The sequence below is a fragment of the Lampris incognitus genome, chromosome 14 (genome assembly GCF_029633865.1).
Source record: "Lampris incognitus isolate fLamInc1 chromosome 14, fLamInc1.hap2, whole genome shotgun sequence".
NCBI classification, from domain to species: domain Eukaryota; kingdom Metazoa; phylum Chordata; class Actinopteri; order Lampriformes; family Lampridae; genus Lampris; species Lampris incognitus.
Genome location: NC_079224.1, coordinates 11,233,320 through 11,293,087, shown reverse-complemented (window position 1 = coordinate 11,293,087; position 59,768 = coordinate 11,233,320). Strand labels below are relative to the sequence as shown.

General features: G+C 49.8%; 2 protein-coding genes across 2 annotated transcripts in view; one reads left to right on the top strand and one right to left on the bottom strand.

Moving 5' to 3' along the window:
* Positions 1–7,097, bottom strand: part of ak5 (adenylate kinase 5) — a 135,021-nt gene extending 127,924 nt beyond the window's left edge. The window contains exons 1-2 of the mRNA XM_056293301.1: positions 6,793–7,097; positions 4,758–4,944 (exon numbers count right to left, since the gene is read on the bottom strand). Coding sequence (XP_056149276.1) covers positions 4,758–4,944; positions 6,793–6,852 — 247 coding nt within the window. The 5' untranslated portion in view covers positions 6,853–7,097. The remainder of the gene's footprint in view (positions 1–4,757; positions 4,945–6,792) is intronic.
* A 9,955-nt stretch (positions 7,098–17,052) lies between these two features.
* On the top strand, positions 17,053–59,335 carry pigk (phosphatidylinositol glycan anchor biosynthesis, class K). Its single transcript, XM_056293385.1, has 11 exons — positions 17,053–17,161; positions 17,407–17,460; positions 17,634–17,725; positions 19,051–19,186; positions 21,939–22,050; positions 23,000–23,096; positions 25,389–25,506; positions 33,427–33,537; positions 37,859–38,031; positions 43,217–43,292; positions 57,772–59,335. Exons 1-11 carry the CDS (start codon positions 17,078–17,080, stop codon positions 57,886–57,888), a joined length of 1,170 nt encoding a protein of 389 aa, XP_056149360.1. The 5' UTR covers positions 17,053–17,077; the 3' UTR covers positions 57,889–59,335.
* The last annotated feature ends 433 nt before the right edge of the window (positions 59,336–59,768 follow it).

Sequence of the window (59,768 nt, the reverse complement as noted above, 5' to 3'; positions counted from 1 at the left end):
TGTTCTGTTCTGTTCTGCTGCGTTCTGTTCTATTCTATTCTGCTATGTTCTGTTCTATTCTGCTGTGTTCTGTTCTGTTCTATTCTGCTGTGTTCTGTTCTGTTCTATTCTGCTATGTTCTGTTCTATTCTGCTATGTTCTGTTCTGTTCTATTCTGCTGTGTTCTGTTCTATTCTGGTGTGTTCTGTTCTATTCTGTTCTGTTCTATTCTGCTATGTTCTGTTCTGCTGCGTTCTGTTCTATTCTATTCTGCTATGTTCTGTTCTATTCTGCTGTGTTCTGTTCTGTTCTATTCTGCTATGTTCTGTTCTGTTCTATTCTGCTGTGTTCTGTTCTGTTCTATTCTGCTATGTTCTGTTCTGTTCTATTCTGGTGTGTTCTGTTCTATTCTGCTATGTTCTGTTCTGTTCTATTCTGCTGCGTTCTGTTCTATTCTGCTATGTTCTATTCTGTTCTGTTCTATTCTGCTATGTTCTATTCTGTTCTATTCTGCTGCGTTCTGTTCTGTTCTATTCTGCTATGTTCTGTTCTGTTCTATTCTGCTCTGTTCTGTTCTATTCTGCTGTGTTCTGTTCTATTCTGTTCTATTCTGCTGCGTTCTGTTCTGTTCTATTCTCCTATGTTCTGTTCTATTCTGCTATGTTCTATTCTGTTCTGTTCTATTCTGCTGCGTTCTGTTCTCTTCTATTCTGCTATGTTTATTCTGTTCATTTCTGTTCTATTCTGCTGTATTCTGTTCTGTTTTGCTATGTTCTATTCTGTTCTATTCTGCTGCGTTCTGTTCTGTTCTGCTATGTTCTATTCTGTTCTGTTCTGCTATGTTCTGTTCTGTTCTATTCTGTTCTGTTCTGTTCTATTCTGCTGTGTTCTGTTCTGTTATATTCTACTATGTTCTGTTCTATTCTGCTATGTTCTGTTCTGTTCTATTCTGTTCTATTCTGCTGCGTTCTGTTCTGTTCTGTTCTATTCTCCTATGTTCTGTTCTATTCTGCTATGTTCTATTCTGTTCTGTTCTATTCTGCTGCGTTCTGTTCTCTTCTATTCTGCTATGTTTTATTCTGTTCATTTCTGTTCTATTCTGCTGTATTCTGTTCTGTTTTGCTATGTTCTATTCTGTTCTATTCTGCTGCGTTCTGTTCTGTTCTGCTATGTTCTATTCTGTTCTGTTCTGCTATGTTCTGTTCTGTTCTATTCTGTTCTGTTCTGTTCTATTCTGCTGTGTTCTGTTCTGTTATATTCTACTATGTTCTGTTCTATTCTGCTATGTTCTGTTCTGTTCTATTCTGTTCTATTCTGCTGCGTTCTGTTCTGTTCTGTTCTATTCTCCTATGTTCTGTTCTATTCTGCTATGTTCTATTCTGTTCTGTTCTATTCTGCTGCGTTCTGTTCTCTTCTATTCTGCTATGTTTTATTCTGTTCATTTCTGTTCTATTCTGCTGTATTCTGTTCTTTTTTGCTATGTTCTATTCTGTTATATTCTGCTGCGTTCTGTTCTGTTCTGCTATGTTCTATTCTGTTCTGTTCTGCTATGTTCTGTTCTGTTCTATTCTCCTATGTTCTGTTCTATTCTGCTATGTTCTATTCTGTTCTGTTCTATTCTGCTGCGTTCTGTTCTGTTCTATTCTGCTATGTTTTATTCTGTTCAGTTCTGTTCTATTCTGCTGCATTCTGTTCTGTTCTGCTATGTTCTATTCTGTTCTATTCTGCTGCGTTCTGTTCTGCTATGTTCTATTCTGTTCTGTTCTGTTCTGCTATGTTCTATTCTGTTCAGTTCTGTTCTATTCGGCTGTGTTCTGTTCTGCTATGTTCTATTCTGATCTATTCTGTTCTGCTCTGTTCTGCTATACTCTGTTCTATTCTTCTTCTTCTTTCAGCTTGTTCCCCGTTTCTCAGGGGTCACCACAGCGTATTTTACAGTTTGCTTCGGTACCCTGTGAGGGCACAGCACCAATGGTGGACGTTATTAACTTGGGCCTCGGCCGATCTGGTACGGTCTTGTCAAGCCACAGAATGATTTGGCAAAGTTTTACGGTGGATGCCCTTCCTGACACAAAAGCTAACCCTCTGGACGGGGGCACAGGTAACGCGCTGGATGCTATCCCAGTATTCATGGACTTGTGCCCATGCCTGTCACCTCTATTCTATTCTATTCTACTCATATATGGCCACGGATCCGAAAAGATCAGTTATGTAACAAGCTGAAAAAATCATCGATCCTTCGTTTAACCTGTTTCTCCTCATGCTAAATGTGCATTGTCTCACAAATCAGGAGTTGAAACACAGGACAGACTGTCGCCGTGTAGGAGTCATGCAAACTTGGCTTTGCTTTGCATGTTCTTTATAACGTTCAAGCTCTGCTTTGCATGTCCTGCACTTCCCTATGTGTTAGACCTTCCCTCGCCCAGAAGTTCACAGCAAGTGCTGATAACCAGGGAGTGGACAGTCTTTTGTTGTCCCTGTGCTGCGTGGGATTAACAATTAACCTGGTGCGTGCAGTGCTCCATGACAGACCGACCTGTGGCCAGTACAGACAGCACCAGTACAGACAGCACCAGTACAGACAGCACCAGCGCAGACAGCACCAGTACAGACAGCACCAGTACAGACAGCACCAGCGCAGACAGCACCAGTGCAGACAGCACCAGTATAGACAGCACCAGTACAGACAGCACCAGTACAGACAGCACCAGTACAGACAGCACCAGTATAGACAGCACCAGCGCAGACAGCACCAGTACAGACAGCACCAGCGCAGACAGCACCAGCACAGACAGCACCAGCGCAGACAGCACCAGTACAGACAGCACCAGTACAGACAGCACCAGTACAGACAGCACCAGCGCAGACAGCACCAGCACAGACAGCACCAGCGCAGACAGCACCAGTACAGACAGCACCAGCGCAGACAGCACCAGTACAGACAGCATCAGTACAGACAGCACCAGTACAGACAGCATCAGTACAGACAGCACCAGTATGGACATCACCAGTACGGACAGCACCAGTACAGACAGCACCAGTGTGGACAGCACCAGTACAGACAGCACCAGCACAGATAACACCAGCACAGACAGCACCAGTGCAGACATCACCGGTGTGGACAACACCAGTACGGACAGCACCAGTATAGACAGCACCAGTGTGGACATCACCAGTGTGGACAGCACCAGCACAGACAACACCAGTACAGACAGCACCAGTATAGACAGCACCAGTGTGGACAGCACCAGTACAGACAGCACCAGCACAGACAGCACCAGTATAGACAGCACCAGTGTGGACAGCACCAGTACAGACAGCACCAGCACAGACAGCACCAGTATAGACAGCACCAGTGTGGACATCACCAGTGTGGACAGCACCAGTGTGGACAGCACCAGCACAGACAACACCAGTACAGACAACACCAGTACAGACAGCACCAGTGTGGACATCACCAGTACAGACAACACCAGTACAGACAGCACCAGCACAGACAACACCAGTACAGACAGCACCAGTATAGACATCACCAGTACAGACATTACCAGTACAGACAGCACCAGCACAGACAGCACCAGCACAGACAGCACCAGTACAGACATCACCAGTGTGGACAACACCAGTACAGACATCACCAGTGTGGACAACACCGGTACAGACAGCACCAGTACAGACAGCACCAGTACAGACAGAACCAGTATAGACAGCACCAGTACAGACAGCACCAGTACAGACAGCACCAGTACAGACAGAACCAGTATAGACAGCACCAGCACAGACAGCACCAGTACAGACATCACCAGTGTGGACAACACCGGTACAGACAGCACCAGTACAGACAGCACCAGTACAGACAGAACCAGTATAGACAGCACCAGTACAGACAGCACCAGTACAGACAGAACCAGTATAGACAGCACCAGTACAGACAGCACCAGTACAGACAGCACCAGTACAGACATCACCAGTATAGACAACACCAGTACAGACAGCACAGCCATGTCAGAAGGCCTTAACCCAGCAACTCCTGTGACCTCCGTATGATCGTTTGTTCACAGCCATCTGGCTCTATTTAAATCTTCCCACGCTAATTCTGTATTGATCCTATTGTGGCCAAGACACCGAAGGCTAGATTTGTTTTGTCCGTTGCTGGTTTCTTATAAACCCTAGTTAGAAATACTGCCATCTTCACGGTGCCCTTCAACAATGCCGCTGGGGCTGACGACAAACGAGGAGGACGCAGCATTTCTGGGCCAACTCGGAACTGCCCGAGCTCCATTGTTTGTGAGGTTTTCGGTGGTTGGCATTAGTCGGCATTAGTCGGCGCTAGCCGGAATCACCGTATAATTAGAAAGAATCATTACGGGGCAGGATTTGTCCGCTGCGCGACCGTTGATCAGCATCAATCGTTCTCGGTCCTGAACCTCGCCTCGTCTGACTGACTCCCAGCCTTACAAACCCACATCTAGAGTCTAGTTTGGGCGTCGGCACAATCTCAGCTCCGCTTGGTTGCTCTACCGGAGCACAGATTTGGACCTGCTTGTTGTGTAAATGAGGGACATGCAGATGTGCAAGGCCTCGCTGTGAATGTGGGAGTACGTCAAATAGTTCTAGGCGCCTCGCCGACACACTTTGTTCATTCATGTGCTACAATGAGCCGTGCACAATGGGGAACTCGACTGTACACGGGACCAGGACAATGAGACCATCGGCACGGCCAGGGTGGCATTAGATACACCCGGCCTTCTGGGAGACCTCGTCCATCGAGCGCTCACCGTTTCTGAAGAGGGACCTGCGCGATTGGCCCCCGTTGAGGGGCGGGAGGGACTTCTTCTCCTGGCCCACAAAAGTGTCCCACCGCACCTTGTCGGTCCCTCCCAGCTCTCTCACCTTCTTCAGGCAGCCCTCCAAGTAGTCGATGGGGTCATCGGGCCGGTAGTACATCAAACCTGTCAGCAAACTCTGCAGACAACAGCGGCGAAAAGGGCACGGGGGACAGACAACGGACAAGGCGTGAAAGGCAGAGAGAGAGAGAGAGAGAGAGAGAGAGAGAGAGAGAGAGAGAGAGAGAGAGAGAGAGAGAGAGAGAGAGAGAGAGAGAGAGAGAGAGAGAGAGAGAGAGAGAGAGAGAGAGAGAGAGAGAGAGATAGAGGGGAGGCAAGATAAAGACAGCAATGTTTGTTCTGGCATCGAGCGAGAGAGAGAATAAGACAGAGAAAAAGGATGTTTATTTTTCTACTGGAAAGGGAGAGAACAATAGAGAGGGAGGGAGGGAGGGAGGGAGGGAGTGGGAGAGAGGGAGCGGTGTTCTGGCATCACGGTTTGCCGAGCATCATACGGCTCTGTGTGACTCCGCGGCGGCAGTGAACAGGCAGCAGTAATGAGATGAAGTTTTGAAGTGAAGATCAGACCGCCTTGGCTCGAGTCCACGAGCCGGGGGGGGGGGTGACATCTTATTTTGTCGGGAAGGGAAAATTAGAGTCAGCCTGGCTAATATATACAGTATTCAAATGACCTGTTTTCCAGCAGCAGCAGCAGCCACTGACGTTGACAGATGTGAGAAGGTTGCATGGGGAGAGCGGGAGTCAGGGGCGTGATGTGGGAGCTGCGCTCCTTGACCCTGCGTGGTTCAAAACAAAGGTGTCCTCCGGCACTGGAGACAGGCTCTTGGTATCCACCCTCTTCCATGATAACAAACCCGAGATGTGTTTGCTTTTTCACATGACTCCGGGGGAGGGAGGGAGGGAGGGAGGGAGGGGGGGTGGGGGAGGTGGGGCGTGATGTGGTGCCAAAGCCCCCCTCGGTATTTTCTGCATGTAAATATCAGCGTCATCTTCTAGGGCCAGGTGCTGGGCCTGGGGATAGATCCCCGCCCAGACAGCATCCGGATGTGGGCCACTTCAGGCGACGATGCGGCACTGACGGCCTTCTTCTGGCCCCGACGAAACGGATGTGAGCCTGAAGTGGCCCACATGTATAATACTGTAGCGAATTCGGGGGACAACGCAACCACAGGAACTGCCGCGGCCGGGACGCGAACCCGTATCGCCCGCACCGCAGGAGACATCGCTGACCGCTCGACTAAAGGGGCAGACCCGCGAGCCAGCGGCCAGCGTGTCTTCTTATCCATGCACGTTACAATAGCAAATATGGCCCAAATACGCCAAACCACAATGTGGGTCTTTTTTTGGCAAAGATGCGGTGCTCTCGGCAACACGTCATCTGGATGTGACCCCTGAAGTGGCCCCGTGTGGCAAATGGTGAACATGGCCCAAATATCACCGAACAAACACGGGCCACCTTTGGCAAATATGTGGGACGTGCGGCATCGCCACGGCTTGGTTCCGGCCCAGATCTGGCAAACAGGAGCGGGCCGCCCGAGCGGCATCATTCCACGCGGTATGTGGCGCCGGGTGAAAGTGTCGGGTGTGGGACGGGTCCGGACCGCAGCAGCTGAGCTATCTGGGTCGTACTGATCGCGTCGGCGGCTCGGTCTAATGTCCTCGAGTGGACGCGTCACCGGAGACGGTTGTGCCCGTGGTGTTTGCGTGTGTTCCGGCGTGACGGCTGATGTTGGGCTGCTGTCCCGGCGTCCGGCAGCGTTCACCCGACTCACACGCCAACTCTCCCATCGTGTTGCGTCGCGTCGCGGGAAGTCAAGTGAACGATCTGTTGCGTCCCCCCCCCCCCCCGAGCCGGATCTCCAGAATCTGCCACCTGGTCGCGATAGACGGCCGCGCGCGTCTCGCGGTCAGTGTCGGACAGGTTCTCGTCATCACGCGCATTGCAAAGAAAAGCACGCACTCTCACCTCAAACAGTTGGGGTATCTCTCGTCTGGCGAGGTACTCCTTGGCATCGGCGGTGTTCATCTCCTCAGACGTCTCGTCGGAAACCGAAAGTTGCCCCCGGAGTGGCTCCTTCTCCAGCAATCCCAGCGATTCCGCGCAGGTTCTGGACTGGCAACAGACCGCGCGACGTCCAGAGATCCTCTGATGATGCGTCCGCCAAAAAAACCCTCTCAGCGCATTTTCTGCCCCCTCGGTGACTCTGTAAGTGGATTCCTGTAGGCAGTATTGCCACCGTGCCAGCCTCCTCCGTGATGCGCGCTCGTCGTCCGTCCTCCTCCTCCTCCTCCCTACAGAATTCTGCACGCGCACGTGCACACGCGCGACGTGCGCGACGTGCGCCTCGACGTTGGCTGCGAGTGTGCGCGCTGTGCCAAAAAGTCGCGCGCCCGACACGTGCGTGCGCGCGTGTGCGTATGCGCGCGCGCGCGTCCTTGCGATTATTATTAATGTTCAGGTACGGCCTTGAAACTTCACTCGGCGATGGCGGGTCAGAGAGGATGGAGGTGGTGGTGGTGGAAGCGGAGCTGGTTGGAGGTGGGGGGGTGGTAGGTGAGGTGAGGTGGGATTTATGATTTTTGAATCGATTATGCTCGCGCTGCCATAAAGTGATAAGGACTTCGAGATTACCACGTGTCTGTAGAAAAAGAACCGCGAGTGAAGCACGCGGTGGTGTTCGAGCCGCGTCTCTGTCTCGCGTCGTGCAAGTATGGCACTACACGTTGCAACACGGGTCCGGCATGCAAAGCCAACATCTTTAACTGGGGTGGGGGGGTGTGGGGTGGGGGGGGGCTGCAGGACGATAAAGCACCGAAAGTTTACTCGGTCAACACGGTTCACAAGTTCAAGGTTTTTGTTTTTTTCCTATGGCAATCCAGGATTTGTGAGTCAATCCAAGGGCCATTTCCATTTCCCAGTATGTCCCGTGGGATTTGATCCTTAGCTCACTAATCCACTTGACGGACGCACACGCTGTACTCCTTGTAGGCATATACTGCAGCGCGAGGGTGCGAGGCGCCGGCGTCTGATGAGGGCGACCAACGCTCCGTCCCACGTTCATGCACATCCGGTGGTCGCCTGCCGCAGCTCGTGCCCGAGGGCGCCGCGGTCCAACTCCGTGGATGGAAAGCGGGAGTTCTTCATTCGGGATTATTCAGCCGGGAGCTGTTGTGAGAGGGCCATCTGCATGTGCTTTTCATTCTCTAATATCACTCATTTTGAGAGGCGCTCCGCGGTGAGGAATGACTTGTAATATTTGCTAGTAATATTTGATTTGCTAATGTCCCTTACGGCTTTCCGTAGCGCCACAACAAAGTCACGTGATGTACGTAACAACGTCAGTCGGAATCCGGTCGGTGAATAAACACCCAGCACGAGAGAAGTCGTCCTTGCTTTATTAATGTTATAAGTTAACATAGCCAGAGGGCACAGATCATTACATGGTGTCAGAGTAGCGGAGTTTAAATACCCAATATGGATTCGTACGGCGTTCCAGCTCCACGGATGGACTGGGAATCGGCGAACTTACCTGAAGCATGGAGACGATTTCGGCAAACAACGGAGCTAATGTTCACGGGCCCCCTGCGCGGGAAGAATGAAGAGGAGAAATGCAGCTACCTCCTGCTCTGGATAGGGGAAAAAGGGCGCGATGTGCACAACACTTGGACACTCAGCGGAGAACAAGCCAAGAAGCTAGAAACGTACTACGATAAGTACACTGAGTACATCACCCCCAAAGCAAACCCGATTTATGCCAGATATAAATTTCATGAAAAGATGCAGGGAGAGAGTGAATCCTTCGAACGATTTGTAACTGAGCTAAAGCTCCTAGTCAAAGACTGTGGCTACCCAAATGCCGACGAGATGGTCAGGGACCGCATCGTGTTTGCCACCAACTCACCCAGAGTGAGAGAAAAGCTACTTAGCCAGGGAGCTGAGCTAACGCTAGAAAAAGCCATAGATGTAGCCCGCTCACACGAGCTAGCAAAGCAACAGCTAACGTTTATGGGCCAGGGCAGCACACATGAAACGGTGCACGCAATAGGCAGAAAGACTTACAAACCGAACGCACCCAAAGCAGCTAACGCTAACTTCAGACAAAGGGACGTTAGCACCGCCGCCAGGGCGTGTAGCTATTGTGGAGGGCTACACGGCGCTAAAGCCACTTGCCCAGCTAAGGGTAAACAATGCATTAAATGCAAGAAGCTCAATCATTTTGCTAAAGTATGCAAGTCTAGCTCCCAGGGACAGACAAAGTACTACCGCGGCACAGTACATGCCGTCGGAGAGAACCCAGAAGAGTACACCACTGACAGAGAGCAGGAAGAACTGTACTTCGACAACATTACAGTGGAGAGCACCGCTGTGGGAGAACAGACAGAGCTGTACATAGACTGCATCTCAATAGAGAACAACGGAAAAAGCAACGAGCAGGCTTACGTAGAGGTTGGAATTGGCACACCTCCACAGAGGGTAAAGTTTAAACTAGACACTGGGGCACAGGCCAATACTATTCCCACCAACCTGTTCCAGGCGCTGTTCAAAAATGTGACACTGAAACCAGCAATACACAGACTCACTGAATATGGAGGAGGCGCGCTGAGCGTGAAAGGCACATGCAAACTCAAATGTAAGTACAGAGACAATGCAATGATGCTGGACTTTTACGTCATTGACACAAACGCCCCACCAGTCATGGCAATGAAAACATGCCGTGACCTAAACTTGGTAAAAATAGTGATGGCTGTGAGCGAGGAAAACAATGTCACATCACAGAGCATAATGGATGAGTATGCAGATGTTTTCCAGGGAATAGGAGAGTTCCCAGGCGAGTGCACCTTCCGCGTCACACCAGATGCAACGCCGGTCGTCTGCCCGCCACGCAGAATCCCCATCGCCCTACGCAGCAAACTGAGGGACGAGCTTGACAGCATGGAGAAAGGCGGCATAATCTGTAAGGTAACAGAACCCACAGAATGGGTGAACGCACTCGTCATTGTTGAGAAGCCAAAGACAGGCAAACTTAGAGTGTGTTTAGACCCCAGAGCTCTTAACAAAGTGATACAACGACCTCACTACCCCCTCCCCACGCTGGAGGACGCCACCACAAAGCTTGCTGGAGCTGAGTACTTTAGCGTGTTAGACGCGCGGTCAGGCTATTGGGCCATCAAACTGAGCACTGAATCCTCAATGTTGACGACATTTAACACAGTGTTTGGCAGGTATCGTTTCCTCAGACTGCCATTCGGAATCGTGTCCGCTCAAGACGAGTTCCAGAGACGCGTGGATGAAACATATGAAGGATTGGACGGTGTGACGGCCATAGTGGACGATATACTAGTGTTCGGCAAGACTAAAGAGGAACATGACCAGCGTCTCAGAGCGATGCTGAAGCGCACAAGGGAGCGAGGGGTGAGGCTCAACCCCGACAAGTGTCACATATGCGTGTCCGAGGTAAGCTACTTCGGCCACACGCTCTCACACGAAGGCATCAAACCAGACCCACACAAGGTGAAGGCGGTCAAGGACATGCAACCCCCACAGAACAAAGCAGAGCTGGAGACAGTCCTCGGCATGATCAACTACCTCGCCAGATTTGCTCCACACCTCTCACAGATAAACTCACCCCTCAGACAGCTTCTGAAACAGGACAGTGAGTTTGTGTGGGATGCAGTCCACGACAAGGCGTTCCAAGAGATGAAGAATCTCATTACACAGCACCCAGGTCCAGTACTCTCATATTTCGACCCGCAGAAAGAGCTGCGACTCCAAGTGGATGCATCCAAAAGTGGCCTTGGGGCTGTCATGCTCCAAGATGGCAAACCAATTGCCTATGCGTCCAAGTCACTCAACAGCACTGAAGAAAACTACGCACAGATAGAGAAGGAGCTCTACGCTGTGGTCTTCGGCTGCAAGAGGTTCCACGAGTACATGTATGGACGAAAAGTGATTGTGGAGTCAGACCACAAGCCTCTGGAGGCAATACTAAAAAAACCACTGGCAGCAGCACCACCCCGGCTGCAACGGATGATCCTGGCGCTCCAAAAATACGACATCCAAATCATCCACCGCCCCGGTAAGGACATACCGGTGGCCGACACACTGTCACGCAAGTCAATAGAACACCACGACAGTGACCTACAGGAAGGGATGGAGGCCCAAGTGCACACAGTCCTCAGCAACATCCCTGTGAGCGACACAAGACTCACAGAAATCAAGCAGGAAACAGCGCAAGATCCACAGCTCACCGCACTCAGACGAGCCACACTCACTGGCTGGCCAGACACAAAGAAAAAGTGCCCGCCCAGCATCCAGGAATACTGGAACCACAGAGCAGAAATCTCAGAAATGGACGGTATCCTGTTCAAAGGTGAGAGAATCATTGTCCCCCAAAAGCTTCGCAAGGACATGATACAGCGCATCCATGCCAGCCACCTTGGCGTGGAAAAAAGCAAATGCCGAGCAAGAGACTTACTGTTCTGGCCTGGCATGGGGAAACAGATCGAGGATGCGGTAGCAGACTGCAGCATATGCCAAGAACGGCGCAGCGCAAATGCAAAGGAACCAATGATGTCACACGCCATACCCGAGCGGCCGTGGCAAGTGATAGGCACAGACCTATTCACATGGAACTCACAGGACTTCATAGTCACTGTGGACTACTACTCCAGATTCTTCGAGCTAGAAAGACTTTACAGCTGCACCTCATCTGCCGTCATCATGAAGCTGAAAGCAGCAATGGCTCGACACGGAATCCCCGAGACTATCATCAGCGACAACGGTCCGTGCTACAGCTCTGGTGAGTTCCGCAACTTCTCACAGACATGGGGTTTCTCACACACCACCACAAGCCCCCACTACCCACAGAGCAACGGCCTCTCCGAGAAGACTGTCCAGACGGCCAAACGCATCCTGGACAAAGCCAAAGCTGAGAACAAAGACCCCTACATGAGCTTACTGGAGTATCGCAACACACCGGTGGACAACCTGAAATCACCGGCACAGCTACTGATGAGTCGGAGGCTGCGGTCCATTCTCCCATCAACAGCAAAACACCTGCAGCCACAGATCGCCAGTCAGGAGGATGTTCACAAAAGGAGAGAGGTATGTCAACAGCGCCAGCAGGCATACTACAACCGAACAGCCAAACCTCTGCCCCACCTGCCCGCAGGCACACCAATCCGCTTCCGGCAGGAGGATGGATCCTGGAGACCTGCAACTGTGGAAAGACCAGCGAACACAGACAGGAGCTACCACATCCAAACCAAAGAAGGTCAGATCTACCGACGCAACCGTCAACACCTGCGACAAAGCAGAGTGAACACTCACACTACACACACACACACTTCACAGCAGACTGTTACCAGCGCTAACAACAACACACAAGCCCATCAGCAAGAGCATGCTGAACCTCCAGACACGAACAATCAGCGACAACCAGACACACAGCCTGGTTACACCACGAGGTCAGGTCGCACGGTCAAACCAAGACAAATCCTTGACTTATGAATGTAAAAAAAAAAAAGATGAAATGTTATTACGGTGTCACATTTAGACAGGGAAGGAAATGTTTTACACTACTTTGTTGCAGTCCAGTTATATAAGAGTTCCATTTTCATATTCTTTCTTATTAAGATTGTATTCGTTTAAAAACGTGCTCAACGTGGTCTGTATCTCTGCAGAGAAAGCAGCACTTTTCAGAAAAAGGGAGATGTAATATTTGCTAGTAATATTTGATTTGCTAATGTCCCTTACGGCTTTCCGTAGCGCCACAACAAAGTCACGTGATGTACGTAACAACGTCAGTCGGAATCCGGTCGGTGAATAAACACCCAGCACGAGAGAAGTCGTCCTTGCTTTATTAATGTTATAAGTTAACATAGCCAGAGGGCACAGATCATTACATGACTGATGCTCCAAGTCACGGAGGAGCAGGGGCAGGAGGTGCAGAGGGGGATTAAGTAGCTGGCAGTTCTATTTAAAGGCGCCATACAACGTGTCAAAACGGATTTTTCAGATCTGCCGCTAACCTCAAAATACTGCGGCGATGATCGACGTTGCACGAAGGGCTGATATGTAGCTCGAGCTGTAATCCCGTAACCTCGTAGACTACGCTCTTCTTAGACAGGCTCTCTATCAGCCCTCTTGAGGGAATTCAGTGCCGCGGGCCGTGCATTGAAATACAAGCCCTCCATATATATGCACAGCCATGCGCTCGCGCATGGGTGCACAAGCGCTGCTGGAATCATAAAGCTTGTGGCCTCGGATCTCCGTGGGGCTCCGTGGGTTATTTACTTTCTTGTCGCCATGTTGAGGAAAGACACCCACGTGACTTGTCATTACAGGCGGCCTCACTATAGGCCTGCTTCCTGGAAGTCAATGTTGCCAGCAGAGTCACAAGTTGTAAGTTTGGACAGGAGTCAAAGCGAAGCTCTCGGGTTAAGTACAGTAGGTGCGAGATAGACCATTGCTTTAAGTGCATTATGTGTCGAGGCTGCTGAAATACCATATGATTCGAGGTGTGCCGGATCTTTGTTGGCGTACTGGGTCCGTTTGAGAGGATGTGGACAGGAACAATCCCCCCCCCCCCAGATAGCATCCGGATGTGGGTCACTTCAGGCAGTGATTATACTGGTTCTTATTAGGTTTTGATTAGGCCTTGCCCATTTCCCAGAGCATACCACACATTTTCCAGAGTCCTCTGGAGTACCACCGAGGGGCGCTGTACGTACCACCGTTGGTACGTACAGCGCCACAGATTAGGAACAACCATATTAGACGAACGCTCGAGATATTTTTCAAACTAATGATAGGGGATTTGTGACACAGATGAAGAATTATGGTTAATAAATGAAATTATGGACCTTCGGTGGCATTGAGCCATATCCCTTCTTGGATATGTCCTCCATCATATGTGGACCTGATGCTGACAGGAGGCATCAGTGGACAGACACAAGAGACAAGGGAAGGGGTAGTGGAGAGATATGTAGAGTTATTATTATCATCATCATCATCATCATCATCATCATCAGTAAGACATTTTATTATTATTATTAATATGTCAATATGCACTGATGGATACAAGGATCCTAGATTTAGTGATATAAGCATCTGAATGTGTCTACCAGAATTTGATCTAAACATCTGATGTAGATGGCCAGGCGAGCTCCCTGTATCCACAGCCGAAATGGTCACAGTTATAGTTAGTTCAGAAAGAGATTTAGAGAGGATCATGGAGGTCAAACCACTAAGCCTGACAGTTTGCTCAGATTCCGCCGCAGCCTTCGAGTGTTTAGCCCTCACGGTAGTTATAAGAAACCGTGTGAACAGCAGCAAGTCAAGGCGGGCAAGACCAGCAAACTCTACAGGGGGGGCACGGTCTGTTCTGCTGACATGTGGCGCGCCGGGACGTCCTCGGTTAGATGTCCTTCGCTGTGACGGCTGCACAGGACTTGGAGTGCGAGCCAAGCTTTCTGATTGGCCGGACGTCAAACAATAACGGGAAACCGACTCGGGTCTGCCCGGCTCCTGTGTTTTGGCCTGCAATCTGGCCGGTGGATGGGGGGTGGGGTTGGGGGGGAGGTTGTGTGTCCTTTACATTATTTAAATCTGCATGGTTGTACAGCCTCTGATATAAATAACTTGTTACATAACACATAGGGATAACCACAATGTTTACACACAGCAGGGAGCTTGAGTGCTAGAAGCATGGACGGTAATAGCAGGCTTGGCAAAGGCTGGCTATAAGCGTACAGTTCGGTGTAACTGATAGTATATGTGCAGACGAGCTTTGAAGTTTTATGAAGTTATAATAAATGTAGCTTATGGAAAATAAGGCGTGGTTAGGACTGTCCCGAGAAATGGTTAAACGACATAAAGAGAAATACTGAGAAGATCAAAGAAGGCTGAGTCAGTTCATCTGGATACAACGTCGTATTCAGACGAACTGATTCAGCCTTCTTTGAGGTGCAATTTTAAGCACATTTGTGGCTGGGATGAAGCTCCTCTCTCTCCCTCATTTCTCCTTTGTTTTTTTAGGGGTAAGGCGATCTCGAGTCAGCGTGGGCAGTATGATCAATTTGAAAAATGCAGACCACTTTCTTTCAGACACCAAGACTCAGAGATAAGATCAGACCGGTAGGAAGGCCGTACGGGGTCTGAAAGGGATATTGAACATCAGGGATAGTGACCGGGCAATAGTTCAGGTACTTTTCACTTTTCTCACAGATACAGAGACAGGAAATAGGACGAAGCCTATCCTATATAAACCCCCTCCTCCTTCTTTAAGGGGCTCATGATTTTACACACTCCCGATCACTAGGTGCCAGTGGGAAACTTCTAACTCTGTTTGCAAGCCCGCCAATAAGCACAAAGAAGGTCAAGGTCAAGTTGTCAAACAGCTGTCTTTTCTTTCCACCCATATCATTTTTACTTCTTTCCCCTAAACACTTGCTTAATCCGGCCACAGAAGTTCACCTGCTGTTCAGTTACGATTGCACGAGGCGAGGATTATGTAGGCCTACCAGCATTTAGGATGAGAAACATATAAGCAACATGAAGCCGGCCTTCCTAATACATAAACATAGTCGGAGAAAAGCCATTTCAGAGTCGCAACTTGTGCAGTATAGTACAGTTCCGACATGTCAATGTTGTTTTGAGTTTGATTTGCCCCGGCTCCCTGTAAATGCTGAATATAACCCAGTAGGACTGTACTGGCTGGTTTTCCTCTGTTTCTTAAGCCTCAATTTTTTATTCATTACTCTGAGCAGAAACCATTTAAAAGGCATCGTTAATAAAGCAACATAGCCTCTTCGCCATACACTGTGAGGTCTAAATATTACTGACAATTAGTTTGAAAAGATGTAGCAATCATGCCCGATGCGTTGAAATGATCAGATAAATAATCAATTGCTCTTGTGTAAATTTCAACTCTTTGGGTAGACACTTGCAATATGGTACTAAAGTACATTAATTATTTAACGTATTCCATCCTACTCATTAAAACTATGCTAGTCCAACGCAATGCTGATGCACACTATGACTTCTCTGTAGCTGGAGTCTGCTGGTGTGGGTTCGGGTTTGACTGCATCAGAATGCTGGATATGCATGGATATATGCATAGATTTGCGTGTAGAGCCCAATGTCAGCTGCACTGTTCTTTTATGTTGTATAAACTGTGTTGTTGTTCTACCGTGTATAGTAGGCCTATACGTTTTACTACTGCATGTGCTTTCAGCATGTCTTCCTCACCGTCTTCACTGAGCGATTTCCTTGTGAATTGCACTTTGGTGTGACTCTGATTTCCCCTGTTTGTATAGATATGCATCACAAAGCATTTGCTTCCTCTAAAATGATGTACTTAATGAAACTCATTCAGCTCACTATATTTAACGGCGTGAACAGGTGAATTGAGCCACTGTAATTTTTTCGTTGTAAAAATTTTTCAGAGTTTAAAGTTTTGCACAACAGTGCTGGTTCCGTCTCAGGTTGAGATATATGATACATAGTGTAGCGAATTCGGGGGGCTGTCCGGGAACCGCCACAGCCGGGACGCGAACCCGTAGCTCCCACTCTGCAAGCGACAACTCGTTGCACCAGTCGACTAAAGGGTGCGACCTGGTAGCCAAGGGCCAACGTGTCTACTCATCCATGGACGTTACAGTAGTAATTATGTATATGCAAACATACATTTATACATTTATACAAACATACATTATATATATATATACAACATACATGCTTTTACAAATGCTTGATATTGGTTTTTATTTATGCTGTTTTTGTTTTTGGTCTTACTCTTGTTTTTGTCTTGTCTGGTTTTATTTTTTATTTTTTATTTTTTTGTGAAACACTTTGTGGCATTGTTTTAGAAGAGTGCTGCATATATAAAATTATTATTTTATTATTATTATTATTATTATTATTATCATTAAATTCCAGAGTAGGCAGATGAGTTTTAGTGGTGAATGCCAAGGCTCCACTAAGTTATTGGTTATTTAAGGTGTAAAATGCTCATGATCACAAGCCAGTGACTTGCGCATCTTTTAAAAGGAATTAACTGAACGTTTTACAACAGAATAACATACCATAGCTTGCTATAAAATAAACGTTTCACCGACGGCTAAATCTGGCTTTGGTATCCTGCTGTAGCAGAGATGACGAGCTTTTATTTTGAAATACACATGTACCAGGAAGTAGTTTTGTGCTACTAGGGGCGGTGCCAGCCGCTGTCTCTACTTCCTGGATCAATATGGCTAGCCTCCGCACAATGAAGATGCTTGCTGTATTGAGTTTATTTTCCCTGTATTTATTAGTGGACAGTCACAACATCGAGGTAAGTGCAGACCAACAATCACACGCCTCTGAAGTTAAGCTAACTTTTCATGCCTGACTTTGTATTCCGTCTGGGGTTTTGCCCTCACGTTAGCGGTTTTAGCTATCATGGAGCTAACCTGCCACCGGTCTGGCTTGCTGTCCGTCTTTATGTGATTTGCTTCTTGATGTGAGAGCGAACGTACGAGGACAGACACGTCACATCATGAAGCCAAACGTTAATACTCTTCTTCCTCCGTGCCGAAGGACAAAGCGGGGCAGTTCTTCAGCAGCGGCCATACAAACAACTGGGCCGTACTGGTGAGTATACGTGACACACAGCGGACAGCTCCTCATGCAGAAAAGCTCAAAAGACTGCCAGTTACAGTTATCGATTTATGAGAAATGGCAACATTATCTCGGTCATGGTGTGTAACGTCTTTCTAGTAGTGAGTATCTGTGAAAATTTGACCTGTGTCTTGTGCCTTTCCTAGGTGTGTACGTCTAGATTCTGGTTCAACTATCGTCATGTGGCCAACACCTTGTCAGTCTACAGAAGTGTCAAGAGACTGGGCATCCCAGACAGGTCATTTCAACAGTTTGTTGCTCTTCAAATTATACCACATTCAGTTTGTTTAGGTGGAGTTATAGAAAGTTCATTGAGAAATAATGACAGACATAACATGCTGGATGTAGGCAGAGTAACATGTGTGATATGCATGTATGCTGTCTTTGAATTGCGCTGTATTGGAGCTCCTGTTGTCCCGACGCCATATGGTGGTGTACTGTGTGCTTTGTCAGTGTCCAGTGTACTCTTTACATACTGTGTAATAATAATAATTGATAATAGTACATTTATATTTATATCATATATATATATATATATATATATGTGTGTGTGTGTGTGTGTGTGTGTGTGTGTGTATTATATGGTGTACATTGTGTATGGGCGGCACGGTGGCGCAGTGGTTAGCGTGGTTGCCTCACAGCAAGAAGGTCCTGGGTTCGAGCCCCGGGGTAGTCCAACCTTGGGGGTCGTCCCTGGTCCTCCTCTGTGTGGAGTTTCCATGTTCTCCCCATATCTGCGTGGGTTTCCTGCGGGTGCTCTGGTTTCCTCCCACAGTCCAAAGACATGTAGGTCAGGTGAATCGGCTGTACTAAATTGTCCCTAGGTGTGAATGTGTGTGGGTTTGTGTGTGTATGTCGGCCCTGTGTGATGGCCTGGCAGCCTGTCCAGGGTGTCTCCCTGCCTGCCGCCCAATGACTGCTGGGATAGGCTCCAGCATCCCCATGACCCTGAGAGCAGGATAAGCAGTTCGGATAATGGATGGACATTGTGTATGTATGTTAATACTATATCGATTGTTTTGGCACTGATGCCACAAGTCAAATCCTTGTATGTTGGCTGTATTTAATAGAGTAGAATAGACTTTATAAGTCATTTTGTACATACATACAAATAAAATTTACCCTCTGCATTTAACCCATCCTAGCTGTGTAGCTAGGAGCAGTGGGTAGCCGCCGTGTAGCACCCGGGGACCAACTCCAGTTATTTCTTCCTATTGCCTTGGTCAGGGACGCAGACAGGCCTATCAACCCTAACATAACATGTCTTTTTGGACAAATATAGCAATTCTTATTTTCTTGAGGCAATAGTTTAATTTTGTCAAGCAGAAGAGCTCCTGTACCCAAAACTCTTTGAAACCACTCTGCTGTTCTCATTAGATTTACATCACTTAGCGTCAGTTTATTTAATTTCCTGTCTTAGTAACTGATTTGTTTTTGGTTACACTGACAACAGCAACGGTCCTTTTGCCTGTTTCTAAGGCCCATACCCTGATCAAATATAACATCATTTTGTATATCCTCCGATGTTTATTTTTATTTATTTTGTTATGTTTTCATCAACAGCCACATAGTTTTGATGCTGGCGGATGACATGGCTTGTAATCACAGAAACCCCAAGCCTGCTACAGTGTTTAGCCACAAGAACATGGAACTGAATGTGTACGGTGACGATGTGGAGGTGGACTACCGTGGTTATGAGGTCAGTTCATGTTGTCAGGCACTCTCACACTCAAACACAATGAGTGTGTTGACAGGTGGACTAATAGCCCGATTATAAACCAATAAAGGCGTCGTTCGGGTTTTAGAAGCGGTTGTGCACACAGCCTTATCTGATGGTCTTCACTGGGGTAAGGTTAAAATCGGAGTGAGCATGGCACTGATAAGCACCTTGATTTTTGCTCAGTCTTGCACTTTATTAGCATATACACACTTAGCCGTCTTTGTTTTGGCTTTCTAAAGTGTGTGGGATGTTGTTTAAACGGCACAAACATAAGAGAAATGCTGAGTTTTTAGGGGGTCTTTAAACACAAAATGGCCACTAGCCAGTTAGGTCCGTGTAGCCTACATGGAAGCAGATGGCATACTATTGCAAAATAAACTATTGGCATTGTAATTTTATATATGTATATATATATATATATATATATATATATATATATATATATATATATATATATCAACACAGATACAGGAAAAAAGATTTGAATGCATAAAGCAGCTGATGAGTGCGAGACGCACGAAACAGGCCTGTACTGCTATGCATTAAAGTCTTTTTTCCTGTATCCGTGTTGATATTCTGCTCCTCATTAGTCGAGCACTCAACACCATTGACGGTTTCGGAAAAAAACGCTATATATATATATATATATATATATATATATATATATATATATATATATATATATACAGTCCCTGTGTTTTATGGCGGTATCAGCGATCCGACCTTTGTCACAGAGAATAAAGACATGACTTGGAAAGAAGCCGGTGTTTCTTTTGATAGTTTTCATAGTAAGATCATAAGTCATAAGCAGGCAAAGGTATCTGATGTCTCGGTGACCTTCCCTATTAACTGCAAAATTTACAAAGCGTCTTTTGTCACGTTGCTTTTTAATATACCGTTATCTTACTCATCCACCCATCTGCCCCCCTGACATTTCCATTCTTTATATGCGATTAAGAGTCGATAAAGTTTGGATAGAGGACGCTGCTGTGGCGTTGAGGGACTACAGTCGGTTCCCATGCTGGTTGCTCAGTGTGTAACGCTGACTGTCTGTCTGCCATTACACACACACAAGCCTGGAAGATGGCCAACACCTAACTCTTACACAGAATGGCAAGTAGGGACACTCATTATGTTAATGCATAAGAAATGATGAGATACTAAGGCAAGTGGAGAAAATAATCAGAAATGCTGACTTGAAGACTGTCACTGCTGCAGTCGGGCGGTTACAACAGCAAGTATTGAAAGAGTCGGCATATCGTATACTGATTACTAAATGAATTCAGGGTTTTATAGAGAAATACCATTATTTCTAAACACTTTAATTGATTAATACTGATTAAGATATTGCCCTTAACTGATTAGTCCCTGTAATCTATCGGTTTCCATGTTAATGCATCGGATCACACAGTAAAAATCACTGTTAATCAGTGATCTTCTGTCAGTAGGGTGAGATTTTATTCACCCCCCCTTTTCTCCCCAGTTGTACCCGGCCAATTACGAGCTGTCCCGGTCGCTGCTCCACCCCCTCTGACGATCCGGGGAGGGTTGCAGACTACCACATGCCTCCTCCAAGACATGTGGAGTTGCCAATCACTTCTTTTCACCTGACAGTGAGGAGTTTTGCCAGGGGGATGTAGCGCGTGGGAGGATCACGCTATTCCCCTCAGTTCCCCCTCCCCTCCAAACAGGCGCTCTGACCGACCAGAGGAGGCGCTAGTTCAGCGACCAGGACACATACCCACATCCAGCTTCCCACCTGCAGACACGGCCAATTGTGTCTGTAGGGGTGCCCGACCAAGCAGGAGGTAACGCAGGGATTCGAACTGGTGATCCCCGTGTTGGTAGGCAACGGAATAGACCGCTAAGCTACCTGGAGCCCCGTCAACGCATTTTAAGAATTTTCTAGAAATGAATGTCAGGAAAGTCAGAATACGCCTACCAAGAAAACAACACTTGGTTCAAGAACATTCTTGAGGCGGGCGTAAGGATTGGGGCTGCGTTTCGAAAAACGATGGCAGATTTTTATTTTTTTAAACAAAAAATACGTGTTCAAGACTCCAGCCCATATCAAGTCACCTGTTGAGGTGGATGCTGGATGGTTTGTCACAGTGCACCCTGCTGAGATTTTGCGGTGTTTGCCACATCTGTTTAACAGGAAATGACCTGGTATTTTACGTACCCGCAAATAGATGAGCGCCCGTAGTGCTTTGTTTCTGTTGTTGACCAAGGAAAAGCCCCGCTGTCTTATCAGGACTCTGTCGCGGCTTCAGATTATTTGCCTTGGTTTGTGCCGACTGTTGGAGGTGAGAACACACGGGCGGACATGGCCCTGCGAGCACACACGAGTGCATGTCTTCAGGCCGTGGGGACGTGCCGGGGAAGTCATTTTCGATGAAGAGGATATGAGGATGAGAAGAATTTAATGATTTTCATGTTTTTAATTAAAAGATAAGTAGAGCTGAGCGGTTCTGTTAACCTGTGTCAACACTACAGGGAACAGCTTCAAGTTTATGTTAATCATGTTACTTGAAAAATTAATATGGCCAGTCAGATCATATTTAGTCTTAAAAAGGTGATACATGGTTATATTGGCGATTAGTTTACGGTTTAATTTCAGTTTAATAAAACCCCTCCTGTTTAATTTGGAGCATGTCATAATTTCTTACTGGCCGACTCCATTATGGATTATTAAAGATTAGTTGTCGTTTGTATTCTGCCTGTGTTTCAGGTCACGGTGGAGAACTTCCTGCGTGTTCTGACTGGCAGACTGCCGCCCAGCACCCCGCGCTCCAAACGCCTCCTCTCCGACGACCGGAGCAATATCCTCATATACCTGACCGGTACTTCCTGTCCAGTTTCGTTTTAACATGTCCGTGATTAGGGTCTGTCTAATGTAAAACCGACACCCCACCGTGCACTGACCGATGACTCATCAAAGTACTGTTGTTGTGTCTGATGGCTTAGGGTGCCCCCAGGGAACCCCTCAACCAGCGCTGAGAGCGGGTCGGGCAGCGGCTGTCCCGGTCGCTGCTCCACCCCCTCTGCTGGTCCGGGGAGGGCTGCAGACTGCCACATGCCTCCTCCGATATATGTGGAGTCGCCAGCCGCCTCTTCGCACCTGACAGTGAGGAGCCTCGCTAGGGGGACGTAGTGCATGGGAGGATCACGCTATTCCCCCCAGTCCCCCCTCCCCCCTGAACAAGCGCCCCGAACGACCAGAGAAGGCGCTATTATACATGTGGGCCACTTCAGGCTCATATCCATTTTGTCAGGGTCAGAAGAAGGCCATCAGTGCCGCGTCATTGCCTGAAGTGGCCCACATCCGGATGCTATCTGGGGAGGAGGCGCTAGTGCAGCGACCAGGACACACACCCACATCTGGCTTCCCCACCCGCAGGCGCGGCCAATTGTGTCTGTAGGGACACCCGACCAAGCTGGAGGCAGCATGGGGATTCGAACCTGCGATCCCCGTGTTGATAGGCAACTGAATAAACCACTACGCCACCAGGGTGCCCAGCGGTTTATGATTTTAGTACTCAAATGTTTCATCACTAAGCATTTTGCAACCATCAAGCACTAAACCATGTGCAGCCAGATTAAAAAAAAGCAGGTGCTTGGAAAGCTTGTGGCACACAGGACCTTTATATCTGGTCTTATGTATCTGGTCTTATGTATCTGGTCTTTATATCTGGTCTGATGTAACTGTGTACCAGAACGGCTTTAAAACAGCAGCAGGATTCTGATATCTCAAAACAGTCTGGCTTTAAATGGTGTTGGATTAATTTACAGGTCATGGTGGGAACGGCTTTCTTAAGTTCCAGGACTCGGAGGAGATAAGCAACGTTGAATTAGCAGATGCCTTTGAGCAGATGTGGCAGAAAAGAAGGTACGTGACAGAGAGGTGGTAATGCAAATTGGGGTCAAAATGTTTTTTTTTCTAGTTTGCGTCAAATATTTTTATCTTGGACCTGAGAGCGGATTAGATGAAGACCAGATGAGCAGTCAAAAAATGCATAAAATGACATAAGCTAAATAATCTACAGTCAAAAGCAAGCCATTAATTTGGCTGAAGCATCATCAAGAATCAAGGTTTCATGATGCTGAGCAGCCATGATACACTAACTGGACCACCAGCAACTGAAAACATTCATATTTTCGCTGTTGTAGTTGTGAAGAGTTACACTTGTTACACATGGCACCAGACCTAAACTATGTAAACCTGTGCTGCAATACGCTGGGGCTGGCACGGCGGCGGAGTGGATAGCGCCGTCGCCTCACAGCAAGAAGGCCCTGGGTTCAAACCCCGGGGTTGTCCAACCGTGGGGGTCATCCCAGGTTGTCCTCTGTGTGGCGTTTGCATGTTCTCCCCGTGTCTGCATGGGTTTCCTCCGGGTCCTCCGGTTTCCTCTCACAGTCCAAAGACATGTAGGTCAGGTGAATCAGCTGTACTAAATTGTCCCTGGGTGTGAATGTGTTGGCCCTGTGATGGACCGGTGGCCTGTCCAGGGTGTCTCCCTGCCTGCCACCCATTGACTGCTGGGATAGGCTCCAGCATCCCCGCCACTAGAATTCGGATAAGCGGCTCGGGTAATGGATGGATGGATGTGCTGCAGTATCTGCCGGGGTAACAACCAGAGAATTTTTATATGCAAACCTCAACGGTGAATGAGGGCATGAAAGGAGAGCATTGGGGGAAAAAGCGGGAGAATGAGAGCGAGCAAGAGACCTCTTAGATAGTGAGAGAGAGAGAGAGAGAGAGAGAGAGAGCTTTACATAGGCCCTGTGATTAATGGACTGACTGTGTATTGGCTAACATTACCCTTCTTAATGGTGGGGGTGGTTAATTAGCAGATTTCATCAGGGTAAATGAGGCAGAGTAGCCGTCCGCCAGCAATAGCCTGGTTGTCCTCCAGACCTCCGACTTTCAACAGACTGTTTTGGGTGACAGTCCGGCCCCATGCTGGCAAGATAAAAGCGTGGCGATGCTAGCTTTGACGCTGATGTGATAATAGCGGGGTTGAACAGCTGCCTCATCAACTTCATTCCCCTCATGGCTGATGTGGTGTTTGCTGGGGTGGATTTTAAATTGCTGCCCCGTGTCAAGTCTGCCAACCGGATTTAAGACTTCTCTCACTGGAGGAGGAAGTTGCAGAGCGAGGATGTTTGTGTGGGTGGGACGTGTAGAAGTGGACCGGGTGAAGTCGGAGCAGTCGGTTTCTGTTGGACGCCATGGCAACAGCCATTTGTAGTGATGCTAGAAGGTCGTGGGTTATGCGGCTTTTGATTGAAACAAACCAATGCGGGTTGTTTTAGATACTCATTATCTCTGCTACCTCATTTGAGACTGTGTCTGCTGGATGCTGTTCATTTCCTGTATTCAAAAGAGTGTTTCGAGGGCGTCTGGGTGGTGTAGCGGTCTATTCCATTGCCTACCAACACAGGGATCTTCGGTTCGAATCCCCGTGTTGCCTCCGGCTCGGTTGGGCGTCCCTTCAGACACAATTGGCCGTGTCTGCAGGTGGGAAGCCGGATGTGGGTATGTGTCCTGGTCGCTGCACTAGCACCTCCTTTGGTTGGTCGGGGCGCCTGTTCAGGGGGCAGGGGGAACTGGGGGGAATAGCGTGATCCTCCCACGTGCTACGTCTCCCTGGTGAAACTCCTTACTGTCAGGTGAAAAGAAGTGGCTGGTGACTCCACATGTATCGGAGGAGGCATGTGGTAGTCTGTAGCCCTCCCTGGATTGGCAGAGGGGGTGGAGCAGCGACCGGGATGGCTCGGAAAAGTGGGGTAATTGGCCGGGTACAGTTGGGGAGAAAAAGGGGGAAACCCCCCCCCCCATCCACCCACCACAAAAAAAAAAAGAGTTTTTCAAAATACGAAAAAGATGTACTGGCCAAATAAGTTTACTTGTGTAAGGAATTTGACTTGGCGAGTTGCTCACATATAACACGTAAGATCTACCGCACAATTATGAAAGCAGAAAGTGTGAGTCGTGGGAATAATGTGTGTCTTTCACATCGTATGCAGACAGCAGTCAAAAAGGCGGTAGATGTCAGAGTCTGTGATACCCCAGCAGTTTGCAAAGGGGGAAAAAAGTCAGAAATGGTGGGTCTTTAATATACGTGTGTGTGTGTGTGTGTGTGTGTGTGTGTGTGTGTGTGTGTTCCCCTTTGCCCAGGTACAACGAGTTGCTGTTCATTATTGACACCTGCCAGGGCGCCTCCATGTACGAGAGATTCTACTCCCCCAATCTGATGGCCCTGGCCAGTAGCCAAGTTGGAGAGGACTCCCTGTCTGTGAGTTACCTGTCCTACCTAACAGGGATGCACCGGTACCACCTTTTTTCAGACCAAGTACAAGTACTTAGACTTGGTCAAAGTAAGGTGAATCAGTTCAGCTGGACACAACTGACTGCAGGTATCCCACCCTTATCAACAATACAGTGGCATGACGACTGAAACCAACCATCAGTTTCATATGCAAATTACCATGAGCATTAACTACAGTTACAAGTCATTTCATTTCATGAACTTGCGTATATGAATTGAAGCAAAATATTGTTTCTCCCAGCCTACAGCAGTGAAACACAAAGACAAAAACACATATCCAAACTATAAGACCACATATATCCAAACTACAAAAACACATATGTCCAATATATCCCAAAAAAAAAATGTCCCTGTCCAAGAGAGCGAACACCAGGATGACCGTCGGAACTGCTGGTTTGCATGGGCTAGCAGTTAGCTTAGTTAAGATGTACTCTCAGGCCGGTTGCTCGGTTTAGGGATGGTCCCACTTCACATAGAAGGGCTCTTTGACTCCCCGTTCAAACCAACGTTTCTCCCTATCAAGGATGTGCACATCCTCAACCTTGAAAGAGTGGCCACTGGCCTGTAGGTGGTGTCGACTGTGGAGTCCTGGCCTGTAGATGGTGTAGACTGGAGTCCTGGCCTGACGTGTTAGCTCTCCTGTGTTGTGCAATCCTCTTGGCCAGCATCTGTTTAGTTTCCCCGATGTACAAGTCACGGCAATCTTCCTGGCACTTCCCAATTCCTCTCTCTGAACAGTACACATGGCCATTGTAGCTCTAGCTAATGGTCACGCCCGTATTTGCATATGGAACTGATCGTTGGTTTCAGTCGTTATGCCACTGTATTGTTTATAAGGGTGGGGATACCTTCAGTCAGTTGAGGCTGAAGAGGTCACTTAGATGATGAAGCAATGTATCTTTCGGTAAACATTGTATCCAGGTGAACTGATTCATCTTTCTTTGACTTTGTTACCTGGATTATTGAGCATGCATTAAAAACAAAAAAACCCTTACATTTGGGTACTTGCTGATACGGAGTACCGATGTGAGTACTTAATAATACCATTACCGTTCCAGCAATGACTTTGCAAACGTGTTTTGTTTTCATCAGATGTTGCTCACTGTCTGACTGTAACACATTACACAGACAACATGATGCTGTTGCTCACGTTTTAACATTCAACTTTGTGTTTTCCTGAACAAACGTGGCACTGCCACACACATCACATCACTGTAACCTGCAGCAAATGCAGTGGCTGTCAGAACAACATACAAGTGTGGCAGAACAGCGGAAATGATGTATCTTACGTCAGTGCTGTCTGTGAGGAATAACCCGTAAAATACACCAGGCACGGACGTGGCGCGCCTCGTAGGCAAGGTGGAGCGTCCTTTTACCTGCTACACCAACTGTGTCTGTGTTTTGATTTTGGTATACTATATTAATCCCCGTGGGGCAAGTCTTCCTCTGCATGTAACCCACCCTAGCTCTGTAGCTAGGAGCAGTGGGCAGCCGCCGTGCAGCACCCGGGGTCCAGCTCCAGCTCGTCTTGCCATGCCTTGCTCAGAGGCACAGACAGGAGTATTAACCCTAACATGCATGTCTTTTTGATGGTGGGGGACACCAGAGCACCCGGACAAAACCCACCGCAGACACGGGGGGGGGGGGGGGGACATGCAAACTCCACACAGGACGATGTGGGATGACTCCCCCTCCCCCTCTCAAGGTTGGACAACCCCAGGGTTCGAACCCAGGACCTTCTTGCTGTGAGGCGACAGCGCTAACCATTGGGCCACCATGCTGGCCTGATAACGTTGTACCTCTGGTTTTAACCACAGGGGCATGGATGCTGTTCGATCCATTTTCTGATCAGCCTTCAGAACAGTGAGACAGACGTCCCAGTTCTACAGCAACAGTTGTGTCTTCAACAGGATTTTATCGGTACCATATGCCTATGGACTCTAGCCCTGATCTACGGTGTCATGCAGTATTCTTGCAGTTTTAGCAGACACACAGCTAGTCCACACCCGGTTGCACAATCTATGCAGAGCGTCCGATTCTGGAAAAGAGAACCCGGTTCTGAACGGGGCATTCGGTTGTGAACGCTCTTTGCACTTTGACTACAAGGTGTCATATCAGTCTTCTCGTGTCTTACACATCTAATGAAAAAGCAAACAGAATAGACACGTTTTTCACTCACAGATACACATCCATTTGATTGATTTATTTTAATGTGCAATGACCAAAACCCCCACAAGGTTGCGTTGCTGCATCGCGTTGCCTCTGGTACAGTGAGGTATTTGTTTTAATCATGTTTAAACAGATTGTTGTTGTTTTTCACACTGTTCTGTGTAGTTTTTACCTGTTGAAGCAGAAGTGAAGCAGAAATCATGGCTGGCACGCAACCACATGCAATGCAGTCGCAGTTTAGCGGGTAAAAAACCCCCGCTGGGGCGTCCCGGTGGCGTAGCGGTCTGTTCCGTTGCCTACCAACACGGGGATTGCTGGTTCCAATCCCTGTGGCGGATGTGGCGCGAATGTGGCTGTGTGTCCTGGTCACTGCACTAGCGCCTCCTCTGGTTGGTCGGGGTGCCTGTTCAGGGGGGAGTGGGAACTGGAACTGGGGGGAATAGCGTGATCCTCCCATGCACTACGTCCCCCTGGCGAAACTCCTCACTGTCAGATGAAAAGAATCGGCTGGCGACTCCACATGTATCGGAGGGGGCATGTGGTAGTCTGCAGCCCTCCCCAGACCAGCAGAGGGGGCGGAGCAGCGACCAGGAAGGCTCGGACAAATGGGGTAAATGGCACAATTACAAGTACAATTGGGAGAAAAGGGGGGAACCCCCCCCCCCAAAAAAAACGCTCCACCCCGCTGCTTACATGATGCGGCGTGTCCGTGCCTGGGCTGCCTGCATTTACGCTTGAAACTTCGTCTTTTCTTGCTACATGTGGACAGACGACACGCCGACGTGTTCATCTGCGTCTCGGCCGTCGCGCCGCGCCGCCTGTCTGGCTCCGCCTCCTCCTCATCCTGTACCAATGTTGAAAAAGGGCACTGCTCACTTTTCACAATTTCTACAGGGATTGTCTCGCCTGGTACCAGCTGCAGTTATACGAGAGTCGTTTTATGAGTACGATTATGAGTACATGAGGACAATATCGGACCGATACCCAGTACTGGTATCGTACCGGTACCCAGTACTGGTGTCGGTATCTGTTTATCCCTACTGACTAAGCAGCATTATCGGTTTCAAAAACGTCAGACTCCTGAATGACTGACATAAGTTTTATTTTTTTCCTTTTTTTTTTTTTTGTGAATTTTTCCCCCTTTTTCTTCCCAGTTGTACTTGGCCAATTACCCCACTCTTCCGAGCCGTCCCGGTTGCTGCTCCACCCCCTCTGCCGATCCAGGGAGGGCTGCAGACTACCACATGCCTCCTCCGATACATGCGGAGTCACCCGCCGCTTCTTTTCACCTGACAGTGAGGAGTTTCACCAGGGGGACGTAGCGCATGGGAGGATCCCGCTATTCCCCCCCAGTTCCCCCCCGAACAGGCCCCCCCTAGTGTGGCGACCAGGGCACAATTGTATCTGTAGGGATGCCTGACCAAGCCGGAGGTAACACGGGGATTTGAACCGACGATCGCCGCATTGGTAGACAGCGAAACAGACCGCTACACCAACTGGATGCCCCTATAAAGCAGTTATCTCTCCTTATTTTGTCAGTTGTTCAGACAGTAGGAGGACAGAGAAGGGGGCGGGGCAAGGGGGTTTGTTGTGGCATGCTTTTCCAGGCCAGCGGGGGCACACCTACCTGAAAAGGTGCCGCATAAACTCAGTTTCAGGTGCTTTAGTGAGGGGTGTGTTTGAGTGTTGACGCCGTTTGTACGGCGAAACAAGAGGCATCTTATTAACTGCAGTTGATCCATTACTTTCAGAATGTAGTGCCGAACGACCAGGATGTGGCGCCGAACGACCAGGATTTGGCGCCGAACAACCAGAATGTAGCGCAGAACGACAAGGATGTGGCGCCGAACGACCAGGATGTGGCGCCGAACGACCAGGATGTGGCACCGAACGACCAGAATGTAGTGCAGAACGGCCAGGATGTAGCTCTGACCGACCAGGATGTGGCGCCGAACGACCAGGGTGTAGCGCAGAACGACCAGGATGTGGCGCCGAACGACCAGGATGTGGCGCAGAACGACCAGGATGTGACGCAGAATGACCAGGATATAACGCCGAACGACCAGGATATAACGCCGAACGACCAGGCTATGGCGCCGAACGACCAGGATGTGGCGCCGAACGACCAGGATGTGGCGCCGAACGACCAGGATGTGGCGCCGAACGACCAGGATGTGGGGCCGAACGACAAGGATGTTGCGCCGAACGACCAGGATGTGGCGCAGAATGACCAGGATGTGGCGCCGAACGACCAGGATGTGGCGCCGAACGACCAGGATGTGGCGCCGAACGACCAGGATGTGGCGCCGAACGACCAGGATGTGGCGCCGAACGACCAGGATGTGGCGCCGAACGACCAGGATGTGGCGCCGAACGACCAGGATGTGGCGCCGAACGACCAGGATGTGGGGCCGAACGACCAGGATGTTGCACCGAACGACCGGGATGTGGCGCCGAACGACAAGGATGTGGCGCAGAACGACCAGGATGTGGTGCCGAACGACCAGGATGTAGTGCAGAACGGCCAGGATGTAGCTCCGACCGACCAGGATGTGGCGCCGAACGACCAGGGTGTAGCGCAGAACGACCAGGATGTGGCGCAGAACGACCAGGATGTGACGCAGAATGACCAGGATGTGACGCCGAACGACCAGGATATAACGCCGAACGACCAGGCTATGGCGCCGAACGACCAGGATGTAGTGCAGAACAGCCAGGATGTAGCTCCGACCGACCAGGATGTGGCGCCGAACGACCAGGGTGTAGCGCAGAAAGACCAGGATGTGGCGCCGAACGACCAGGATGTGGGGCCGAACGACCAGGATGTTGCGCCGAACGACCAGGATGTGGGGCCGAACGACCAGGATGTTGCGCCGAAGACCAGGATGTAGCGCCGAACGACCAGGATGTGGCGCCGAACGACCAGGATGTGGCGCCGAACGACCAGGATGTTGCGCCGAAGACCAGGATGTAGCGCCGAACGACCAGGATGTGGCGCAGAAGACCAGGATGTGGCGCAGAACGACCAGGATGTTGCGCAGAACTACCAGGATGTAGCGCTGAACGACCAGGATGTTGCGCTGAACGACCAGGATGTTGCGCTAAACGACCAGGATGTGGCGCCGAACGACCAGGATGTGGCGCCGAACGACCAGGATGTAGCGCCGAACGACCAGGATGTGGCGCCGAACGACCAGGATGTGGCGCAGAACGACCAGGATGTTGCGCCGAACGACCAGGGTGTAGCGCCGAACGACCAGGATGTTGCGCCGAACGACCAGGATGTGGCGCAGAACGACCAGGATGTGGTGCCGAACGACCAGGATGTGGCGCCGAACGACCAGGATTTGGCGCAGAACGACCAGGATGTGGCGCCGAACGACCAGGATGTGGCGCCGAACGACCAGGATGTAGCGCTGAACGACCAGGATGTGGCGCCGAACGACCAGGATGTAGCACAGAACGACCAGGATGTGGCGCCGAACGACCAGGATGTGGCGCAGAACGACCAGGATGTGGCGCCGAACGACCAGGATGTAGCACAGAACGACCAGGATGTGGCGCCGAACGACCAGGATGTAGCACAGAACGACCAGGATGTAGCACAGAACGACCAGGATGTAGCGCAGAACGACCAGGATGTAGCGCAGAACGACCAGGATGTGGTGCCGAACGACCAGGATGTGGCGCCGAACGACCAGGGTGTAGCGCAGAAAGACCAGGATGTGGCGCCGAACGACCAGGATGTGGGGCCGAACGACCAGGATGTTGCGCCGAACGACCAGGATGTGGGGCCGAACGACCAGGATGTTGCGCCGAAGACCAGGATGTAGCGCTGAACGACCAGGATGTGGCGCCGAACGACCAGGATGTGGCGCCGAACGACCAGGATGTTGCGCCGAAGACCAGGATGTAGCGCCGAACGACCAGGATGTGGCGCAGAAGACCAGGATGTGGCGCAGAACGACCAGGATGTTGCGCAGAACTACCAGGATGTAGCGCTGAACGACCAGGATGTTGCGCTGAACGACCAGGATGTTGCGCTAAACGACCAGGATGTGGCGCCGAACGACCAGGATGTGGCGCCGAACGACCAGGATGTAGCGCCGAACAACCAGGATGTGGCGCCGAACGACCAGGATGTGGCGCAGAACGACCAGGATGTTTCGCCGAACGACCAGGGTGTAGCGCCGAACGACCAGGATGTTGCGCCGAACGACCAGGATGTGGCGCAGAACGACCAGGATGTGGTGCCGAACGACCAGGATGTGGTGCCGAACGACCAGGATGTGGCGCCGAACGACCAGGATTTGGCGCAGAACGACCAGGATGTGGCGCCGAACGACCAGGATGTGGCGCCGAACGACCAGGATGTAGCGCTGAACGACCAGGATGTGGCGCCGAACGACCAGGATGTAGCACAGAACGACCAGGATGTGGCGCCGAACGACCAGGATGTGGCACAGAATGACCAGGATGTGGCGCCGAACGACCAGGATGTAGCACAGAACGACCAGGATGTGGCGCCGAACGACCAGGATGTAGCACAGAACGACCAGGATGTAGCACAGAACGACCAGGATGTAGCGCAGAACGACCAGGATGTGGTGCCGAACGACCAGGATGTGGCGCCGAACGACCAGGATGTGGCGCCGAACGACCAGGATGTGGCGCCGAAAGACCAGGATGTAGCACAGAACGACCAGGATGTGGTGCCGAACGGCACAAAATAAACACGCTTATTCGTCTGACAGCTTCAGCTGCTCGACGGCGGGTATTGTGATCATGCATCAAAGTGCCCCGGCTCCAGATCTGGGAGATTTGGCTCGGTGCACAGATGTCCACAGGGCGCCGGGGGGACTCGCGGCACAGTTCAGCACAAACGTGGCACTTACTTGACATCTGGCTCTTGTTCCCGTAATGAAGAACGACTCCCGCGTCTCTCGTCGTCACACATAATTGCTATCGCCCGTTAGCAGGAAAACAAACGTGTGTGTGTTTTTGTGGTTTCGTGAAAGATAAATTGTCAGCCTGCTTGTCATTTGGTGTCGTCGCCTGCCGGCGGCTTGTTTTCTGTTCATTTCGTCGCTTTGCCGGACTAGAGCGAAGAAATACGCAGAGTCGGGTAGAAACAATTCTGAACATCAAGGTCGAGGTTCAAGTCAACCTCGTTTAACTCTGTGGCCCCGTGGTTAGCGCTGTCGCCTCACAGCGACAAGGTCCTGGGTTCGAACCCCGGGGTTGTCCCACCTCCGGGGTCGTCCCGGGTGGAGTGAAGCTCCGTGTGGAGTTGGCATGTTCGCCCCGTGTCTGCGGTGGGTTTCCCCCGCCATAAAAAAAAAAAACACGCATGTTAGGGTTAATACTCCTGTGTGCCCCTGAGCAAGGCATGGCAAGACGAACTGGAGTTGGTCCCCGGGTGCTGCACGGCGGCTGCCCCCTGCTGCTAGCTACACAGCTAGGATGGGCTACATGCAGAGAAGAATTGCCCCACGGGGATTAATAAAAGCAGTAACCCCCCCCCCCCCAAATAAAAACAAACCCCAGAAGGGTTTGTGTGATACGGTTATAGGCATTATTTTTTGGTTAATGGCCGCCTAAATGAGGACCATAACCACGCCTGAAGTAGGGACCAGAACTACAACTATATTTCAAGTGCCCCCTCCATGTGTAGCTGCAGTGTGAAACCATGTCTCTCTTTCCCCCGCTGTTCTGCAGCACCAGCCAGACCTGGCCATCGGAGTCCACCTGATGGACCGCTACACCTTCTACCTGCTGGAGTTCCTGGAGGACATTCACCCAGCCAGCACAGCCAACATGAATGACCTGGTGAGGGCCTCGACTTTGTGGTTGTGGTTGTGCGTGAGTGTGTGTGTCTATGCATTTGTCCGCTGATATGGCTGTGTGTATGTGCCGCGTGGTCATGTGGGAGTGGCCTGAGTGTGTATAGTGGTCTTGTGTGTGTACCTGGGAGTACAGTTGTCTATCTTTGAATATGGAAGTGTGTGTGTGCTTATATCGGTGAATGTGGTTGTGTGTGTGTGTGTTGTAGCAAATTCAGGGGGCAGCCGGGAATCGAACCCGGGTGTCCCAGACCTCGGGCGACTGCGGTAACCAGCCAAAGGGTCCGACCCGTTAGCTAAGGGCTAGCGAGCCTAGGCATCCGTGGTCGTTGCAGTGTGTATCGACGTGTGTGTGTGTTGGCATCTGAGCGTGCCTGCTGTGTGCGCTGATGCGGAGTGTCCGTGTGTGTGCAGACCTGTTGGTTTTTGTTGTGACCATACCCACGTGTGTGTACACGTGGGTATGAGATGTCCACCAGGGAGCCCAGTGTGCTTGTACTTGCATGCACACTCCGCATTCACAAAAATAGGTGTGTGGCTGTGCCCACCTGGTTGTGGTTTGTGTATGTAAATCCGGCTCAGTCATGTCGTACATGTTGTCTTGTGTCGGCGGGGCGTTCCTGTCGAGAGATGCAGCGCTGTGGATGCTGGCGGTTCTCGCTGGCGCCCCCTCTCTCCCTAGTTTAACATGCACAGGAGGTGGCAGAGCAGCTTAGCGTTCAATGGTCTTGAACATGATATGCCCAGAATGGTAAGGCAGAGCTATCTGCCCCCTCTCTTTACCCTGCCTACAGTCTTGCCACCCCCCGTCGGCTGGAAAGGAAGCCCCCCAGGTTTAGATGAAAGAGGTGGAGCTGCCAGCCTCCACCTCACAGCAGTCTTGCTAGATGCAAAAACACTTAAAATAGACTGGGTAATTCTGCACTAGGGTTGTTGGCCTTTTGATAGGACTGAGAGAGAGAGGAGAGGGAGAGAGAGGAGAGAGAGGGAGAGAGACAAGGAGTGAGAGAGAGAGAGAGGAGAGGGAGGGGGAGAGAGAGAGGAGAGGGAGGGAGAGAGACAAGGAGTGAGAGAGAGAGAGAGGAGAGGGAGGGAGAGAGAGAGGAGAGGGAGGGAGAGAGAGAGGAGAGGGAGGGAGAGAGAGAGGAGAGGGAGGGAGAGAGAGAGGAGAGGGAGGGAGAGAGACAAGGAGTGAGTGAGAGAGAGAGGAGAGGGAGGGAGAGAGAGAGGAGAGGGAGGGAGAGAGACAAGGAGTGAGAGAGAGAGAGAGGAGAGGGAGGGAGAGAGAGAGGAGAGGGAGGGAGAGAGACAAGGAGTGAGAGAGAGAGAGAGAGAGAGGAGAGGGAGGGAGAGAGAGAGGAGAGGGAGGGAGAGAGGGAGAGAGAGGGAGAGAGACAAGAAGGAGAGGGGGAGAGAGAGAGAGAGAGAGGGGGGGGGAGAGAGAGAGAGAGAGGGAGTGAGAGAAGGAGAGGGGGAGAGAGAGAGGAGAGGGAGGGAGAGAGAGGAGAGAGAGGAGAGGGAGAGAGAGAGATTTCTGATTTTTAAAAGGTACATTTATTCCAAATACGCTACAGTCCAACAGCTTATACCAAACACAATTATCTCTTTATAATCCAGCTCATACAAAAAACAGTTTCAGGGGAAAACAAAAAACATTGAGTAGTCTAAACAAGTATTTGTAAAAAACAAAACAAAACAGAATTTCAAAATAAAATAACCCAACATAACCAACACAAAATCACCTCGGGGGGTTTGCAGCACACAACATCCTGTCCTTAAGACCCCCGCATCAAATGAGGAACAACTCCTAAAAAAAACCTTTAACAGGGAGAAAAAATAGGAAGAAACCTCAGGGAGAGCAACAGAGGAGGGATCTCTGAGAGAGAAGGAGAGGGAGGGAGAGAGAGAGAAGGAGAGGGAGGGAGAGAGAGAGAAGGAGGGAGAGAGAGAGAGAAGGAGTTTTAATCTTTGCAAATTGCTTTAGCAACAACATATTTTTTGTTCATGCCAATAAAGCTATTTGACTTTGAATTTGAGAGAGGAGAGGGAGAGAGAGAAGGAGAGAGAGGAGAGGGAGAGTGAGAAGGAGAGAGGAGAGAGAGAGAGGAGAGGGAGAGAGAGAAGAGAGAAAAGGTGCGGGAGAGAGAGAGGGGAGAGAGAGTGAGAAGGAGAGAGGAGAGGGAGAGAGAGAAGGAGAGGGAGGGGAGAGAGGAGAGGGAGAGTGAGAAGGAGGGAGAGAGAAGGAGAGGGAAGGAGAGAGAGAGGAGAGGGAGAGAGAGAGAGAAGGTGCGGGAGAGAGGGAAGGAGAGGAGGGAGAGAGGAGAGTGAGAAGGAGAGAGGAGAGGGAGAGAGAGAAGGATAGGGAAGGAGAGAGAGAGGAGAGGAGAGAGAGAAGAGAGAGAAGGTGCTGGAGAAGGAGAGGGAGAGTGAGAGAGAGAGAGGAGAGGGAGGGAGAGAAGAGAGAGAAGGCGCGGGAGAGAGTAAGAGAGAGAGAGTGAGTGGGATCGAGAGATCAGGCTTGGTCTCTGTGATGAACTGCTCCACTTCCATCTTTTCACGCTGCAGAGACGGAGCAGCCAATAAGCCGCCTCTCCTGGGTCAACTCCCGCCCCGTGAAAGCTGCCAGTCAGACACTTCATACGTGGCTCTGTGTGCTCTCTCTCTCTCTCTCTCTCTCTCTCTCTCTCTCTCTCTCTCTCTCTCTCTGTCTGTCTGTCTGTCTGTCTGTCTGTCTGTCTGTCTGTCTGTCTGTCTGTCTGTCTGTCTGTCTGTCTGTCTGTCTGTCTGTCTGTCTGTCTGTCTGTCTCTCTCTCTCTGTCTGTCTGTCTGTCTGTCTGTCTGTCTCTCTCTCTCTCTCTCTGTCTGTCTGTCTGTCTGTCTGTCTGTCTGTCTGTCTGTCTGTCTGTCTGTCTGTCTGTCTGTCTGTCTGTCTGTCTCTCTCTCTCGTTCTGTGGTCGGTCTGCGTGGCAGAGCCTTGGCCCTCCAAATCAATGTGGTCTGAGTAATGCAAATTATTCTTTCCAATTTTCTTGTTTCTGAAAATGGGCTCCTTGTTCAGGGCTGTTTCATAGCATTAAGGATCAATACCATGGATTTTTCTTTTTTCTTTTTTGCGTGGGCCTTAGCCTCGCTGTGCAGGGTTGTTGTTTGTTGAAATTGAAATTGCATCGACCTCTGTCACCAAATCCTCCAGCAGAGCTTTGTGTTCCCTATGTTTTCAAGCGGTGTTGGGTGACAGAGATAAGGTTTGCTCTTGATTAAATGTGGTTTTTTTTTTCCCCTGGAAGAGTTTGTTGGGACAGCAGACTGATGAATCACGTTCTTAAGAGGATTAAGCAACAAGAGGCTATGCCCCGGGCACTGATATTTTGCCATCGACGATGACATGCACAAATGTCAAGCTGCACGGCTGTGATCTTCTTCACACATTGCCCTGAGCGGTTTCAGTTGCCAATGAGTGTGGTGGATTCATGTTTTTACAGCTCTTTTCGCCGCCAGGCTTGCTTCTGATAGCCATCAGCGATATGAACAGGATGCAATACAAACTGTATTCAAATCATATGACCACCCACTGCCACGTTGACACTCGTTGGACATGTAGCCCCAGCTGGAAGTGGGGCAACATGTCCTGACTTAACTCTTTGTCCACACTTCTTTTTCTTTTAGACTACATACTCTGTGAGAAACAAGCAGCATTACCGTGTGTACTCATAGCCGCATTAAAGGTGCAGTGCAATGCATTGAAGGAATAAATTGTGTTTCATAATTTTAGCATGGGCGGCACTGTGGTGCAGTGGTTCATAGCAAGAAGGTCCTGGGTTCGAGCCCCGGGTAGTCCAACTTTGGGGGTTGTCCTCTGTGTGGAGTTTGCATGTTCTCCCCCCGTGTCTGCGTGGGTTTCCTTTCCTTCCACAGTCCAAAGACATGTAGGTCAGGTGAATCGGCCATACTAAATTGTCCCTAGGTGTGAATGGTGTGTTTGTCGGCCCTGTGACGGACTGGCAACCTGTCCAGGGTGTCTCCCCGCCTGACACCCAGTGACTGCTGGGATAGGCTCCAGCATCCCTGCGACCCTGAGAGCAGGATAAGTGGTTTGGATAATGGATGGATGGATGGAATTTAAGCATGGAGTGTATAAGGCATAGGTATAGGTTCTCACTATACTTTATCTTCCCGACAAAATCTTTTGAAATTCCAGCAGAACATTGGCTTTGTGAATAAATGTCATCGCAACATGTCTGTATTCGGCCTACAAATAACATTATTAGCACACTGACTGGTAGTCTTTGTTTTTGCTGCTTTCGTAGTTCAAGGTGTGCCCTAAGAGCCAGTGTGTGTCCACTCCGGGCCATCGTACCGACCTTTTCCTGAGGGATCCAGGAAGTGTCCTCATCACAGACTTCTTTGGCAGTGTCCGCAAAGTGGAGATCACAATGGCAACCGTCAACTTAACCAGCTCCCCAGAGCAAGTGGAGGAGAAGTAAGCTGCCTTGTTTGTTTTTTGTTTGTTTGTTTTTTTTTCTGTAGCACAACAATTTCTCTTGCATTACAACAATAATGGAAATACTGCGGTGATAATATTTGTCATTTCAGTATCAACAACAAGTGGGATATTAATGATGACAATACCACAGCTACTACTGATAATACTATTGAGACTAAAGCGATATGAAATGACATTTAAATAGCACGGCCTGGGTGCAGATGAGGGCCAACTTGGATGTTAAGAGAAAAAAAACGGAAACCGCTTTGGTTGATCTTGTTCTATTTTTGCCTTAGTGGAAGTGCTATTAACTAAATTCTTCGATGCTGTCCAGTTACAAGTGCATGAGTAGGATTTGGTGTTGATTATTTGTCACATTCCTCATCGGTACCATTGATTACTACTAGCACTTTATTAGCACTACTGATCGGTGGAGTGACTTGTTGATGGAAGAGCAGCCCATATGAGGCAGGTTGCTGTGGTTACCTGTTGGCTGATAAAAGACTTGACTGTGAAGTAAGCTTGGCCAGCGAATTTATTTTTGGGCTGAATCGTCTCCAGTGTTCACAGCTGCTGGAAATCGTTCCCTTCGAGTACTGTTATTTCATGACAAAGTGAGGATGTTAGTTTCTCCTCTCTCTTTAAGCTATATTTAAGTACCTATAATTTTGACAATCCCCTTCCATTAAGAGGGAATAATGTGAAATCTCATATTTAACTGGACTATCTTTGGCTACCCTGAGGGGATCTGGACAGCCTACAATGTTCATTTGCAAAGAGCAGCTATTCAGTACATTGAAAAAGGCCCATATTGACAAGTTGTAATGGAACGGGTTGTCCACTAGATAGCAGCAGAGAGCTATCCAGCTCCTTCCACGACTTCTGCGGTTCCTCTGCAAAGCATAGTTCCTGGTTTGTTACACGTTGTTTTCTTGCTCGTGACAGTCTCCAAATAGAGTAATCCCCCAACAGAGACTTTGACTTTTTAAGAGACGTATAGCTACTAAGCTAAAGCAGTCATATACTGACTCACTACTGGCCTCGCTTTGAGAATAGATTTACTGTGCTTTACAAGCCACTGTGATGGAAATTAAAACTCAGCCATGATTACGGTCCCCCCACTTCTATTAATTCTATTAAGCAGCCTTTGACTATAACTGCCAAGTCGTTCATTTAATAGAATCTAATGTGGTTGGCTACTAATTAGTAATTAGAGATAATTGCCATACCGATTTCAGTTAGCGGCTGCTCGGCTGGCTGTTTTGGCCTTCGGGCGAGCTAATCATTACACACAACTCCTCCTATTACTTTATTATTGATTATTCCCGTCCAGCACGCTAGACTGGCCCAGCCTCCACCCAGTACAAACATAGACCCTTCAGCTGTAATTGTACTGGCTGTCGCCCTGTTTTAACCCCCGGGAGGGGGACGTTGTCTTTAGTCCTGATCTAAGGAACCGGCAGTCTCCTGACTCATTTGATGTTTAACGAGGCTGTGTTTCTTCTGATGTGGAAAAGGGCAGATTGCTGGTTTGCCTAATGACTATGACTATGCTAGCATCTTTCCACTTGTGAAGGACACAAGAGACTTTTCTGTAGGGACGGAGCTCTTAGCAGAGACCAGTTGCTGTCATGTAATATGTGTTTTTTTTAGTCTGTCACTGTCAGAACTGGGACTGTGCTCGTATGACAGCTTTCATTTGAAACGGCAAGTAGACATGGTCATTTTAGGCACTTTAAGCTAAATTTGATACAGGGGCCAATTAAGTCCTGGGCAGCACTGAACAGGCCTAGTGGTGTATCATAAGATCTGACAATGAACTATTGCGATCTCTGTCCGTACACACCGTACACACCGTACAGAACTTATAGACGACCTCTGAAACAACCTGTTATTGAGACACAGGGGTGATGTGATTCACTTTCGCCAGCTCAGCTGTCCACTTGGTCAAGTCAGGAATCAGGAACACTTTATTTGTCATTTCACTGTACATGAAATGAAATGAAATGCCGTTTCCCCCAGCCCACAGCAGTGCAACACAAAGACAAAAACACATCCAAAAACTACAAGAACGCACACCCAAACCAACACATATATCAAAACTAAACAAACAAACAAAAAAATCACTGTCCAAGGTAATGAACGCCAGCCAGGATGAATGTCGGAACCACCGGTCTGCATGGGTTAGCTTAGCCCGCCCTGCTGCCACGACCTGTCAAACCGCCCTCGGCGTTTCCTTCTCGGGCGCGACTCCAGGCAGGGGCCATGGTACCCGGGCCCCCCGTATGAAGCAGACCAAGCTGTCCCAGCTGATCCAGTGCCAACTCTCCCAGCCAGACACCCTCGACACACCTCCCCGCGCCCCTCACAACGACATCAAAACACCACAGTCAGCGCCAGGTGAGGCCGTCGCCAGACCGCCCTCGGTGTTATCGGAACTGCCGGTCTGCATGGGCTAGCAGTTAGCTTAGCCTGCCCCGCTTTCCACGCTGACCCAGCGCCAGCTCTCCCAGCCATCAAATAAGACAAAACTTAGACGTGGACAAAGACACTGCATGGACGGTACTGGGTGAGGCCACCGCAAACGTGAATTCGCGCCGCCATCTTCCCACGCAGGAAGTGGATATAGATGATTTGTAAGATCTGTGATGCGTTCTCTCGCTCTCCCCCTCTTTCTCTGTCCTACCCTTGCTCTCTCTCGCTTCTCCCTTTTCATTTTCATCTCTTTCTCGTGGACTAGCTTTTCCTCTCATCCAATCCAAACAGCCTTTTTTTCTGAAGGTATAATCACATGGCCTTCCATTAAGTGAATTACACTTGATGTAGAGGACATTTTAATGGACCACCCCGGTCCTTCATTATGTGTAGGCTTAAGGCTATAATGAGATTGTGTAGTAATTCGTACACAGCCATAAGTGGTTGTTGACCGAAGCGTGTCATCCCACTGGTCAAACGGCTCCCAGGATAACCAGAATAAAGTCGCGACTATCAAATCACAGTCAAATATCCTACCCGGGCCCATCTTATCATGGGAGTGGACTTAATGAAATGGGTGATTTGCAATTCTAAGCACTGGGGAGATTATCCAGCAAGAATCCTACTTGGGGGGGGGGGGTGAATTTGTGCAAATCTATTAGCAGAGCAGCTGTCAATAAGAAATTAGTTTGATCTGACGATGGTTTGAACCCAGATTTAATACCGAAGTCTGAGGTGGTGGTGATGATGACAGCATCTGTTAGGATGGAGTCGATTGGAGCTCGTCTACTTTGCAAAGCAAAGAGGGGGAGGGGGCGGAGGAAAGGACGACGGGGTCAGCTCTTTTTGTGACTCCATTTCTCACACATCCAGCAGCATAGAAAGGTTAGTGCCTGTCGAGGGCTCCACAGGAGGCTGGCTTCTTGACTACCCAATCTCTTTTTTTTCCCCTGGGGGGTGGGGGGGGTTACTCTTTTTCCTGGATGGCACAGACATCAGGCAGTTTAATGGAGATTTGAGGGTGAAAGAGAGAGCGAGCGGGAGAGAGAGAGACTGAAAGAGAGAGAAAGACTAAGGAGTGAGGTTTGGGGAGAATTGTCGAGAGAATTCGGAAGGGGAGTAGAAAGGGAAAATGAGCATCACAGACACAGGTGAGAAACGGTAGAGAGAAAAGGCAGAGGAAGAGATCCTGAAAGAGAGGGAGGGTAAGAGACAGAGTGTGAGAATTTGGCATGAGACAGATACATACCAGAAGAAATACGAGCGAGACGGGTTGAAGGAGGGAGGGAGAGAGAGAACGGGAAAGCAAAGATGGATAGAGAACAGAGGGCTTCTCCCAGCATGCAGACGAAAGAGAGCCAGAGTGCCCAGCTGTGTCTGGCTGGGGTCGCACATTGGGTGGGTGAAGAATAACAGCACACTCCATTAACTAATCTAAGATGGTTCGAGTCAACCATCTGGTTAGACAGATAGCCATTCAGTCCAACCTGCATTCAGCTGTGACCTTCAGGGCTCAGATGCACTTCACCCTCTCATTACCAACTTTGTGACATTGAGAGGCATCCTGTGCAGGTTTTTTCCACTGCTTAAAGGAGCTCACTTAGTCTTAAAAAGCAGGTCAATACAGGTCCTTTCTGCTTCCAGTGTGGGAAGATGGCAGCACGAATTCACTTTTGCAGTGGCCTCATCCAGTACCGGTGTGGGGAGATTGCGGTGTGAACTTAGGTTTGCGGCAGCCTCACACATTACCGTCCATGCAGAGTCTTTGTCTACGTATGTCCATGTTCTCGTTTGATGGCTGGGAGAGCTGGCGCTGGATCAGCTGGGAGAGCCAGGTCTGCTGCGTCGGATGGGCCCGGGGACCACGGCCCTGCCTGGAGCTGCGCCCGAGGAGAAAGCACTGAGGGCAGTCTGACAGGACACGGAAGCGGGGCAGGCTAAGCTAACTGCTAGCCCATGCAGACCGGCAGTTCTGACAGTCATCCTGGCTGGTGTTCGTTCTCTCGAACGACAGTGTTCCTGATTCCTGGTAACACCCACAAAGCTGTGCAGTCCCCAGTCCACCTTTTATACTCTCAAGCATACTGAAATCTGCATTTCCCACAGTCTTTGCAGGCCGTGTTTTGTGCAGCAGTGGGTTCGGTTGTGAGCAAAGTGCAGACGGGAGTACACACTGACAGAACATGTGTCTGACACGTGGACTTCAGCGTCGGGTCCCAAGTCCACCTTTATGCTGTTTCGGTTCACGCACGGACCGTAGCGGCCCTAACTCAGCCTCTCACATTCATAGAGAGAGAGACACACACACACACACACACACACACACACACACAAATACACACACACTGCCTACTAATCTTGCATACTGCTGTGACATGTTTCTGGTATCCCAAAGAAAAAGCTTTTTTTCTGCAGTTTGCACCGTGCATCACTTCAAAATGGCGTGCCAATCACGCGGCGCGGCTATGCCATGTGCCGACAGGAACACCGGAGGCGCTCCGTCCCCCTGACAGCTCTTTTCTTCACTACTGAATAATGGTGTCCCACATAACAAAAGCTTAATGTGTCCCTGGCACAATTCATCTACTTTTTTGTTAGGTAATTACTAAGTGCTGTTTTGTATGCGTGGTTGTGTGTCTGTGTGTGTGTGCGCGCTTTTGTGTGTCCTTGCATGCGTACACGTGTGTGTGCATGTGACTCTTGTCAGGCCTGTGCTAGGGGAACCACGGAAAGAGACGCTGTCCTATGTGGATCAGCTGCCAGTGTCTGAGATCATTCATCAGGTAAGGAACACACACACAGAAGAACCAGTAGAGAACATTGCTCATTCATAACCCAGTTCACACCACATTCATCAAGCAAGGTGTGTAGAAAACACACACACACACACACACACACACACACACACACACACACACACACACACACACACACACACACACACACACACACACACACAGAAGAACCAGTAGAGAACATTGCTTATTCATAACCCAGTTCACACCACATTCATCAAGCAAGGTGTGTAGAAAACACACACACACACACACACAAACACAAACACACACACACACACACAGAAGGTTCGGCGTTAGACATTACTGATTTCCTGACGACTCTCAAAACACATATGTAGGCGCATAATGAGGCAACCCAACACATTCGCATCATCTTTTCGTCTTTTCTTGTGATGGGAAACGGTGTTTGTTTGACTTTGTGTGTGTGCGTGCGTGCGTGCGTGTGTGTGTGTGTGTGTGTATGTGTGTGTCTGTGCGTGGGCGTGGGCGGTGTCACACATGGCCTCTCTAATTCTGTTTGTTAAAGCGTGTCAACATTTCCCCCTAATTGTCGAGGCAGAACAGAAAGTTCTGTGCAACACCTGCCGACGGATTGCGTTTGTGCCGTTGCTGTGGCAACGGCGGCGGGCGTGAAATGCATGCGTCTCCCGGTGTGTGCACGGCACAGTCACGGTGAAATCCGCCTGAGCGGTTCTGTGGGTGGTGGGCAGGGAATGGTGTGCGTGCTCCACACACCAAAAAAAATGACAGGCCGTTGTAATGGGGATGACTTTTCAACTGACCCCCTGTTCCCAGCATGCACTCTGCTTTCAGACATTAGTGCTCAGGTCTTGCATCTCCACTGGACAATCTTCCATGATCAGCTGATCAAATGTTCATTAGAATGTAGTTATTGTCAAGATGGCGGCACAAATTCATGTTTGCGGCGGCCTCACCCAGTACCGTCCATGCTGTGTCTTTGTCCACGCCTGCGTCTAAGTTTGTCTTTGTTCGGTTGCTGGGAGAGCTGGCGCTGGATCGGCTGGGGGGAGCCGTGTTGGCTGTGTTCTGTGGGCCCAGGGACCACGGCCCTGCCTGGAGCTGTGCCTGAAGAGGAAACACAGAAGGCGGTCTGACAGGACGCGGAAGCGGGGCAGGCTAAGCTAACTGCTAGCCCATGCAGACCGGCAGTTCTGATAACACCGATGGTGGTCTGGCGGCGGCCTCACCTGGCGTTGGCTGTGTTTTCGGTGTCGTCGTGTGGAGTGCAGGGAGGTGTGTCAGGAGTGTCTGGCTGGGAGAGTTGGCGCTGGATTGGCTGGGAGACCTTGGTCTGCCGTGTCGGTGGGCCCAGGGACCACGGCCCTGCCGGGAGCTGTGCCTGAAATGGAAACACTGAGGGTGGTCTAACAGGACGTGGAAGCGGGGCAGGCTAAGCTAACTGCTAGCCCATGCAGACTGCAAGTTCTGACAGTCATCCTGGCGTTTGCTCTCTTGGACAGTGAGTTTTATTTATGTATTTATGATATGTTGGATATATGTTTTGTAGTTTTTGTGGTGTTCTTGTAGTTTGGATATGTGTTTTTGTCATTGTGTTGCACTGCTATGGGCTGGGGGAAGTGATATTTCGTTCGGGGCTCAACTTCCTTTTGGGGTGACGCATACGAAAGCACCATCCGCTCGCGGTATTTCAAGGCAACTCAAAATGTGAGTGTTAACTAAATGACGAGTGACAGATACTCCCCTTCACCGACATCAGCTGAAATATTATTCATGGATGACTCAGCTGTTATAATGTGTTACTTTTAGGGCACCGGTGTAGGCCATCCATCCATTATCCAAGCCACCTATCCTAATCAGGGTCGCAGGATGCTGGAGCCTATCCCAGCAGTTATTGGGCGGCAGGTGGGGAGACACCCTGGTCAGGCCGCCAGTCCATCACAGGGCCGACACACACACACACAGGTTCACACCTAGGGACAATTTAGTACGGCCGAGTCACCTGACCTACATGTCTTTGGACTGTGGGAGGAAACCGGAGCACCCAGAGGAAACCCACGCAGACACAGGGAGAACATACAAAATCCACACAGAGGACCACCCCCCAAGGTTGGACAACCCCGGGGTTCGAACCCAGGACCTTTTTGCTGTGAGGCGACTGCGCTAACCAGTGCGCCACCATGCCGCCCGCAGTGTAGGCCAAAACATTTAATTTCACACTGGGCTGCCTTTTGATCTGTTATTTAGGAGAGTGATGGCATTTGGGATTTTGTGACTTCCTGTTATGAGCATTGTGACAGGAAATTAGAGTTCAGGATCTCTGGGAAATTAAAAGACATCAGCTCCCAGGTCAAACAAACAAGCTCAGTTTTCTGTTTTCAAATCTCCTGCCACAACACTCGTATGAGAATTGTGGCCATAATCTTTTAACCTACAGCAGCACAGACTCCTGCAGGATCATCTGTATTCTCCATTTCCTCCTTTTCTCTTCCTCTCTCGCCTTCTTCAGTCGCCCCAGAGCCGATACACACATCCACAAAACACTCGCCTAGCTCCGATGACCACTTCTGATGATCATCCCGTGGTGCTGCTGTGCTGAAGGTGGGAGTCCAGCCTGGCTGACTGAGGCTGAGAGTCCAGCCTGGCCGATTGAGGATGGGAGTCCAGCCTGGCCGGCTGAGGCTGGGAGTCCAGCCTGGCCGACTGGGCGTCCCTCACACCGCAGCAGCAGACTGGCGGTGCCTTTTTTGCAGCTGTTCCCTTTTCTAGACCCTTAACAGGCACCCCGACCGACCAGAGGAGGCGCTAGTGCAGTGACCCGGACACACACACATCCGGCTTCCCACCCACAGACACGGCCAATTGTGTCTGTAGGGATGTCCAACCAAGCCAGAGGTAATACGGGGATTTGAACTGGCGATCCCCGTGTTGGTAGGCAACGGAATAGACCGCAACGCCAGCTGGACGCCCCTGAGATGTCTCTTTGTTGAGGGCAAATGTAGGTCTTCAGGGACTGAGGGTCTTTTTTATTTGTTTGCTGCTGTTGCTTTTACTCAAACACTGCATGTCTGGATAATGGCGTCTTTCTGAGATCTCCCCGAGCAGGAGATCTGTTTTCACTTCCGCCCCACAAAACAAATTCTCCTCCCGTCGTTCCTCCTCCCGAGCTGTCCAATTTCTTTTTCACTACACAGGAAGGGAATGCTGTGCAGCGGCTTGTGATTGAAAAGTCATCAGACTGACGCTGAATATGTAACGCAGCCCTTCGTGGCGTCTGTATACAAACTGACACTCCTGCTCGTGCGTTTGAGCGCATAAGCTGCCCGGCGGATGTCACCTGTCCCGTGTTCCTGTCCGCATGGCTGACTGAACATGTGGACATGAGGAGTTGATTAATGTCCTGTCGCCTCCTGGCAGCTGTTTTGGGAGTGCAGACGGGCCGAAGGCCGTCTCATCCTACCGCGTCCTCGTCTCAGCACCCGTCACACATCACGTCGCCATGCCAACCCCCAATCGCAACGCATCCCAGTCCGAAAAGTAGACCTTCTGTTCCTGGAGGAGGCTTTGAATTATTTGTTTGCTTGTCTTATCTGTGTGTCCATCTAACTGTCTATCTGTTTATTTGTCTGTCTTTTGATCTCTTGTGTGTGTTCTGTTTTTTTTCCCTCGCTGCAGGGATTCCTGGTCTCTAAAGTCGAATTATTATTTGTTCATTTGCCAGCTTGACGCCACGCCATATGGTTTCAGAGAAACTAAATAAAAACAGTGGAAATTAATTCTTTGTCCACCCCGTCTCCACCCTCCCACCGCTGCGACACTTCCCCAGAGCTTGACGTGAGGGAGGAAGATGTGGGCTGCGGTCAAAAGCCAAATCAACAGGCGGCGTGGCGGTCTCTTCCGTTGCCTACCAACACGGGGATCGCTGGTTCGAATCCCCGTGTTACCTCCGGTTTGGTCGGGCGTCCCTACAGACACAATTGGCCGTGTCTGCAGGTGGGAAGCCGGATGTGGGTATGTGTCCTGGTCACTGCCACTAGCACCTCCTCTGGTCGGTCGGGGCATGTAACGAGCTGTGGTTACATGTTAGCTGCGTTAGCTTAGTACTAGCTAGGCTGCACCAGGATGGCTTAGCATAGAGTCATTCAGACGAAGTCAATGGTAGGATTTCGCACTTGTGTCACTTTAATAGCCTGTACTTGCCACCATACAACACCCGGTTACAACGGCACTATAATCTTTCAACACACATGCAGGTTGATACACAGTTGTACACGAACCGAGCTGTTACTAAGGAGACAAGTTACTGTTGTACGGTAGACTGGGAGTGATTGCTGGCTCCAGCGGTGAGTCACGGTACATGCATGAAGCGTCACCCATTGACCAGATATGGTACTGCAACCAAAATACTGTCCCAAAACACAGTAGGTATATTTCTGACTGTTACAGGCACCTGTTTGTGGGGGAGGGGGAACTGGGGGAGGGGGGGGATAGCGTGATCCTCCCACACGCTACGTCCCCCTGGTGAAACCCCTCACTGTCAGGTGAAATGAAGCGGCTGGCGACTCCACATGTATCGGAGGAGGCATGTGGTAGTGTGCAGCCCTCCCCGGATCGACAGAGGGGGTGGAGCAGGGACCGGGACGGCTCGGAAGAGTGGGGTAATTGGGCAAGTACAATGGGAGAGAAAAAGAGGGAAAAAAATCCCCCTCCCCAAAAAAACGCCAAATCGAATTTAACAAACCCTGCCCCCCCCCCTTTTTTTTTTTTAATCCACTGTCAATTTGAATTTGCTTCATCATATTGCTTGCACTCATTGATTACAAATAACTGGTAGAAAGTAAAGCATGGATTATGAGAGAAGAGAGCCTAGACTCTGCTGACACGGGCCCAGGGGTCTAGTCGGCAAGACTGTCCAGCGTGATGCCCAGGTATTGCACGATGGCTGGGGTCCTTCCATCTCGCCCTACATGAATTGCTGCTGTTTTGACCTTGGTGTGCCAGTGTTTGGAAGAGCCTTCTCAGACCTCCCCGAGCGACCGTCAGCACCCAGCGCCGCCATGTTGGTTATCTGCAGTCAGTCACATGGGTCGCCGGTAACTGATGTTGCTTGTGAATTGAATACGGGACACAAAGGCCGTAGCGGTGTACGGCGGTTGTCAGAGCAGGGCAGGGGTGTCTGTCCTAGGGGGTGAAATGTGAATGGTGCGGCTAGTAAAGGTTAGCATGCAGCTCTCTCCCCCCACCTCACTCGTCCCGTGTCTGCATGAGGTTTTTTGTTTTGTTTAAGTCCTACCGAGTAGAATTAAAGTGAATGGATGAAACCATAATTTCTATTTGATACATGTGGTTTTGCATGTTTTCACCTCTGCCTGTCTTTCTGGTCCGGCTCAACCGGCTAATTGGCCCCCCCTTTTTTCTTTTTTTCTTTTTTTTTTTGGAGCTCTTGTTAACACACACAAAGTGTTGCGTTTTACGTGCCGGCAAAGCTTAACGCCTCTGGGGACGCTGAGTAAAACTGCGAGTGACAGCAAACTGTTTTGCTTCGGTGTCGAGCGCCACAGATTCAGCTTTTAGGGGACGCTGAAGGGATGAGATCTGAGCAACAATAGCCGGTGAAAAAAGAGAGCGTGATAAGAGGAATAAATATCGGTTTCACCATCGTGCGGCAGAGGCAAGCAGAGAGACATCTGAATGGATGCTGGGCTGCCGTGTCTTCTGGACAGGTGCCGTCACAACCACCACGGTAGCCAGTTGGTTTTTGATGGTGGTCAATATTATTGTTTATTTGCAGCCTCCGCTGCGTTATTCTTACCCGTCTAATCGTCCCCATCGACGGGTAGAGTTTTGCAGAGACCCCCCCGAGTGTTCAGAGTGAGGGCACGCACAGCTATTTTGTGGGCGCAGGCGTCGACAAGCTTCACTTAGAATTCACAATCAAAACTTGCACACCGGTTGATTTCTTGCAGTAAGGGGGTTCACGTGTTGGGTTTCTGTTTTGACACCTTCCTCTCGCGTTCCTGTTCATGTTCATGGCCCGAGAACATCTTTCACTCACTTCTTTACCACAGCCTCCTCTTGTGTTTTGCCCCTTTTGCCCGCCTTCCCTCATGACGCGAAGTACCTAGCAAACTCACAGAAACCGAACATTTTAGGCTTGATATTTTCCAGGTCTGGAAAACATATCAAAAGATACATCTGGGGGGCGTCCAGGTAGCGTAGCGGTCTATTCCGTTGCCTACCAACACAGGGATCGCCGGTTCAAATCCCCATGTTACCACCGGCTTGGTCGGGCGCCCCTACAGACAGGATTGGCTGTGTCTGCGGGTGGGGAGCCGGGTGTGGGTATGTGTCCTGGTCGCTTCACTAGCACCTCCTCTGGTTGGTTGGGGAGCCTGTTCAAGGGGGTGGGAGAACTGGTGGGGAATAGCGTGATCCTTCCACGTGCCACCCCCCCCCCCGGCGAAACTCCTCACTGTCCGGTGAAAAGAAGCGGCTGGAGACATCTGGAACGGGTTTTGTCAGCTTGATAGGAATCTTATCATACTCTTTCCTGAGCTGTCGTCTGGTGTCAGCCTTGGTTGCCCCCCCATTAGGTTACTCTATATCCCAAATTACCAACCTCCCAGTCACACGAGTCCCAGGCCAGTCTGGAGCCAAGTAAAACCAGAACTGATCCATCAACATTAGCCATTCAGCACGGCTAGCAAATACATTGGCTCATTTAATTTTGCGTTACATATCCCGAAATTTGTACGACAAAAGATGTGCAGGAGCATTTGCCCTTTGTTGTCTTCTCTTGGTGTGCATCTCTCATTGTCTTCCACCTCGCTGTCTTGCTTACTTCCTTTACCTGTACCTCCTTCTTCCTCCCTACCTCTTCTCTGCCTCTCCTGGCATATGCTCCCTTGCGCTGTGTGCTGACATGGCCCCCTGTCACAGCAAATCCATCTCACCCTGGTCTTCCTCACCCGAGGGGCTCAGAGCCATGCAAAACATATCCACACACACACACACACACACGAGTGTACACCTCTACCTTATAGTTGTCATGGAGGTCAACTGTCCCTGATGGCAACACTCCACCATTCAGCTCTCATGAGTATCCACAGCCACTGCCCCTGTCCGTCTGCTCTGCCCCGGGTCTCAAGACCAGTCCTAGTGGCAGGCAAACACCGCCTTCCTTCCAGCCTCTTGTAGACCAGAGGCCTTTTCCCTCAAACCTCCACCACGCCCCTGGTCCTATCCATTCCCTTGCAAACTCCACAGAGCTCGGGGCGGCGCGGTGGCCCAGTGGTCAGCACTGTCGCCTCACAGCGAGACGGTCCTGGGTTCGAACCCCAAGCCGTCCCGGGTCCTTTCTGTGTGGAGTTTGCATGTTCTCCCTGTGTCTGCGTGGGTTTCCTCCGGGTGCTCCGGTTTCCTCCCACCATCAAAAAGACACGCATGTTAGGGTTAATACTCCTGCCTGTGCCCCTGAGCAAGGCAATGGAAAGAAGCTCTGGAGTTGGTCCCCAAGTGCTGCAGCTGCCCACTGCGCCGATACAATAGGATGAGTTAAATGGATGAACGGATGGATTGCATTTTTTTTCTGATTCCCCCCCCCTCCCCTTTTTTCTCCCCAATTGTACCTGGTCAATCACCCCACTCTTCCGAGCTGTCCTGGTTGTTGCTCCGCCCCCTCTGCTGATCCGGGGAGGGCTGCAGACTACCACACGCCTCCTCCCGTACACGTGGAGTCACCAGGCGCTTCTTTTCACCTGACAGTGAGGAGTTTCACCAGGGGGACGTAGCGCATGGGAGGATCACGCTATTCCCCCCAGTTCCCCCTCCCCTGAACAGGCACCCCGACCGACCAGAGGAGGCGCTAGTGCAGCGACCAGGACACATACCCACATTCAGCTTCCCACCCGCAGACACGGCCAATTGTGTCTGTAGGGACGCCCGACCGAGGTAACACGGGGATTCGAACCGGTGGTCCCCATGTTGGAATAGACCGCCACACTACCCGGACGCCCCCTGGATGGGTTGCGTTCATGTAGCGCTTTTCTAGCTGCAGCAGCCACTCAAAGCGCTTTACAATCAAAACGCAGAACACAAATGACGCTGTAGACAAACAACTGTCCAGTGACAAATAAAGTGGCTTTCTTTTCTTGCTGCAGCCTGGCACCCCCCCCCCCAACACACACACACACACACACACTAGCTTAGCTGTAGCCCACAGCAGCCCCGAGCTGCAGGCTTGGCAAGCGACTCCCTGTGTCCACTTGTGTATTCTGGACAGCGGTGGCGCTCTATTGATTTGACTTGATTGAGCTGTTAAATAAATTTGGAGTCAGACGCAGTCCAGTTTTAGCGCCGGCCTCCGTCTTCCCACGGTAGGGGCTGGCAGCGTCCTCATGCTGCATGGAGTCTGGACTGAATAAGACGGTCCTTGGATGCTCTCAGTCAGTTTGGTTGCTCACACAGGCATGAGCATTGCATGTTGGGTACACACACACACACACACACACACACACACACACACACACAAGCCGACAGCAGCTCTAATAAAAACAAGTAACCTGGTGACGTCAGAGAACTTAGACTTGTTCTGCTTCTTTCAGACTTGTCATTTCATAAAACCACAATGCCAGGGCATCCGGGTGGCGTAGCGGTCTATTCTGTAGCCTACCAACACAGGCATCGCCGGTTTGAATCCCCGTGTTACTTTCGGCTCGGTCGGGCGTCCCTACAGACACAATTGGCCGTGTCTGTGGGTGGGGAGCTGTATGTGGGTGTGTCCTGGTTGCTGGACTAGCGCCCCCTCTGGTCGGTTGGGGTGCCTGTTCAGAGGGGAGGGGGAACGGGGGGGGGGTAGTGTGATCCACCCACAAGCCCCACAGAGTTTGTTTCACAGTCCAGATAATATGTTTTAGGGCGGCATGGTGGCGCAGTGGTTAGCGCGGTTGCCTCACAGCAAGAAGGTTCTGGGTTCGAGCCCCGGGGGAGCCCAACCTTGGTGGGTCGTCCCAGGTCGTCCTCTGTGTGGAGTTTGCATGTTCTCCCCGTGTCTGGGTGGGTTTCCTCCGGGGGTTCCGGTTTCCTCCCACAGTCCAAAGACATGTAGGTCAGGTGACTCAGCCATACTAAATTGTCCCTAGGTGTGTGTGTGTGTGTGTGTGTGTGTGTGTGTGTGTGTGTGTGTGTGTGTGTGTGTGTGTGTGTGGGCCCTGTCATGGCCTGGCAGTCTGTCCAGGGTGTCTCCCCGCCTGCCGCCCAGTGACTGCCGGGATAGGCTCCAGCGTCCCACGACCCTGACAGCAGAGCAGGATAAGCGGTTCCGATAATGGATGGATGGATACAATGTTTCAAGTTGGCTGCCTGCTAATGATGTCATGATGTGTCGGTCCGGCTGCACTGTAATTTAGACCTCAACTTCATACGCGTGTGGTAATACGGGTCTGGCTTTCTCCTGCCCGCTTGGATTGGGCGCTGTGAGACCGTGAAAGTGGGACTGCCAGTAATGACCCTGGACCGGACTCTCACACCATCCTCTAATCCTCAAGGGGCTGTCAGTCAGCCCGACTCCACTCGTGTGTGTGTGTGTGTATGTGTGTGTGTGTGTGTGTGTGTATTTGGGTTGATACGGGCCCAGCATACATCCTTCCCCCCCCCCTTTTCTCCCCAATTGTATTCGGCCAATTACCCCACTCTTCCGAGCCGCCCCGGTCGCTGCTCCACCCCCTCTGCCGACCCGGGGAGGGCTGTAGACTACCACATGCCTCCTCCCATACATGTGGAGTCGCCAGCTGCCGCTTTTCACCTGGCAGTGAGGAGTTTCACCAGGGGGACGTAGCGTGTGGGAGGATCACGCTATTCTCCCCAATTCCCCCTCCCCCCCGAACAGGTGCCCCGACCGACCAGAGGAGGCGCTTAGTGCAGCGACCAGGACACATACCCACATCCGGCTTCCCACCCGCAGACACGGCCAATCGTGTCTGTAGGGACGCCCGACCGAGCCGAAGGTTACACGGGGACTCGAACCGACGATCTCCGTGTTGGTAGGCAACGGACTAGACCGCCACCCGGACGCCCCCAGTGTACATCTGGGCGTCTTGTCTCGAACCTTGTGCCGCTGTGATCCGGGTAACGTCACGGCACCGGTGCCCGTTCGGTCCACTTTGCTAAGTTGTGACGGTGTAGCTTGGGGCGGGGGGTGGTGGGGGGGAGTGGGGAGTGGGACGGGGACGGGGGGGGGTGGGTTGCTCCTTCCCTGACTTGTGATTTCCTGACTGGATAATGGCAGCTTGTGTTGTGAGAGGATAACAGAAGTGTCTCCCGTGTGTCCCCACAGTATTTCTGCAGCGGCGCCACCGGCCGTGGGAGTCGGGAGGGATCTTTTTGTTTTTTTAAGGGGTTAAAGCTCGCCCCTCGCCGGAACCTTCCCCGGCACATTAGCATATAAATGCGCTCCTTGTGAGATGCGTGTTTAACGCTGAGGAGATTTAAAAGTATAATCGTGGACAAAGTGATGATGTGGCATGACTGGGACAAACACAGGACGGCCAAGGTGCTCTGTGTGTGTGTGTGTGTGTGTGTGTGTGTGTGTGTGTGTGTGTGTGTGTGTGTGTGTGTGTGTGAGACATTCTACGTAAGGGTGTGTGTTCCCTGGCATGATACAGATGAAGAAGTGTAGCGTGAGGGAAAGCTAGCTGTGAATGACAGAGCAATCAGCGACGGCCTCGACAGGAGAAATATACATGTTATTTCTCCCCTCCAATCGGCTGCTCCCCTCTCCTTCATCTTTCTTTACACCCTCTTTCTCGCTCTCTCTCTCCCCCACACCTCTCATCTCCCCCTCTTCTCATCTGTGATTTCTCATTCCCTCTCCTCGTTCCTGTGTTTTACCCCACTCATCTGTTCTCTTTCTCTATGTTAATCTGTTTTGCTCTTCGCTTTCTCCTACCCTCATCATCATCATCCTCATCATCATCGTCCTCCCTCTCTCACTTGCTCTGTCTCGTCGCTCTCTTCGCTCTCTCTCTCTTCGCTCTTTTTCTTCACTCTCTCTTCGTTCTCTCTCTCTTCACTCTCTCTTCGCGCTCTCTCTTCGCTCTCTATCACTCTTCTCTCGCTTTGCTCTATCGCTTTCTTCGCTCTCTCTCTCTTCACTCTCTCTTCACTCTCTCTCTCTTCACTCTCTCTTCACTCTCTCTTCACTCTCTTTTTCTTCACTCTCTCTTCGTTCTCTCTCTCTTCACTCTCTCTTCACTCTCTCTTCGCTCTCTATCACTCTCTTCTCTCACGCTTTGCTCTATCGCTTTCTTCGCTCTCTCTCTCCGCTCTTTATCTCTCTCTCTTCACTCTCTTTCTCTCGTTTCACTTGCTCTCTTTGTGCTCTCGCTCTCTCGCTCTTCGCTCTCTATTTCAATTCAGTTCAATTCAACGATGCTTTACTGGCATGACTGCATTAATTACAATGTTGCCAAGCAAAACAGGTCAACAGAGTACTAAACAAAAAAAGAAAAGAAAAAAGGAATACATACATCTGGCAGAAACATAGAACAGCAATTGAATAGCAACTGACAGTAATTGGGAGTGTTTTGGTCACTCACTGACCCTTAGGCTGTGGCATTTTGACACATCTTGTGCCGCAAGGTGTGACCTTTGGCCCTCTCCTAAAATAAGTGGCCATTGTTCTTTCTCATCCAGGAGTAAAACATTTGGAATAGGATTTTCAAATGTCGACTGGTATTTTTCTCTTATGATCCAGAATTTCTCACAATTTAGCAGGAAGTGCATCTGTCTCTCGACCTCACCTGCCGTACAGTGACCACATATTCTTTGCCCTTCTGGTAGCCAAGATGTTGTGTGTGTCTGCCCTTTTCAGTGGCTAGACTGTGGTCAGTGAGCCTGTACTTGGTTAGGATGGGTCTCAGCTGACTGTCTCTGACAGTGGACAGATAGTCAGCCGGTTTGTATTCTCTTTTTAGGACCCGACAACATTCTAGTTTGTGTTGTAATTTGGTTTCTATGTCCCAGTGTTCCAGATATGAGTTGTTGCGTTGTGTGATGGTGTGGTTTACTCTAATCTGTGGTTGGTTAGCAGCGCTGGTCTGAAACTCATCTGTGTTAGTGGTTATGGAGTTAGTTAGTTTCACAACCAGCTGACTGAGGGGACTCTTTCTTAGCTCTTGGATTTGAAATGCTTTAAATTGCAATGTGTCATGAGGACTTGATTTAAGGGGCATCCAGAATTTAAGTGATCTTTTTTGGATATTTATTATCAATGGGAAACAGCCTCATTCTGCCCTGCATGCATTTGTTGGTGTTTCCCTTTGCACGTTTAGCAATTTTCGACCGAATTCTGCATGCAGGGCTTCTATTGGATGTTTGTCCCATCTAGTGTAGTCTTGCTGACTGAGTGGACCCCGTACTTCACTTCCAAATACTGCAATGGGCAGGATGACACTGTCTAAGATTTTGGACCAGATTTTAATTGGGATGTCTGTTTTATAGAATTTTCTGTTTATTGCATAGAAAGCTCTTGGGGCTTTCTCTTTAAGTGCAGTCACTGCCAGACCAAAGCTTCCCGAGGCACTGACCCTCAGTCCCAGGTAATCATAATTTAACGTGCGCTCTAGGGCAGCGTTACCTAGAGTAAATAGGTATCTACTTTCCTGACACCTTGGCTTCTTCTGGAAGATCATAATTTTTGTCTTTTTTAAGTTTACTGCCAGAGCCCAGTTCTGACAGTATTTCTCCAGCAGATCCAGATGCTGCTGTAGACCCTGTTCTGTGGGTGACAGCAGCACCAGTTCATCTGCATAGAGCAAGAATTTAACTTCTGTGTTGTTTAGGGTGAGGCCAGGAGCTGCAGATTGTTCCAGTAACACTGCTAACTCGTTGATGTAGATATTGAACAGGGTTGGACTCAAACTGCAGCCCCGTCTCACCCCTCGCCCTTGAGCGAAGTATTCTGTTCTTTTGTCGCCAAGTTTTACTCCGCTCTTATTTTCCAGATATATAGATCTGATTATGTCAAACACTTTACCCCCTACACCACTTTGGATGATTTTATAATATAAGCCATCAAGCCAGATCTTTCTTAAAATCAATGAAGGACGCAAATATTTTTCCTTTATTTTTTTGGTGAACGTGTTGATTTATTAGGGTGTGTAGGGTGTAGATGTGATCTGTGATTTGGTAGAAAGCCAATCTGACTCTTGCTCAAGACACTGTGTTTGGTGAGGAAGGCCTGTATTCGGGCGTTAATAATACAGCAGAAGACCTTCCCCAGGTTACTGCTCACACAGATGCCTCAGTAGTTATTGGGGTCAAATTTATCTCCACTCTTGTATATTGGGGATATAAGCCCCCTATTCCAGGTGTCAGGAAAGCAGCCAGCTTGTAGAACCAGGCTGAACAGTTTAAGCAGGGCCTTCTGCAGCTCGAGAGAACTGTGTTTGAGCATTTCAGTCCTGATGCTGTCAGGGCCACAGGCTTTGTTTTGGTCTGAGACTTTGGAGTTTGTCTGTTAGTTCTTCTAGTGAAATTTGGTGGTCAACTGGGTTGTGATTCTCTTTTTTTTTTATAGTTGATTTCAGTATTTCCAGCTTTTCTTTTATATGTTTTTGTTCAGATGAGAGGTCTTCTGGCAGTATTTCTTTGTATAGGTTTTCAGAATAATGTTTCCAAATGTCTCCATTTTGAATGGCTAGTTCCTGGGATTGTTTAGAATTCAAGTTGTTCCATTTTTCCCTGAACTGATTTTCATTGAAAGACTCCTCAATGTCTCGGAGAGTTTTGCTGTAGTGATCTTGCTCTTTCCGTTTTAAATTTTGTTTATATTCTTTGAGTATCTCACAGTGTTTTTGTCTTAATTCAGTTTTCTGGGGTTGATGCTGTTTTTGGTTAGATATTTATCGTAGTTTCTTTCTTGCGATTCTGCATTCTCCATCGAACCTTTTCTCTTTTTGAGGTCTCCAATTCCGCCCATTGTCGACTTCTCCCAGGTTAGCCTTGATAGCTGACCTATTAACCTGTTTCTCTCTCTCTCTCTCTCTCTTCGCTCTGTATCTCGCTCTCTCTCTTCACTCTCTCTCTCTCTTCACTCTCTTTGCCCTCTATCTCTCCGCTCTGCCTTTCTCTCGCTTCGCTCTCTATTTCTCACTCTCTCTTCACTCTATCCCACTCTTCGCTCTCTCTCTCTCTTCACTCTCTCTTCACTCTATCCCACTCTTCGCTCTCTCTCTCTCTTCACTCTCTCTTCACTCTCTGCTCTCACGCTCTCTCTCTTTGCTCTCTATCTCTCTCGACTCTATCTCTTCCTCTCTCTCTTCGCTCTCTATCTCGCTCTCTCTTTGCTCTCTATCTCTCTCTTTGCTCTCTCTCGTCACTGTCTCTTTGCTCTCTCTCTCTCTCTCTCTCTCTCTCTCTCTCTCTCTCTCTCTCTCTCTCTCTCTCTCTCTCTCTCTCTCTCTCTCTCTCTCTCTCTCTCTCACAGAAACCCAAGCAGAAGGATTGGCATCCCCCTGATGGCTTCATCCTGGGCCTCTGGACTCTCATCCTCCTGGTTTTCTTCAAGAGCTATGGTGTCAAGCATCTCAAACACATCTTCTGAGGCCTCACCGTTCACCCCGCTGGATACCCGAGGACTAAAAACCGAAAGGCCTTGGCCCGGCCTGAGCCCAGGAGGCTCACCTAAAGGGAATTACCAGAGGAAATATTTGAGTTTAATGCACACTTTCTGCCTTGCTCCTACTTCTGTACTAGCAGAGGTGAATACCAATTGTGGGGACCTTCACCTATCAATTTGTTTTGTGCATCCAGCCAATATTAATGACAGGTGTTTCCTTTTTTTGTTCTCCGTCTATATGAAGTGGACACTGGGTAGAATTGCAGCCTGGGGAATTACAAACGCCTGCAAAACGGTGCCGTGTTATTGGCCCCTTTTCATCGTGACTCTCGTTAGTAACTACTGTCTACCCACTAACTGTAAACTCTGATCTGTTTATTTCGTTTGTAGTTTTAACCTGTTTGTTGAATGTGAAGGGAGGAAGTACCTAATATTCGTCCAGAGGACTCGCAGATACAAAAGGACCCTTCTCCAAATGGACACGCCGCATGCAGAACATTTTATTTTTAGCGAAGAGCTTTAGTAAGTCTATATATTTATTTAATTCTGTCAGCCTATTCCATAAATCGGTTGAAAATGCACTGGATCGAGTCTGCAGATAAGAATTTAATTTATCTGGAGAGCGTGCTGTTCTGCATATTTCAGCACCAGCCTTTTTATCTAAGTGCCACTCAGAACGACTGCTCGGTCTGGAGGAAAACACGGGCGGAGGGGATGATGGTTCGCTTTGAGTCGGCTGCAGAGAGATTGATGTCTCTCATTTGTTTACATTATATCACGTGACACCCCCCCCCCCCGTGTCGCTCCATGATGGATAACAATCATGTGATTCCCTTCTCACTGGACGGGCCTTCGAGTCCGCCATTCACGAAATTGCCCTCCCTGCGAAAATAACCATTACCTCCACTCGGCCGCGCACTCTGCCGGTTGTGTGTCAGGTGATAGACGGCCGCTCCTCGGCCCCTTCGTTCCCGTGGCTTCGATTACTGAAATAAAAAAAAAAAACCCCGCTAGCCTCCCTGAAATGAATCTCGCTTAGGTTCGATCGCTCCCTCCCTCTTTCTCCCTCTCTCGCTCCTGCATTAGCCTCATTGGTGGTGGGGGAGTGTCTGATGGTTGAAGCGTATGGATTGAACCCGTGGTACTTTATCTTTGCTCTTCGGTGTAGTTTCCCGCCCATCGGGCCTCTCTGCCTCTCTCCCTCCCGGCGGAGGGGGAAAACGGATGGAGTGGGGTATTAAGCCATGTGCACGGGAGGGCCGCTGCTGTGTCAGCTGCCATGCGCCCTCTTATACATTATTTATCCAACACTTTGATTTCTTCTTTATTTCCTTCCGTCATGTAGTCTCGTTCCCGGGGCTCTTTTAGGAGGGAAGCACACAGTTGTTGTTTCCTGTTTTCATTGTTGTTTTTTTATGCCTTTATTAAAGATTACTGGCTCTAACAAACATGTTTTGTCGTCAACCTTTCAGTTTGGATCGTTTGTCAGAAGATGTTGAGTTCCGGGTGGCGTAGCGGCCTATTCTATTGCCTATCAACACGGGGGGTCGCCGGTTCGAATCCCCGTGTCACCTCCGGTTTGGTCAGGCGTCCCTGCAGACACAATTGGCTGTGTTTGCGGGTGGGAAGCCGGATGTGGGAATGTGTCCTGGTCGCTACACTAGCGCCTCCTCTGGTCGGTCGTGGCGCCTCTTGGGGGGGGGAGGGGGAACTGGGGTGGAATAGCGTGATCCTCCCTCGCGCTACGTCCCCCTGGCGAAACTGTCAGGTGAAAAGAAGTGGCTGGCGATGCTACATGTAGTCTGCAGCCCTCCCCCGATCGGCAGAGGGGGTGGAGCAGCGACCGGCATGGCTCGGAAGAGTGG

What these genes read in the sequence shown, in the direction of transcription:
- pigk (XM_056293385.1), top strand. Translation starts at nt 17,078, where the DNA reads ATGGCTAGCCTCCGCACAATGAAGATGCTTGCTGTATTGAGTTTATTT. An exon ending in TATCCTCATATACCTGACCG is followed by an intron (nt 22,051 to 22,999) that starts GTACTTCCTGTC and finishes ATTAATTTACAG; the next exon opens with GTCATGGTGGGAACGGCTTT. An exon ending in TTGGAGAGGACTCCCTGTCT is followed by an intron (nt 25,507 to 33,426) that starts GTGAGTTACCTG and finishes GCTGTTCTGCAG; the next exon opens with CACCAGCCAGACCTGGCCAT.